Source organism: Meriones unguiculatus, chromosome 1 (genome assembly GCF_030254825.1).
Source record: "Meriones unguiculatus strain TT.TT164.6M chromosome 1, Bangor_MerUng_6.1, whole genome shotgun sequence".
Taxonomy (NCBI): domain Eukaryota; kingdom Metazoa; phylum Chordata; class Mammalia; order Rodentia; family Muridae; genus Meriones; species Meriones unguiculatus.
The window spans coordinates 78828158-78900246 of record NC_083349.1 but is presented as its reverse complement, the minus strand read 5'-3'; the positions used below and the strand labels follow the sequence as shown (position 1 = coordinate 78900246).

Here is a 72089-nt window from a genome sequence, read left to right as displayed (position 1 = left end):
GAGAAGAACGGAAGTGAAGACTTTCATGACAACTACTAAGGCGTTGCCGGTGTGCCTAAGCCCATCTAAACGGTGGTCCCTGGAAAGTGGGATACTTTTGGCAGTGTGGTATCATCCAAGCTCTTTCTAAAGGGCAGATGAGATGTGAGAGGACAAACCCCGCCAACTGCTTTTCTTTGGAAGGCCTGTGCTCTTTTCATGTCTTGCTTCATAGTCAGCCTTCAGGGCGGCCTGCCCTAGCCTCCTTTCAGACCCAGAGTCCCACACCTCTTGTCATCATGCCACACAGTCCCTTTGCCCGTCCCACAGTGGGCATCTCATCCTTCTGCCTGCTTCCTGGTAAACCCCTCAGGACAAAGGCAGGGCTGGGCACAGTATCCTGGTGTGTCAGACTCAAGACAGAAAATGACAGTTGAATGAGTGGGTTGGGAAAATGAATGGTAACTGAGACCTGTGGAGGGGATAGTCAGGAGCAGAGGCTTACAGGATTGGGGTGTCGGTGGATATGCTCCTAAATCCGCAGGTCTGCATAGTTGTCTGCAGTGATAGATATGTATCCACAAACATTTGCGCCAAAGGGGGAGGCTGCAGCTGTTGGCAGACTCCGAGAGTGTAGGGAGCTTACAAGAATTAGATTTTATGTATAAATACACATTTACAGAGGGAGAGAGATGTGGGAAACAAAGGGTGGGAAACAAAGGGTGGGAAACAAAAATTGTGAGACAAAGAGGGAACCTTATATAGAGAAGCAGAGTAAAGGAGAAGAGAGGAAGAATATGAGAGCGGGGCTGGAGAGATGGCTCAGTGGCAAAGATTCTCTCTGCTCTTCCAAAGGTTCTGAGTTCAGTTCTCAGCACCCACATGGCAGCTTTCACCTGTCTGATCCCTCTTCTGGTGTACTCATATACATAAAATACACAAATAAATAAATCTTAAAAATGTATATATGAAAGAAGGCAAGTGAGGTGGGGCTCTCACTCTGGAACAAATTCTTTACACTGGTGCTATGCAAGACCTTGCAGTAGCCACTGCCAGTAGCCTGATGAGTAGCCAGGCATGATCGCCCGTCACAAAAGGAGGGTGTCCTGGCCAACTGTAATTTAGGGTGAGTGGAATGAAATGCTCCCAGAGACGTTGCAATAGAGTCATTTGTTTGTGCAGAGGAAGGGAGAGTGCACGCTGAAGAGAAAGGAAGGGAAGGCATAGGTGGCTTCCTGTGGTAGAGTCCCGTTTTCTTTTATCCTTAGTACATGGGCCAGGCTTGGGGGTGAGCAGGTGAACACTCAGATAAGAAATGAGTGCGAGTGAAGCCACTGATCTAGGAAAACAGGAGAGCACCTGACTGCAAGACAGTCACAAACACAAACCAGGAAGGAGCTCCCAAGAGGCAAAAAGACTCAGTAGAGAAACAACTGGGTCCAAAAGAGATTGGGGAAAGACAATCACAGTATGCTGAAGTCTTGAGGCAAAAAATAAATGCCTCTGTTGTCTGTAAATATTCCTCAGCTGACACCTCTACGCATGCTGACGGAGCAGTGCTTGCCCTGGACAGAGGCTGTGCTGGGGTGAACCGGTGGGGTCCAGACACTGCGCTGCTGTTGCTGTTCTGAGATCCCTGAGATTATGAACTCACAGAACACAAAGAAGCTCGAAGTGTGTGTGTGTGTGTGTGTGTGTGTGTGTGTGTGTGTGTGTGTTGCCTGGTCCCATCTTGCCTTGTTCTGGAGTTAGCAGGAAAGCTTTCCCACTTTTAAAAAGAGCACTACCTCTATGGCCAACAGGTTGGCCTGTGGTTCTAAACCCATAGCACAGGTAGAGACACAGATGGAGGCTTGCGAGAACAGCCGAGAACAGCCGACAGGGTCTGGGAGAAGAACTAATTACAGCCCTATTCTTGCCTGCAGGAACTCTTTAGCAAGCACTTTTCAGGAAAGCTGGATGTGGCTGAGTTTATCCAGTGTTGGCCATCACTCTAAACTGGGCCATGGTGCTGGCCTTGACTGTCTTCCTAGAGTGACTGACCATGGGGTGTCCCTGGAGTTCAGCAAGGGACATGGAAGTCTGCCGCAGGGGTCTCTGAGGGATGGTATCTGCCCAAGGGGACCTCTGCTGGGTGAATCCACCTTCATTCTTATTTTGTTGGCTGGGATTAGAACATTTCTACAATATTTTAGGTATTTCTGATAGGATTAATCCTAAACAAGAATGTAAAGCAGGGAAATTTAACCCTTACTATCACCTTCACCTGGCATTTCCTCTTCTCTTTAGTTGTCTTTATTTCCCTGTTTTTCCCAGTTACACTGATGTACCTAGAACTCCAGAAAGTTCCAGAACTTTCTGACAAAATCTATTTTTTTAAACGTTTTCACCATGCTGAAGTGCCCAAAGTAAAATTGATTAACAATGTCATGATCTAAATAATGACTTCATCTTGCTCTTCCTTAATACAAAGTACCTTTGATGAGTGAGGCCCTCGAACCTTTCCTGTGCATCTTCACTTCCACTTACTCAGTCCTTCAGTCAAATCTCTTTTTCTTCTATCATATTTCACAGAAGTCTATCTCAGCCTGAGATTGCAAAGTCATTATAATCCAAAACTCTAACAGAGCTACTTGGATCTTCAGAGAATGAGTGAGCCCATAGCCACGCACTGTGGAGAAAACAGTGCTGCACAGGTTGAGAGGACTGATAGGGTCTGCCAGGGGGAAGATAATGACATACACATGGCCACCCTCACCCCAGTTCCTGAAATAATGACTCTGAGACCTTATTATTTATGAATAAATGCTTAGACCAAAAGTTTGGGCTCAATCCTGACCAGCTCAGAACTTATAACTTATTTTACCCATTTATTTTTTCTTTTCTTTACTTTTTGGTTTGTCAAGACAGATTTTGCTGTGTAGCCCTGGCTGTCCTATACTCACTTTGTAGACCAGGCTGGCTTCAAGCTCACAGAGATTCACCGGCTTCTGCCTCCTCAAGAACTGGGATACAGCAGGGGCAAAGGCCACTGTGCCCAGCTTGTTTATGCTATTATATGTGTGCGGCATGGCTGGTTACCTCACCTTACAGTCCAGGACGAATCTACCTCTGACTCTATCCTAGCATTCATCTCTCTCTGCCAGAACTCCAACTTCCTGTTTCCTACCTCAGCTTTTTATAGACAGGCAATGCTTTCATGCAGTACATAAGAGATTCTCTCTCCACGTGCATTCACAGGCTGGCGGGTGTCTGTCTTCCTCGAGGGGCCAGGGTTGTAACCACAATAGGCCCTACTTGTCTCTGAGCCTAGGGGTGGTCAGTCATCTAATGTGTGAGAGGTCCTGAGAATAGCAACCATTCCTGGCATGTTAGGAATACAACCTCAGTCCTGCCCCTCCCCCAAGCATGGCTCAAATATTAACACAACTGCTGAGAATTCCTTTACACGTATAACACATCAGAGGCAGCAGGATGGGCTTTTCTGCCAGTTGGCACTACCGAGGGTGTCGTTGGTGGAGAGCAAGTTCGAGGGCCTGGCTTCTACCTGTAAAAGGCAGCACTCCAGCAGACAGCACTCCAGCAGAACAAAGGGCCCTTCCCCTTACTCCAGCATCTGACTCTTGATAGAGCTACTGTTGGCTTGAACTGTTTCCATATCACAACCCGGCTGCTTCTTTCCCTAGGCTATCTACAAAATGGTTTCCTCTGTCATGGAAATGCCTGAAGATGAATCAACCCCAGAAAAAAGGACAGAGAAGATCTTCCGCCAGATGGACACCAATCTCTATTGGTAATCTCTATTGGTAAGAGGCTAAAGGACTTTGCTTGGGTCAAGCTTCTGGTGGAGTCCGGGCAGGGTGGCTCTATAAAAGGACCAAATGTCAACCACAGGGACCTTATGCACAGTGATATGTGACAACCACCTATGCTGGGCGGGGAGGAATAGAAGTGGGTAGACCCTGGAGCTGGTCCCAGTCTAGAGCAAAGGCCTTATTTTCTAGGCCCTTCTAGCTTTCTCCTAAGTTAGCCTTCCCCAGAATAGAATGGGTCCTGTGGAGCAGAAATAAAAGGACCCAAGAAGCCACTGAGGTAGGATGGGCCTTTTCTAGAAGTCTGGATCCTTGTGGCCAATAGGCCAGAGTATGGGGATGTGCCTGCTGTTTCTTAAAGACCCCAACAGCTTTTATCCCAGCCTGCCTGAGTGATCTTATGAGCAGACTCTACCATGCTGCGTCTAAGTGAAAGCTCAGGTAGTGGGAAGCAGGTTGGAGTGGTCTGCTGGTTCCACTGGGTGAGGGTGCTGCCTGGATGCAGCCAGCAGGTGCACAAACCAAAGAGCGCTTGGCGACACAGGAGGACCACAAGTCTGAAGCTATCTGCAAAATCAAATAAATAGATATGGTTTCTGCATGTTGGGCTACCAAGTAAGATACAGGATCCCCAGGCAATTGAGAAATAATGACTTCTTTATAGCATCTCTCTCTGTGCAATATTTGGGACATACGTATGCTAAGTAATTGATCGTTATTCAACTGAAATTTAAAGTTATTTTAGAATCATTATTTTTATTGCCAAATCTTGAAATGCTATTCAGAAATAGTTCCTGAGTTTACAGTGCTAAGTCAAGGCCTACCATTGATGACCCAATGCTGCCAAAAGCTTCACAGCTCTTTAAACAAACATGTATTTCTTTATTATTTACATGCATGTATGTTTGTACCTGCACACATGTGTGAGTTTATATGCATCACACGCATGCAGAAATCTGCAGAGATCATAAGAGGATATACAGTTCCCTGGAACTCGAGCTGCAGGTGGTTGTGATCTACTCAACATGAATGCTGGAAATCAAACTGGTCCTCTGCTCTTGACTGCAGAGCCATCTCTCCAGCCAACTCATCTTTAAAACATAAAACTCATTTTAATATTACAGTGTAGAATTTTGCAAGTATTATTACATGACATGTATGAGTGTGCCATGGTGCACACATGCAGAAGACATGTTTATGAAGTTCGTTTCCCCCCACTTTCCTTTACATAGTTTCCAGGAATCAAATTCAGGTCATCAGGTTTACGCATCACATACGTCTATTCACTGAGACAGCTCACTGGCCCCAGACCCTCACACCTGAGGTTTAATAATTCTAGTGAGCTGTGTAGAAATAGACCAGGTCCTTCGTGGTGTGTATGATAGCATGTTCTGCATAGAATAAGCCTCCTTTTCCCCCCATACGTGGGGCGCCAGCTCCCTGAGAATCTTGGTTTGGTGGCACAGCCAGCTTGTTCACTGCTAGAAGTTGCCTCCATGAAGCTGCCTGACATCCTCTGTTTTCCCTCATGTGCCCTGATTCACAGCACATAGTTTGTTTCACAAGTTTAAACAAACATGGGATTGTTTTTATGATATTGAACCACAGGTTTTGGTCATCTGGGGAACATGATGGCTTTAAGACCCAGCCTCTTCCTTAGAGGAGGACTAAATGATGGGGGGAAAGACACTTCTGGATATCTGGCCCAAGGCAATGGCAGAGCCTCTCCACTGGGACTGTTTCTACGGGATCAAAGAGCTCTGCCTGGGCCCTTGCCCAATGCACAGCCGACTACTACTGCCCTGGGCTTTGATAAGGAAAGATTTGTTTAAACAAGGAAATCTATGGGGATGGAGGCAGTGAGGGCAGGAGGGCAGGGACTGCTGAGCACCCGAAAAACACACTGCTTCAGCTCAGGGCTTGGCTTCAGTGCTTCGGGCATGAGCCTCCTGTCCTTCCTCACTTGGAGCAGAGCCGGAGTGGTGTGAAGCCTGCTGCCACCAGAGTCTCCTTAGATAAGGGTCTTTGCATCCCACTGCTGGCCTCTGCCATGAAAAGTCTGCACCTACAAGCAAGTCAATCTGGGAGTCTGTGCAAGAGGCAGAGTTCATATGGGGTACCAAATGCTCTGCAGCTTGTGGTGCCCGATGCCTGTGCTTGTGCCTGCAGCTTTAAAGTGTTTAGATGCTGCTTCCAATCCCAGCCCCTCATTCTCATCCTGCAGGGGCTGAGCAGGTAGCACGGAAGAGCAGCTAAGGAGGTACTGGAGTGCACAGGCCTCGAGGAGCCTGGCAGCCTCGTATCTGTCTTTGGAAAAACAGATGGGGCTAAGTCTGCAGGGAAGGAGAGAGGGCAAAGTTAGGTAGTTAGGTAACGGCTCCCAACAGTTCTATTTCCAACTATCAGTCAATGAGTCACTTCAATCAAACGGTCACCACGGAAGTGCCAGGAATGAGGAAAGCCACCCCCACCCCCATTTCTCCAAAGTGATAGTGACAGAGACCTTTACTGGCGGAAAGTTGAGGAGGAAGGATACTGAAGATCCAGGAAATTGAGGAGCCTGAAGTAAAAAAAGGAAGCTTGGGCTACACAGTAGAGTCCATATCAAAAAAAAAAAAGAAAGGAAGCTGTCTGGTGAGAGATCCAGGTTTTTGGCTTCCTTCTCAAGCCGCCTGGGTTGAGAGAAGTGTATCACCTTCTGTCTAGAACACACTCCTTTATCCTCCCGACTTTGGATGATGGTGGTGCTATCCTCAAAAGTTGTTAAAAAGAACCTACACTCCTGCTCTGCCCACTGGGAGCGGGGTGGGGGGAGGAGTCTTCTGCAAACCAGAATATAGCAGTACACAGGGGCTGAAGGGCCTGAGCCTGGCACACACAAACGAGCTAGGGCTACTCAGTCCTCAGAAGCTGAGCATGAGCACAGGGGCTCGAGGAGTGGGGTGAGGCACTAGGGCAAAGATTCAGGTCAGGGTAAGCCAGTACCCTCCCCAGGCCCTGGGTCCTGTCCTGGAGGTCTTGTTAAATGGCCCTGTGCACTGAGCGAGGTGGGGGAATGCCACGGTAAACAGAGAATTGGGGTCCCTGCCTCATGGTCTCCTGGCTTCTGGTGGGTGAAGCTATGGGCTTCTGCTGTGCCCCATGTGCAGTGCAAAGAACCACAGGCCGTCACTCACTGGTCCTCTTGCCTTTTAGGAAAACTCTCCCTGGAAGAATTCATCCGAGGGGCCAAAAGCGATCCATCCATAGTGCGTCTCCTGCAGTGTGACCCCAGCAGCGCCAGCCAGTTCTGAGCCCCGCACCCTAAGGACGCTACAGCTGCCTGGGTCTCTCCCAGTTGGCTTTTAAACTTATTTTATTTGTATTTTTTGCCAAACAATATTGATGGTGAAGCTGTCCCCTCTTCAGTCAGACATGCTCTGCTGTGACACCCTTGCCCCTTGCTTCTTTCGTCGTGGACGTGAATGCCCAGAGCGCTTGTGGAGAGCATGAACAGACTTCGTGGTGTTCCCTATTGGATGACTTTTTAATCATCATTACTTTTTTCCCTTTGATTCTAATGTGTCTGTCTTAAAACCCAAGACTGGTGGGGCCAGAGAAAAGAATTCCATTCTGCCCCTGAGATCCTTCAGCAAGCTTTGAGGGGCTTTGTTTGAAAGACAAAACTCCTAATCTGGGTGTGTTGTCACGCATGCCCTCAGGGCTATGGCAGGCACCTGAGGCTAGGTTTTCTAAGAGCAGGTTACCCTCTGGGATAAAGCTATTAAAGCCAGCTGGGACATTCCCCTCCACCCCAGCAGGCTGTAGTTTCCAAGCTGTGAACATTACAAGGTAAATTAACAGAGATGGGGAAAGATGACTCAGCGGTTCTCCCACCCCACAGGTTTACAGAGGTGAGCTAATATGAGGCCCTTTGAAAAATCAAACACAGATGGTAACATTCTAAAACCAGACCCATCTTGCTACCTACTTGTGATTTATAAAAAGACTGCTGTATATAAAATATTGGGTATTGCAGACCAAATTAAGTGTTTTGCCTTGTAAATGCATGTTTAGTGAGCGCTAATGCAATCTTACTACAGAAGACTTGTTTTAGCAGTTTATTGTGAAGCCAACTACAACGAATGTCAGTGTCTTGTTTTAAAGTCCTGTCTTTGCACAAATGTACCAGTCAACAAGTGTATTTTATATACTCCATAAAATTACAAAAGAATGATGACAAGGGCCCAGCTTTGATTTCGAATGGTTTTACAGAGTCAAGGTGGCCAGAGGAAGGCAGTTTCCAAGCGTCTTGTCCACCAGCAGCTCTGAGAAGGGGCCATGGTCCAGCAGCGCACCGGCAGGTGCAGGTGTGCTGTCTTTCTAAGCAGATGAATGTTCCATAGACTCGGAAAAGCAGATTGGTCCTAACAGTGTAACCTACATCCTCAGTGGGGGAGCCACGCCTAGAATCTTCTTTTTCTGCCCCCGGGTATCTTTCATGTAGTGAGGTGTGGGCCAGCCAGGCAGTTCACCCACCCACTGTAGGTGCCGGCTAAGGAGCCTGCAGTGTCTGAGGCCACCGTGGGTCCCAACAGCACTCCCTTTCACCGTGTTATTTGAATCTAGCAAAGCTGAGTTGTTGCTTGGGCTGGTCACCTCATATACACTACTTTGAAATAAGGGTTGGAAGCAAAAACTTCTGGCTACAGGCAACCAAAGCCTCACACACAGTGGCATCAACAAGGCCCAGACACTCAAGGATGTTAGTGGCAGAGCCTGCCTAAGAGGAGTCAGGAAGGTCTCTGCTGCCTGTAGCCACGTCCTGTAGAACAAAGCTGCAAAAAGTTAAACACAGCTATAAGAAATGATGCCCAGGCAATTCTTGCTGGCCGAAGGTCCCCCCCCCCCCCATGGCGATACTCTTAACTGGCAGAAGTTCAAACTTTAATGGTGTCTCCATAGGTTGAAATTTTGTGACCTAGATTTTGTAATCTTAATAGTTCCTAGTGTCATTTCCTTACCTTTTGTAGCAAGGCTTGCCAAATCCTGTGAGCCAAATGATAAAGTCTGTTTTTGGAAAGCAAAATTAACCCAAGTTGGGATGGAAACCAGAGGTGGCCTCCAGCTCTTCAGAATTCAAGAGCACAGGTTATGAACCCTGTGGTCCCCAGAAGGCCTGGAGAGCTCCAGACCAGCTAGACACACAGACATAACAGACCTATCTGTATGTTTCCTCCTCTTCTCCACCTCTCCCAGGAAGGCATTGGGTGTCATTTTATGCATGCATGTTTGACCAATGAACTTCACAGCATCAGGAGGGCCGAGTGCCTGAAGACATCTGTCACTCCTGTGGCCAGGCAGTGTTTGTGCTGTGTTCAGGGGCCTCTGGTGGAGGTAGAGCCTGTTTTGTTCCAAGTAAAGGAAGTCTGTGCTGTCCACAGGACTGGAGGACGTTTCAGAGTGCTTGACTGTTCATACCTCGCTCAGGATGGAGAAGGGGCGGTGTGGTACTCCCCAGCGGGACTTTCTGGAAATGGATTTAATTATATATATGTCATATTATGTGAAGTGGTCCCATTCTCAGTTGATTGTATAGCTCTTGCCTGGCATTAAAGCATGTTTATTATTTAATATCATTGTCTGGAGCATGAGATTTTTTTCTTACTAAGCTGCCTCAGCTGACAGTGTCTTGTGTCTTTCAGGTTTGAGGGTGGAAGAGTTTGAAAGCAGTTCTGGTCCATGTGTGTCTTCCTTACTTCCTTCTCAGCTTGGCCTTCACTCCCTCCCACTTTGTGCTTCTCCAAACATGAAGCACCAAAGCAAAACTCAGAAAAACTCCTCAGTAGGATCAGGGAAGCACTCAGGAAGCAAAGCAGGCAGATCTGTAAGTTCAAGGCCAGGCTGGTCTATGTAGTGAGTTCTAGAACACCCAAGGGTACACAAAGAAATCCTGTCTCAAAAACCAACCAAACTAAAAATACAACAGCAATATAATCCTTTCCCTTCCCACTCTGTTGGAGATTTAGTGGGAGAGATAACTAAATGTTCCCCCAAAGCCATCACATCAAGCTTTTCTCGTCTTGTTCCTATCACTGGCCTTGACTACAGCCCCAAAGGCTAATGCTATATGAACAAGAGCTACTAACTTGCTCCCTAGATTAGGAGGTACAATAGGCTCCTCACAGGCCAGCTAGACCTTTGGGGTACAGATGTGGAGGAGACTCTTTTCCTCCTCCACAGTTAGTCTCTGTGTGTAAGCAATATCTGAAACACAACATGTGATGATGAGGTGATGATGGGAATGTGGCCAGAGCCCTGAGGAGCCTGTATACCTACAACTCAACCATTTCCCCACTTTTGTAGCATCAATATGCCTGTTGCCTAGGACTTTCTGTACTGAGTGTTAATGTGTGGTGCATAGTTCCAGACCTTCCTCGGGTGCAGAGATAGTGACCATCAGGAGCTAACTAGGGGGCAGCTTGGAGCACCCAGGCCATGGGAAGGCTTAGCTCTATGAATTTCCAGGGAATATTTGATATTTTAGCATTTCTCTGTGACAAACAGTAAAAACACTCTAAGGTACAATGCAGCTGGACTTGCCAACCCCACTTAGTTAAATATTCCCTCCTATGCCCAAGATTGGGCCCATGGACATTTTAACATGGGTGGGGTTTGGGGTAGGGGGTAGGGACAGGGAAGAGACTCCACCCCTCCCTGAGGAGGAAGGGGAGACATTTTCCTTAGGGGTGTAACTTGGTGTAACAGTGATACTAAGTTGCCCATGCCCATGCTCTAAATAACTTTCTCCCCATGCTCACATAAGCAACTCTAAACTCATTGAGTCTACACACACACACACACACACACACACACACACACACACACACACGGTGCACATGGAAACGTGGGAGACATGTGAAAGGAGCCTGGTTAGGAAAAATGAAGGGATCAGCAAGAGTGGAAGGGGAACAAACCAGAGTAATGAGGTATGAAAATGACCAAATCATACATGTGTGTAAATATCTAAATTAGTATATGCTAATAAAAATTCTCACCAGTACACACCACCTCCAGGAAGACAGGCAAATGGCCAGTCAGACCTCTCGCTGAACCTCAATAGCAACATCTCATCATTTGGCTGGATTCATACTGAGTGCTTGATGGGGCCACCAGTCAGCATAAGTGTGGCAGGCTTGGAAGTGTATGTGTGAGCTAGAGAGGCCTTGTTAGCAAAGGAGATGGCTGGAGGGGAATACCTAACTCAGGATCAAATACCACTATAAACACTTCATGGCGAATGGGAAATGTTCTTTCCCAAGTACCACGTGATGGATACTGATGCCCAATGAACATGGGTGGTGCTCACCCTTGGTGTCTTTTCACATTTCTCTTCTCTGCCTCTGGCTCATCAGAGGCCCCCACCGTCTTTCCTCAAATTCTTGACTTCCCAGTATTAACCATGGACCCATTTAGGGTTGCTTAGGAGTACAGAGCTGAAGAACCCTTTGGAATAGATGGAATATGTCACCAAAAATCTCCCCCAGTTTGGGGAGCTTGGGGAGGGGGGAGGAGGGGATAAGCACAGTTCACTGATGTCCACAGGGAAAGGAAGATGTGATAACACTCACATCCCCCCAAACGACCCATTCAGGCAGGTATGAAGAACAATCAGACCCAAAGATGAGGAAGGACATGGGTAGCAATAAAAAAAGACCATGGCCCATTTCTAATTACATGATCTTTCCAGAACTTTCCATAATAAACACTCTCCATCCACCCCAGGCCTGTTTTTCCCTAGCACTGATCTGAGCACAAAGGGCAGGGATCCCATTGGGGGTGAGGCCAGGGAAGGCTTTTTTGAGGCAAGATTTTAGTACTGTGCCTTAGAGAAGGGTGCTGTAGAAAATGCTAGCATTCTGCCTCTTGGAATGGCTGCTCCTGGAGATCATTGACGATACCAGCTGGAGCAGTGTGAATGCTGCATAATGAGGTGGCTAGCACAGGAGCCCCAGTATGGGTTTTCAAGGGTCAGAGAGTGTGGAGACGGAACTGAAGTAGGAGCCGTGCAGTTTCAGCCTCTCCGTAGCGGTTGGCACAGATCTAATGAAGCAGAAATAACCACAAAGTGCCAGAGAGAAGGGAGTGGAAAGAACCCACCTGAGAGGCCAGTCAAGGGCAGCTGTGCTGGCAGCCACCCTGGAGGCCTCTTGTTGCCCTTTGGCCCTCTTCTTTTGCAAGCCTGGTGTAAGGAGGAGGGAGAGCACTGGTAGGCAAGTCTCCACTGTATGAAGGACTGAAGGGGCAGGGACAGCCAAGACCCCAGGCTGGTGACTCTTCCCCACACCAGCAGCCACTGCCCAGAAAGCAGCAGACATAGCTGTTTGACTCATATTGTGAATATTTATTTTTTTCTTCTTAAAAATGTACAAAAAATAAAATAACATATTTATAGTTTATAGATTCCCCTCTTCCATTTACAAAACTATTAAGTTACATTTACTCTTTTTTTTATGTGGGAGTAGATTGTATACAAATCAGTCTCCCCTTGTTTGTCTTTCAGAAAGGGCCATTCTTAGAATTTGGCACAAACCTTCTTTTCCTGTTGCATGAAAAATAAATGTTTTAACTCATTTCATGCTTCCCAGGATTCTGCTTTGGGACATGCCTTAGTCTTTTAGGAACTGATTTCAAGATGGCAGCCCATTGTATATTTTTGTTGTTGTTGGTTCCAATTTCTAAACACTGAGGAAGTTTCAGTGGGGACATAGAATGAAAACACCTGCTTCATGTGTTCCCCAACCTTTTATGGATTACAAAAAAAAAAAAGTTTGGGTGCGGTTAATTCGGGGACAAAGGAAAGACAAGCTTTTCTATCTTGCTATTTTTGTTCAGGAAATGATGCTCAGCAAAGCTCTGCTAATGCAGCGAGGGATGGATGCAGAGAAGTCCACCAACAGACACTCCTGGACCTGCCGCTGTACCCCTATTTGTGGTCCTGGCTTCATGTCCCTTGTTCTGGCTACCACAAGGACTGTAGTGACTCAGGACAAAGGCAAAGCCATCTCCAGCTGGTCCTCTGCCTCGGGGGAGATGGTCAGTTTTCCAGAAACTGGAGAGAAGAGCTGGGAGCCTGTCAGATCACTACAGATCTGTCTCCCTGGAATCCTGAGCCACCCTAAGGTCTGCCATTCATGTTTGGAGCTAACCCCAAGTGCTGTAGCATGGGAAGTGCATAGAGCATATATTTCCAACACTGAGTTTGTCTGCCTTAGATCAGAGCCCTGCTAGTGCCCTAGAGGGTCCCCAAGCTGCTGGTTCAGCAAGTGATGTGGGGTGGAGCAGAGGACTAAGCAGAGCTGAGCCCAGGATACAAACCTTTGGCAACACAGAGGGATTCGGAGCCCAGTGGGCTCTCAGAAAGGTGCCCCTGCTATTCTTTGGATCCTCTTGGTCATAGCACCTACTCTCCAGCCCATTCCTCTGCAGCTTTGGGTAGCTAGGCTAGAGTCAGCCTCGGCTGCTCGGGCTCTCAGGGGAAGGTGGGGCAAGAAGGCAGGAGCTGGAGAACAGAGCCTCCAGGTAAGACATCAAAGTGCTTCATAGACAAATTTGGACCTTTCCATGGAAGCTGCCCCATTATCCAGGCTTTGGGGTGGGATGTGCCTGACTATCCGAACTAGTGCTCAGCCCACAGTGTAACAAAAAAATCCCCAAACTACCAACCTGTCCTCTCAAAGAGAACTGAGGCCCACCATGGGGCATGCTGTTCAGGAAAGCCTTTTTCTCTTGCCCTCCCAAGGGCCAGGAGAGGAGGAAACAGCCTTAGCTCTCCAGTGTGCCTCTCAAAGCCAGTCTCAGAAGTTCCAGAAATCCCACGCTTTCCACAGCCAGGGTGGACAGCCTCACCTCTTCCCATCTTCAGAAGCCAGAGGAAGCAATGTCTGCTGGTCACAGCCCAGCTGAGCTGCTGGCTCGCTTCGCAAAGGGGCCACTTGAGATGAAGGACATGCTTGTAAACTATGAGCCACTACTGTGTCCATCCCTTGTAAGCCAAGCAGTTCTGCAGCAGGCCCCAGGGATAGGACCCCAGTGCAAACCCTTGCGGAAACTTTGCATAAGCTTCAAGGTGTCTCACTCCAGTGCTAAAGAAGGCGCTGACAGCATGATCTTTCCTGAACAGCTCAAAGGACACTCTTAGACAACAGATCACCATGAGACAAAATGTGATGGCCTCAAGGGAGAGTCATGTCTGAGGGGAGAGGGCTCCATTTGGGGAAACAAGTCCTCAGCATGGCTCAGTGGAGAGTCCATCTTGGCATTCACCAGTCACATGATACCTTAAAGGCCTCTTTCCTAGCCTCCTCTCAGATAGAGCAGAATGCTCTGAGTCTCCAAGTATGTCCCCTCCAGGGCAATGGCAGTAAACATGCCCACACACCACAGGTAAAATATATTATTGCAATATTAGGTACAAATTATGTACATGGCTGTCAATCATACTTTGTGCTCCTTATTACTGACATGGTAGCGGAATGTCTTCCTGAACAAGGCCCAGTGGCTATTTGCTGAGATCCCCTGGAGGTATTTAAGCAAAATGACCTTCCTCAGAGCAACCTGAAGGTTCCAGGCCAGAAAATGGGTGTCCTCTTTACCCCACCCATGACGACTGTGCCAAGAAGCAGCTCATCTTGTCCATCCACTCAAGAAATGTGGAGAGGTAAGAAAAAAGGTATCGCAGTTCCCCAGGCTCTTCGAGATGAATGGACTAGCTGTGTTTCCCTTGAAGGGGGAACTCTGGAGGTCTCAGGTGGAGCTATCATTAACTTGTAGAGTCCTGGAGGGCCTGGACTCCAGGCTCTTGGGGAAAAAATGGACAATAAATAAGGGCCTGACAGGCTTAAAGAACTTAGCCGAGGGATACAGGCTTCAGCTCCAAGCAAGTAGAAGAGTTGACTGTTGGTCTGTTGGTGGGCCTTGGGCCCTGCCCCCTTCCAAGCAGTCTTGTAACAGTCACTAGAGATGGGTGAGATGGGTCTCCAGGTTGTAGGGCAGCGAGCCCACCTCTCCCAGGAAGGAGTGCACCGGAAGCTCCTGTCAAGGGGACTTGGGCCCAGTGCTCAGATCTCCATAAGCGTGATCTTGAAGCCTTCCACCATGCTCTCCATGTTGAGGATGAAGGTGTCCTCATTTGAATAGTGTTCAATGATGTTGTCATCCATGTTCACCAGGATGCTGCCGAAATTGGGTGAGATGGGGTGGGGTAAGAAACAAAGCCAGTGAACAGAGGGCTTTATGCAAGAGCAGCCTTCAAGCTACTGACTAATCACATTCTTAGGCCCCTCTGTATTTTCATTACAAACCTCAACTGCCCTTGGCTGAACACACATGTACAGTAAAAGTTACATATGACTCTACAGCAACTATAAAGGCAAGTTTTATCAGCAGCGCTTTGCAAGTAAGAAACAACTCAGTAAGGTCAATGGCTCTCCAACTTCACCCAGCCAATGAACGCCTGAGCTGGGTCTAAAGCTGGCTTTGCCTCACCCCAAGCTACTTCACCTCTTCCTGGCTGCCTACTCCATGGTGGTTTGGTTTCAAGAAAACCAACTTCCAGAGTCTATCTGTGATTTTTTTAATATAAATTTTGTTTTTGTCTTATATTTGAGTGTTTTGCCTGAATGCATCTCTGTGTACGGTATGTGTGCATTGTGCATGGTACCCTCAGAGTTCTGAAGACCAATTTAATCCCCTGGACTAGAATTGCAGGTAGTTGTGAGATGCCATGTAGGTGCTGAGAATGAAACCAGGGTCCTGTGGAAGAGCCACACACGCTCTTAACCAGTAAAGTGTCCCTCCAGCACCTCTATCTGTGACTGAGAAGTGCCTGAGCCTGTCTCACTCTTGTTAGCCAAAGAGATTTCCATTTGAGAAAGAATGACTCCTTGAATCACTTTATAGTGGTGTCATCAGGGATGCTGCCATACCTTCAGTTTGTTCTTTTATGGAATTAAAAGGCACCCACGCTTAGTGGGCTGATGTTGGGATAAAAGCCTTATGCATAGGCCTTCACAGGCCCAGTGCTGAAAGGCAGTGCTATCAGCAGTGTGTTTGTCCACACTGAAGCTCTCTAGCCAGCAAGACTTGAGGCTTCACTCAAAGTGGTATCCCCAGCCTACTGCACTGATCTTGGAAAGAACTGCAGCACACATTCACCGAGTGTCTAACAGGAGTTCAAGTTTGATGCTCCGTCAGCCAAAGACTGCAAAATCAGAAAGCCCGAGAACCCAGGTCATATTTTCTTTATGAAAAGGGTCCAGAAGAGTTTTATGGTACCTACTCCCAAAGAGGAAGCCTTAGAAAGGTCTTAAGAGGGGCAGAGGAGAGGGAAGCACTTGATCCTTGAGGCCATTGAAGCGGCCCACCGCCCTGCAGGCATTGAATATGCTTTCTGTTTACTGAAAGTGAGACCTGGGGCAAATACTTAAGCAGGCCCTGGGCTTCATTCCTCCTCAGTGAGCCTGTGAGGAGGAAATGGAGCAGGGAACCCAGAGGCTCCTCACCACCCAACCAGGAAGGACTAACTGTTCACTGTTCCTTACCATGTGGGCGAGCAGCCTGACGCCCATTTGAGATTTCATTAATGATTACCTTGAAATAATTTCCTTTAGCCTCAGCTAATTTTTGTCCGTACTGTGTCACTCAGAAGCCAATGTGAAGAGCTACATGTAGTTCTGCAACGTCATTTTCCCCGATGTCCCACCACCTCTAGACTACTCCTGCCCATGTCAGTAGATGAAAGCACCTCGGGTGACATGTTAGAAATGCATTGTGGGTCTCCCTGCCTGAACTGCTAGCATCGTGGGCCACGGATGTGACAACAGGTAAAGCTATATTAAAAATGTACCTTGCAGACAGGGCAGCTAGCTGAGTTAGCTTTTTTCTTACCCATTTTTGCTCTTCTGATAAAGCTTTGTGATTTTCTCCACTGGCAGCCCATACTTCTCAGACAGCTGAAACATGAATAACAGGAAAGTGGTCAGCAGAGAGCAGGGACACACTGGGAAGCACAGCATTCCAGCTCAGACCTCACATCTGAGCACAGCACAGTCCCCTAATGAGACACGTCAGGAAATCTCATGATGAACACTTTCCCTGCACTAACTGCTGAGACCATTCAGCCTAAGCCACTGGCTTTATAGATTAACAAAATAAGGCGTAGAGAAGTGAATGGAGCCCCAATCCACGTTAGCAGCCACAGGGTCACAGCTCACTAACTATGGCCCTGACTAGTTTCACCAAGTCATTATTTCCTCTGCCCTTAGAAGGAAGAGAAATGCAGCTCATGCTTCGCAGTGTGTCAGAGCCCATGTCTAGTGCCATCCCAATTTTGATTCTCCCTTTGGATAGATCTTAAATCACTCAGCAAAACAATCTTGATAAAAGTGGCATTTCCAATCCCTTGGAAAAAAAAAAAAACATCTACTCACAATGTTGGATTAAATAGGTAGCCATGCATCAAAACACATTTCAACTGAGCCACTTGCAGTGGTTCACCCCTGTGAGCCCAGCCCTGAGGTCAGCATGAGCGATGGAGTGCTCTCCAGACCAACCTCAAGAGGTAGTGAGAGAAAAAGTTCAGGTGGATAAAAGATTTATATATGAAAGATGAGACCACTGAGACCATGAAAGCACAGGAAAAGATAAACATGAGTTCATTCTTCAGATAGCCATCATCCTAAGTACAGTTTTTCCGGGAGACATGACACCGGCAAAACAAGCCTGAATAGTAATAACTGTGGAATTCTGAAATATCAGTAGCTCAAACATACCACAAAGAAAAATAATATGCTCGGAAGCATTTTAAAATACAAACAATATATACAGAGCAAACTGCTTCGTTAAAAAGAACTCGATGGGGAACAGGGCAGAGAAGAAAGAAAAAAAAAAACAGAAAAATTATATACAAGAAGAATATAATCAGGCAATAAGCATATGAAAACTGCACTGAACTTTTACTTAAAAATTTCAAATGAAAATAATGATAGGATAGTACTTTTAATTTAACTATCAAAAATGCAAATGAGCCAGGTGCCATGGCACACCCCTATAATCCCAGCACTCTGGAAGGCAGAGGCAGGTGGATCTGTGAGTTGGAGGCCAGCCTGGTCTACAAAGTGAGTCCAGGACAGAAATCCTGTCTTGGAAAACCAAGCGGGGGGCAGGGGGAAGGAAGGGAATGAGAGATCCAGCAGGTTTAAACATTTTCTGCTTTTGGTTTACAGCTCTGATGGATCTGATGCCCTCTTTTGGCCTCCATATGTACCTGCACACACGGCAGACAAATGACACATTAAAAATTAATCTAAAAAATCTAAAACGAAACAAAACTGAAGTCATAATCTAATGTTGGTCAGAGCATGAGGAAACAGCAGTGTTCAGATTCTATATAAGGAATAGTGACCCTCAGCCTCCTGGAAAAGAAGTTTGACAGAAGCATAGTTTTTAAAAGTGAATATGAGCCATTGACATCATGTCTAGTAATCGGACATACAGAAATACTCTCATGCTCAAACATGTTTGGAACATACCTGTTCATAACAGAGGAAAGTCATAACAAATATGCATTAAATATCTTGACATTTTCTTCACTTACACTTTAAAAATTGCTAGCATATTAGAGGGGAAAATAAGTGAAAATTTGTCAATATAGTATAATCTTATCTGAATTTTTAATGTTTACATATATTTAAATGTATATAAAATATTTAAATGACATAGCAATCTATTAATGATAGCTACATTGATAAATGGTCAGATTCAAGCTCCCTTTTACTTTGTATAATTCCACAGTGCTTATTTTTATGATTGTGTCATTTTTGTAAGTACAAAGTGGCAAGATGTATTCGAGAAAGATCTACTCCAACTATGTGCCATCCCCTCGCTAGTGGCTCACAGGTAAGGTTGGGACCCAGACTTAGGAAGTGCAGCACAGGCTAGAAAAGGGCTGCAGAACCCTAGGGGAGAGCTGAGATCCTGAGAAAAGTTTGTTCCAGAGAACCCTAGGTTCCTGCCTTTCCATCCCTACCACAGGGCAGAAAGACCTCTTCACCATATGTACACTCAGAAGCAAGACAGAGAGGCAGGGTGATAAAGACAGACTAGACAAGTATCCTCTTGCCTGCGTGGGGCACATCACTGGTGGTCCTGATGAGGTTTCCCCACAGCCACAATAAGGCCCAATGAACAAAAGTTAACAAAACAAAACAACACACTTGTTGGCCAGTGGGATGGCTCAGTGGGTAAAGGCCCTCACCACCAAGGCTGGCCAGGTGAGCTCAACTCCAGAAACACAAGGTGGAAGGCAAGAACCTTGACTCTTGCAAGTTGTTTACTGACTTCCACATGAACGTGCAAATAAATAGAAAAGGCAACATTTCTCACAAGAGCCTGGAGGCAGCAAAGAAAACAGGCCTTGTGTTAGAAGGGCCTGTTTGCAGAAAATGTAAACAAACAAATAGGCAGATAAAATGAGAAGCAGATGAGTAGCAGCTGGAGAGGCAAAAGCTAAGGGAAATGAATGGACACAGGAAGTCTCAAAAACACACACGCATGGTGGAAGACTTAATTCAGAATTGGAGAAATTTAGCAGATAAATTACAATGATACGGTTGGTCTAGTTTATATAATAGTAAATGCATATACACATACATACTGAATTTCCCAAAGATACTCTGTCATATAATGTGTAACAAAGACAATTGAACCATAATTCAATAAAATGAGAAATAAAAAGTTGAGAAGTTAATAAAAAATGTTAAGCCTCTCAGGAATACTTTACATTGCCTCTACTCTCTTCTCTCTTCCTCCCATTGAGGCCCCTACACTATTTAGCAAGCCCCTTGGTGTCCTATTTGCATATGCAAATAAAAGGGAGCCACTTCCATTTTAGACAGGTTGATAAGAGTGCTTTCCTAGTATACACAAGGCTAGGTTTGAGCCCCAAGACCACATAAACTGGGTGTGAAGGGTATCTGTACAATCTCAGCACTGCAGGTGGAGCATATGTTCAAGGTCAACCTCCCCTGCATAGCAAGTTTTGAAGGCAGCCTGGGACACATGAGACCCTGAAAGAGATGGAAGAAGGGAGAGGGAGGAGGGAGAGAGAGAGGAACCCGGTATGGTGAGCTAGCTCTGTCTTTTGAGCTCTGAACTGAATTCAGTTCTTGCTGAAATGGCAAGGCTCTCAAGAGTGACCTCACTTCCTTACTCATTCCCTGGGGATCTAGAACCACTCAGTGAACAGAACTAGTTCTCAGAAACTCCTTGAGAGCAGCCTGCTTCCACATTATTTCCTGATTACTTCCTCAGCATAGCTGGCCAGAGCCACAGCAAGACGATGCACAGAACTCGGATAGGACAACATACATACACCCATACTTAAATTAGCCTCAAACCAGAACCTTTCTATGCCTTTCCCACACAGCAACTAGCTTGTTTTTTGGTGGTGTGGATCACGGATATTTTGTGGTGCATTAGCATTCGGCCTGCAGGGTGGAAAGCTGGCTCAGCGGCCAAGAGCACTTGTTCTTCTTGCAAAGGACTCGGGTTCTATTTCCACAAGGATGTTCACTACTTCCTCATCAGTAGGGACAGATGTGCACAGACATACACACAAAATAATGAATCTTTAAAAATTTCTGTATGCATTTCACAGTATGGGCTGCACTCACCCACCGCACTGGGTGCTACTCATCTTATCCCTACATCATATCTGATGCACTATCCTACATCACAGACACTTTCTACCATCTTGGTGACTGCCTTTCATAATGCCATTGCTTTTCTTTGTAATTCTGTTTTAGTTTAGATACTTAAAAGCACTCTCAAAGAGTCAATGGATTTGAAATTGCAAAAGGCACCCATGGCACAAAAAAGTAGGAAGCCCTGGATAGCATTCCTTTCTGTGCATAGTGCTTGCTGCATGTGTACGTGTGCTGGGGGTAGGGGTAGGGGGAGGATGGAGTCCCCAGTATTTTCACCTAATTATTCTCACTCAGTTGCCTTCTAAGATTTGGCTTTGGTTAGTGTCACTTGCAATTTCTTTTTAATTTTCAAGTGAAAAAGTTTGCTTACTCAACAGCAGTAGTCTCATGTCTGTTCAGTCACCCTTTTTTCTAAAAGAAAAAGGAATCGATTCCTGGCTCCTCTTTTCAGTAATTAGGCTCTCCACTCTCCAAAGCATGTACTTGGCAAAGGGCTGATCAATCAACTGTCTATCCCGCCTCTTTCCCAGATGCTTATTATCGATTCTTGCTTTCCCTTTACTCTTTGTGTGACTGGCATTGTTTATTCTTCTTTTATGTAAACATATGGACATCTGCCTACCTAGACTTGAGTTGATGGAGAGCTTAGGGTGGTGCCACCATTTGGGGTAGAGCTTGGTAAAAGAGGCACCTATGTCTTCCAGCCTCATTTTCCCTATCTGTAAAATGGTGATGATGCTATTTCCATGCCATGTTCATAGGAGTATGACAATAATTAAAAGGAGCCTGTAGCACTCAGCATGGTGGGACATACTCTGCGAATAGCAAACATTTGCAACAAACATTGTGCCCAAGGCCTGAGGATATGCAACTGACAGCAAGAGACAAACCCCTCGGGACTGCATATTCTACTGGAGAAAAGAAGGAAGGAACACCCAACCAATATTAGGTATGCCAGGTGGTCTGGCTTCTTTCCTCTTGCAGTAGCAAAACAGTCTGACCATCAGCAACTTGAGGACAAAGTTTATTTCCTCTTATACCTCAAATACCAGTCTGTTACTGAGAAGCTAAAAAACTCAAGCAGGAAGTAAAGCAGAAAGGCAGAAAGGAAAGCTGCTTACTGGTTTTCTGACTGGCTCTTGCTCAGCCGTCTAGAGACAGTGCTGACTCAGCAGGCTGGGTCTTCCCATATCATTCATCAGTCAAGACAATTTTTCACAGAAATGGCCAAAAGCCAGTCTGTCTCAGGCAATTCTTCAACTGAGGGTCCCTTGTCCTAGGTGACTCTAGGTCATGTCAAGTTGACAATAAAAACTGATCAAGACACCAGGTTGAAATAAAATAAAGCAGGTGGAGGCACACAGAGAAGAGGTGTTATTTATGTGAGTGGTCTGACAGGCCCCACGAGCTGGGGGTGAGCAGCCCCAACATCGTGATATGAAAGAAGAGCATCCTGGCAGAGGGGACAGCATGTGCAAGAGCCCTGAGGTCTGAGTGGCTTCACTGACCTCCAGAACAAGCTCCGAGGTTCTGTGGTCAAAGTTCACTCTTCATAAGGTTACTATGTGGTGGTTTCAGGAATGGCCCCCCTAGACTAGTGTGTATGAATGCTTGGCCCACAGGAAGTAGCACAGTTAGGAGGTATGATCTTTTGCTTGCTGCTGTGTATGCTTGTGGTAAGAGCCAGGCAAGCTCTGAAACAGTCTCAAGAAACAGCAAGCCCACACACCTCAGTGGTTAAGTGGTTAAAGTGCCTGCCACACAGCATGGGGACCTGAGTCTGGATGTCCAAACTGCACGTTTAGCCAGATGCTGCAGTGCACACCTGCAATGGCCGAGCTCCCATGGACTTGCAGCAGGTGCTACAGCAGAGACTGAGCCTGTCTCAATCAGGGGGAAGCTGAAGTGACCTCAGTGTTGTCCTCTGACCTCCACACATGACACAGCCCATGCTCACTGATGAAAACACATGTGCACACACATACACACAAACACCAATTTTTTTAAAGTGAGCATACCACCTTCTAGCTAACCGAGCTACTGCACCCATCATGTGGCCTGGCTCACAGGCTGTAGGACATCCATGTGGGCTACAGAAAGTCACCACCTCGGAACTGTTCATGAATCTGTCTGATATGGTACCTTCTGATTCAAATACCAGTTCACACCTGAAGGAAGGGTGGAAACACAGTTGTATTTTTTTTAGGTGACAGAGTCACATTTCATCACTGTCAATAATTATTTTCTTTTTTTAAAAAGTAAAAGACTACTTTAAAAACAAAACCAGAAAAAACGTATGACATGAAAGAAGAAAAGAGACTGAAGGAGGTTGCCAGAGGTTGGGGACAAGAGGTCGGAAGACTGAGGGAGGAGAGTGTACTAAAACTCACTTCATTCAAAAATGTTTTAATCTAATGTCTTGTATGCTAATGACAAAACTGCAATAAAATAAGTAAAAGGGAACATATATCCAAGTAACAGAGTCATGGCTGAAGACAGGGAATACTGACCACTCTACTGTACTCTTGACACATTTACATATGTGGATTCATTTCACACAAGCACATATCACCCATATTTATGCCACTAACAATACGGACATCTATACAGTCTGCCCTCGATAACTGCAGGCAGCACCCACAGGGTTAAGTGACTAAAGATCAAAAGTATTTTATAAAAATTGTGCTTGTGCTGAATATGTATAGACATTTTTTGCCATTACTTCTTAAACAATGCTATCTACATAGCTTTTACATTCATCAGGTAGTGTAACTAGGGATGGTTTAAAGCAGATGGAGGATTGCCGAAGTTGCGTAGGAATATGCTATTTTATATAAAATACATGGACTTGAGTACTCATGAAGTTTAGTATTATGGAAAGTTGTGAAACAAATTCTAGATATGGAGAGATGATGTATAAATTTATGTATTCATTTTATGCACACATATTACAATATATAGGAATACACATACATTACACATGCATATTATATACCCATGTACATATTTATTATAACATACAAACATGTACTGGTAAATGTGAGTATAATAAAATATCCTGGTTCTCGGCGGATCCACATTCCAGTCAGTTGTCCTACCTCACACAGAGACACAAATCAACTCAGGATAGAATTACATTAGCTGGAGAAATGGCTCAGTGGTTAAGAGCACTGCCTGTTCTTCCAGAGGACCTGAGTTCAATTCCCAACACCCACATGGCAGTTTACAACTGACTGTAATCCAGCTCCAAGTGACTTGACACACTTACACAGACATATATACAGGCAAAACACCAATGCACATAAAACAAATAAATCATTTTTAAAAAGAGAACTACATTAGTAAGCTCTAGTGTTCTTCAAAAGACACCATCTCCATCACACGCTGATGGTCCCCTTCGACAGAGCCTGTGGTCTTGACACCCCTAAGGTCGATGAACTTGGTTTGTAGATCACTACCAGCCCACTTGTGGACCCTGAAAAGGCTCTTCTTGACCACCTTTCCCACTTGTAACACTCCAGAAGCAAGCAGGTAGTTTGTGTTAAACGTTAAGGAAACTTTTTTGTTCCAAGTTGAAAGGAAGATGAAGCCAGAATTGCCTGAAGACTATGACTAAAGCCATGGAGGGAACCTGAAGTTTCCAAGGCTTGCAGATCTCTCTACCCATTCCCCTGCCTCACCCCCATTTACCATCTACCAAAACAACACAGGAGTTGAAGGGAGGCTGAAAAGTTAGAAAAGTTGCTGTTGAGTAGGTGAAGTGACCTTTTGTTCCACAGTGGTCCAGTGTGAACACATCTTCAGGGTACTTATGAAAGTAGACAGAGGTTACAGAAGGAAAAAAAACACCAAGGACCAAAGCAGGATCCCAGCATAGCACAGCAGTTCAAACCTGTTCTAGATCTGTGGTATCCATCCCTCAGGCTGTTCTAGGAGTTGGTTAAATATGGATTCCTACAAGGCCTCGTGGTATATGCTTACAGTCCCATAATCCCTGTGCTCAGAAAGGTGAGGCAAGAATCCAGGTCAGCCTGAATCTTCAGCAACATTGCCTCTTCAGCAGGAAGGACTAAGAATGTGCATTGAAATAACCTCTAGATACTCCTATAAACAATTATTTTATCTGCTCTTAAAAACCAGACTAAGGTATGGAAGTGGACAATGATGTTCAGAGAAATCTGACTATTTTACATTATTTTGTAGACCATTTATCCATCCTTCAGCAATTTCAAGGTCATTAAAAAAAATCTTGGTCCATCCCTTCTAGGGCTTTTGTAGTATCTGTTCTTTCTAATCAGTTTAAAATTCAGAGCCCATGATGGTGGTGACACAGCCTTTAGTCCTGGCACTACCGGGGCAGAAGCAGGTGGATCTCTGAATTATATAGGCCAGCCTTGCTTATACAGTCAGTGAATTGCAGGTCAGCTGGGGCTACACAGTAAGACCCTGTCTCAAAACAAAACAAACAACAAAAATCATAGTTCATTAGAAGTTCCATAGTCTTTCTTGCATTTGCTTCTGGATTTGTTTCTGCTCTGAGTAGAATAGAAATCAATAGTCCCCACAAGTCACGACAAATAAAAAGCTGCCAAGCCTCCTCCTGCGCTTTCTGGAGAGTGACAGTGTTGCTCTGCTCAGAATGACCAGGGTCATGAAATGCCAGAGTGGGAGCAGTATGAAACCCACCGTGGCCACATTCTTCTAATTTTTTTTGATTACTACTCAGAACTGTAGATAGACACTCACAATACATTCACAATATCACACAGCTGTTCTCTCAAGTTCCAAAACATTCTCATCACTTCCACAGGAAATGCACTAGTGTAGATCTTCCTTCTGCTCCCCAACCCATGGCAAACTTGCCTGCTTTCTCTCTCCCAGAAGTCATTGATTCTGGACATTACTGATAAATTGAATCGTGTAATAGAGGGCATTTTGTGTCTTCCTGCCAGTTTTACTCTGTATATACTCCTAAAGAATTGGAAACAGATGTCCAAACAGAAAGTAGCCCATGAGCATTCACAGCAGGGCATTCTCAGGAGCACCCCAAGAAGGAAAAGCACATGGACCTGTCAGCTGAATGAATGAAAAAAAATGAAGTATGTTGTGTTCATACAGTGAATGATTACTCTGCCAGTAAAGAGAAGGAAGCGCTGGTTTGTAGCATGTTCTAGCATGGACACACACCAGGGAAAAGTACAAATGAAAGTGATCTCAGGCCACTGTGTTGTGTGGTCTACACATAGGAACTTCCTCACGTACTGCAGTGTTCAGCCATAAGCCCAAATATCCCATCCGATGCATTTCTCAGACCAGCAGCCCCCAGGAGAGGTGAGAGGCAGTGCTGGTCCCCATCACTGCCACAGCCTATCCCCTACTGCACAGCTGTCTCTGAAACTGCTCATACTGAGGCACAGTCAAAGCTAGGTGAACAGCGTGTGAATAAAACACAGCTTTCCCTAGGTCGTGCTGCTAACCCTGGCCTAGGGCAGCGGAGAGAAGGGGAGAATCATCTCAAACCACTGCAGTTCTGCAGCAGATCTTTCCCCATAACCAACATGTCCTCTCTCCACTTTGGAATACGCTACCCAAGCCAACAAGGCACCATACATTTTTTTGGTTTGTGTTTATTTGTACACTATATGCACCTAATTTGGTTTTATTAAAACAGATAAACAAAAGCCCCATGTTATCCTTCCTCCAAAGTATCTGACTGGGATGATTAGTCTGGAACCAATAGGAATTTGGCTGTTATTCCAAAAGTCTGTCTTAACACGCTGATAGGCTGACACAGACATGGATATTTACAAAGAACTCGACTCTTCACTTTCTTTCTGATTCTGGAGCCACCTAAGTTCTGCCCAGGTGGCAGGGCAGGGACTCTGGAGGCTGAGGGGGCTGTGGCTTACCGCTTCCATCAGGCCCTTCACTGTGGGCGATCTCAGCATCAGGGCGTCGAACACGTCATCACTCTCCTTCCGCACATACAAAAGCACTGCAAGAGAAGGGGACAGCCAGCGTGACTCCTGTCACATGGGAGTCTCAAGCTGACACCACCTGCTCTGCCAAAAGGCCAATGACTACTGGGATGTACCAGCTCTGACACCTAGATCCACACTTTAGTTTCTCAAGAAAGGCACACAGTCTCCTCATGACTACTGTTCCCTGTGCTCATTCAGTGAATACCACTGAAGGCTCCTGGGTGCCATAGGCTGTATATACCAAGAGCTGAGGTTGAGGCAGAGAGCTAATAGACCCCATTCTCTGCCTTTAGGGAGTTTATGGTCCATTAGGAGAGACAGGCAGGTACCAGATGACCTAGACACCATTGTGAGAGTCATAAAGAAAGAGCCAAAAAGAGGATGCTTTCCAGACAGCTCCTACCATGGTGAGGTGAGGGAGAAGGCTAAGATACTCAAGTATCTCTGAGTTGTGAAGAGCATAGAAGCACCAAATCTAAAAAGGAATGACACCAGGAGAAGAGAAGGTCAGGCAGACATTCTCCTGCACAGGCTTGGAAGGGTACCAGGGTAGCACCTAGGACAGTCCAGGAAGAACTTAGGATGCAGAGAATCACAGATTTGGGTGCAAGTCCAGCTCAGCCCCTGCTGTGACCCTAATGACTTAATCTTTCCCTGTCTGGATAATCTGTGAAGTAGGACACTAGCATCCAGCACATAGGTGCCTGCTGCCAGTTCTGGGAAATAAGGTCCATGTGGTAGGCTTCATCTAGGCCCAGCACACAGAGAGGCTCAGTCTTCAACCTACAGAAGCAACCAGGAAGTAGGTGTGGCCCCTGTGCCCTCCAGCGAGGGCATAGCTTTTCCTTTCACTTCTCTGTAAGAGCTCTGAACTGGGGAGTGTGCAGGCTAAGATGGGCAGGCACTGCCGATCTCAGCAATGTAAATGGACCTCGGGAGGCTAAGATGCACCTGTGGGGTCCCACAAACATGGTCACCCTTGCTTCTGCTTCCCCTGACCACTGAGCCCTCCTCCTGTGCCCACCACTCCAGCAATCATGCTGAAAGGGCAGCTTCCAGAAAACAAAAACAAAACAAACAAACAAACAAACAAACAAAAAACTGGCCACTGTCATTCAGGTGCAGTCCGGCATTCCAGAGGGCTACTCTTTTTATCCTCTGGCAGCAGCATAACTTCCCACCCAAGGGAAGAAAAAGCTGAAACCCCTCATCTGTCCACACTAGGGAAAACTGCCCCAGGCAAAAACAATAACAGCAAAACACTGGTGAGCCTACATCTCAACTATCATCTTAAATCCACCTAGATACCATCACCATCGGCAGAAAAACAAAGGCAGGACTGGGAAATGAAATCAGCCAAATCCAAACTCCATGTCTCCCCTCCCCCTCCGTCCCAAAGGCTTTCTTAAAGCTGTGCATATAAAGGCCACATTGACAGGGGTTCTGCCCAAACTCCCTTCTGTGGCCTGTGAATGTTCAGCTAGATTGCGGTGACTGTGGTAACGGGAGGAGAGGCAGAGGAAGGAGAGAGGCAGACTTGGGCACGGGTGCCTTCTTTATCAAACATCAAAACAGAAGTGCCGAGTAAATATGCAGACTGACTGCATTTCCTACAAGTTTACAACTTTAGTCCCTTGAAGCAATCCTGCATCACTTCCATGTCAGTTAAGCTGCCTAGAACCCAAAGGCTATCAGAAAAGGAGGCAATGTGAACAGTGTGAGAAAAATACTTAGAATGCGGACCCTGGCTACATCCAGATAAGGAAGAGTAAACTCAAGAGGAAGACATACTGGTAGCTATTACTTGGTGGAAATTCTGTAACTTCTTGAAGCTCTCAACAACAGAAAGAGAGGGAAAGAGCAACTTCCATCAGGATGACCCTAGAGAGATTACATTCTATTAAAATTAGCACTACTAATAAATAGCCTCAGCTTGAACCATTGCTTTTCCTGTTGCTCAGGGGTGGCTGGTAAGAGCTCAGGTGCTTCATTTTGTTCTGTTTTGTTGAGCAGGTGGGGCAGTCTCAGCCTTCCCCTGTCAGGCTTGCTGACAGCTAGCCTAGAGGCCATACTGGGCTCCAGACCGTTAGAGGGCTTGCCCACAGAGCCAGTTTTCATTAGATTTATTCTGGGGTGTACCAATGGCAACAATCCTGCCAACCACAACAGGAACCAGCACTGAACATCCCAGACATCACACAGCCAAAGGCAGGCAGCCTCTTGTGGAGCCCCAAAATGACTCTGACCCAGTTACCCTGACAAGTGGCTGCAAAGGAAAAACAACCTGTAACGATGGCTTTGCTGTTAACTGTCACCATTCTTCTTGAGCGACTGCTAAGAGCAAGGGCCCAGTGATGTCTCCATCCTTCTCCAAAGAGAAGCTCTTGGAGGTAGCGTGGAGGTGGTTTTTACCGCTGGTAGGTTACAGCGCCCTCTGTGTCTGAATTCAAAGTTTCAGAAGCCATACCTTAACTTTTACTTATAGGCCAATACAATTTGTAGTGGCAATTTTGGTGGCAGTTTCACAAGCTTTGAAAAATAGTTATTGGACCAGCTACCAGGCTGTAAATATAATTCCACACACCAGTGTGACTCCTGGTTTCCCTATGACTCTGCCCTATTCCTAAGTAAAGTCAGGGAGGAAAAGACACCAAGGAATGGAGGTGAAAACAAGTGATGGTGAACTGGGAGCCACCATCTCATATGGCCGTGCCCAACCTTTTGTTGTTAATTGTTTTATCTATTGAATATCTCTGAATCACTGGTTCATGAGACGCACTCACAGAGCCAATGTCCTCTGAACTATGTATTTCCCTGCTGGAGGAGTTGGGAGCCACATAACCGTTCCTCCAAGGCCTGTAATGGAAAAGCCTGTAACCTCCCATATGAGGGAAAGCCCACCAGGATTGGGAATGGTTCAGTCTCAGGGAGTGAGTTCTTGACAAGACACTCCCTAACCTTCACACCAGTGGCACACAGGAAGGAGAGATACCTCGCTTTATGTTTTCTTCTTTAATCTGCTTAGACGGTGTCGGACCAAACTCCTCTTCCATGGGCCTGAACATCCGTTTAACAAGGACGCTGCTGCTGGAGAAGACAGGCAGAAATGGTTAAATACATCAGAGAGTGTCACACCACAGGGTACTAACCTGTCCTCCCCTGCAGGCTCTACACCACCATCCCCACTGAGGGAGAAAGATGCAGCCACAAAAGGGAGGTTGCTGAGCCTGCCTCTCCTTTTCTGTTCAGAAGGTCAGGACCACGGAAAAGCTGATGGCACCCAAGTTGCAGCAGCCTCTCACATCCACGGTGAGCTCCCGACAGGAGACAACACAGGCCACTTCAACAGACCTCTCTTGAAGACTGTCCTGGCTTCCTACAGTTCTCCCTTTCCTGGTTGCCACAGTGAAGGTTCAACCCACTCCACTGAGACCAGAACATTCTCTCTGGAGTCAGTTCTGCATTTGCTTTCAAAGTTCTTATGCTTTCCAGACAGACTAAGGGAATTAGAAGAGAAATCAGAAAAGTGGAGATTTACAATTCTTTAGTCGCAGGCGTAGATGCAGACTTGTAGAAAATGATCATTTCTCTGAAGACTAGCCCATGAGGCAGTGTCTAGCAATCACTTAGCAGAATGGTTAGGACAGGACTTCAGCAGTCAGACCACCTCGATGGATTTAAAATCCCTGCTTTGTAGTTTATTACTGTACAAATTTGGCATGTTGCTCAACTTCCCTGCTCCTCAGTCTCCTAAAAGGAGGCTGTTGACTTAGAAATGATAATATTTGAGGAACTAGAAGTATTAATTACACCAAATTGATCAGTATACACTATTTACACTGTCAAGTGATCGTACCACACCAGATAAATAAGTACAAATATTATGTGCAAATAAAAATTAATTACTTTAATACAATTTAAAAGGAGGCTGGGGAGGTGGTTCAGCAATAAAGGCTGTACACTGCTCTTGTAGAGGACCAGAGTTAGGTTCCTAGCACCATAGCAGGGGGCTAAGCTTTCTGTCCTCCAGCTCCGAGGGATCCAATGCATCTGACCTCCACTAACACCTGCACATACGTGTACATATCCACATGCAATGCACACATGGTTTAAAAAATAATAAAAATGCTAAATTTACAGGAGGCTCCCGGGAGAATTCCATGAGTGTTGGGGACTGAGGGGAAGCACCACCAAAGTGCTAGATGAAGACAATGAAGATGCTGATGATCACAGGCTGAGGGCAAGAACAGAGAAGACTAGATTTTCCACCCAGAGCAAACAGCTCACTACCTCCTGGTCTCACATAGGAGATGGACACAGTAATTAACCCCAGTCCTGCGGGTAACACAAAACTGTGACTCCTGCCTGAGTGAGCTTCCTGCCACCAGAGAGCCATTCAACACTTCCCAAGTCGGGTTGGTAGGGACCCAGCTTATAAAAGCACATGCACACGACCTGGGACAGTCTGAAAACATTCCTATCCATGTTGGAAGCTTATATCACTAAAACCAACGGTACTTAATTTACCTCCAAAGGGAGCATCAGCCAACTGAGTTTCTTAACACACATCTCCGCCTTGCTCACTTACGTCCCGAGCACTCTGAGGCAGCTGAATAAGAACAATCTTAGCCCTTGTGTCCACAATGACAGAAGGCTCAAATGTGTTATCAGCCTTCCACACTGTGATTCAGCTAATAGGAAAAAAGGCTATTCGCATGTGCCACCTTCAAGGGAACCATCTCATGAAAGAGCTACCCAAGAAATCTGAGATGCTTTTGAGGATAGCCTATCAAGAGCCATCTTATTTTATTTCCTCTATGTCAAACAGTAGAAACAGCTAAGGAAAAAACTACGACTCAGGTCTCACCTGAAGGCAGTAAAGAACTTTTGGAACACTGCTGCCTTGCCCTTGCTGCTTTGTCATAAAAGCAGGCATGATACTGTCTCCTCTTGGAACTGACCAAGAACTTAGAACTGTAATAGTAGTGACCATGAACTAGTGACCATGAACTTAGAACTAGAAGATTAAAAAAAAATCCATACACATAGCAGCCAGGCACTATTAGGTTAATAACTGGTAAATTGCCTGAAATGTTATCAGATACCTTCTCATGCTGTGTGAGTCAAGCTGCTTCACAAAGTAAGATTCATTTATATTTTTTCCAGTTCAGTTGACTTTTGAGAACAACTTAATCCAAGCCACAGCAGGCTTTGTCATTAAAATAGTATCTCAGATAAACCACATTTCTCTTGGGAGGCCAAACACTTTCAAATCTATAAACCCAGTAGGAGTCAGTAAGTTTTATATGTTATGAATCCAGTAGTTTCATTTATTTTTCAAAGCAAAACCAAACAAGGCAGCTATGACTTGCCCGCATTCTAATGAGAAGAATGCAGGCTGAAGGCCTTCTTGTGCCCAGCTCAGTGACACTATATAATCATTTTCAAAGGATCAGAGAGCAACAGAGCAGAGCTTTCCCTGACATCATCTCCATCACGAGGCCATCAGTTAGAAAAACCCAGGGCCAGCAGCATACTCAGCCATAGGCTTGTGGGGTTAATCACAAGGAAAACAAGACCCTTGGAAGCAACAAACAATATTAAGATTCATCCAAAAAATCCTGAGAAATGTTAGGTCTGATACAAGAGCAAGGATGGAGAGGGCTACAAAGCTACCAGGACTTATGGTGAAACTTCTCGAGAGCACAAGGCACAGACACGCTCTGCGGGTTATTCTCCAGCCTCTTTAACTACTGCAAACAGTGAAGCTAACTCAAAATCACAAGCTTGGCCTGATCCATCGTCCTGATGGCTGCTGTGACAATGCCACTGATGTTAGTACCTCCTCAGGGCTAGATGAGCACACACGGTGTCCTCAGAGCTCTGAGATCTGTCTGCCCTGCCAGGAGAGCTCATGAGATGAAACAAGGTTAGACCTTGGTAAAGACCAGAAAGCTTACACAATAGGATATGCCCAGCCCCCACCCCTGTGCCTTCCCCTCAGCCATGCATGGGTCTAGAATTGAGGAAACGGGGCAATGGAGGCACATTGGTGAGTGCTGGGAATTATGGGTAGGCACTGGCTCAACCTGTGCTTCTATCATGTACCAGCTAGACAGCTTTGAAGAAGTTTCCAAATTTCTCAAGGCCTTTTTCCTCACTGTTAATGGCAGATAATAGGAAATCTGGGAGATAATAGGAAATCTCCCAGATTTCCTATTATGAAAAGAATACACATAAAAGCATTCAGAACCTAGCCAAGGTATCCAGGGAGTGCTATTACTTTAACATATAGCAATAGCCAAGGACCCAGCATGCATTAACACAGAGGCACTAACCTGCCCACATTGCTCAACCATAGATGTATGGAAGTACAGGACATGGCTGTCCTTGGAATAGATGACTACGCAACAACACAGGCAATTCTTATGGAGAGACCAGTGGAGTTACAGGTAGGTCACTGGCCACTTAGCTTGCAAAAGACAGGCTGATGGGTCTGCACAATCACTTCACACTCTCCTAAAGTTCCCCTTTATAACACTCCCTGTGAACTTTATCTCAGGAATACCACTAAGCAAAATGCCAAATGCTGGGGATGTAAGAGAGAGAGCCTTCTACAGCACCCTCAGTATAGACCTGAGGACATGGAGGTTAGGGACAGGAAGGTTAGGCTGGATGAGGCTTCATGTGGATAAACAACAGTCCAGAGGATGGGCTTGGCTTCCTGAGCTCAAGCCAACATTCTTTTCATGACGCCATGCTGTCTCTTTATAAAATATGTGATTTAAAGATTAGAATTCATAGGTCTAATCACTTGTTTGTTCCAACCAACTGAAATTTGATTATTTCTGTCCCAAGATAAAAAGAACAAACTACCCATTTCTGTTTTTGAAATGGGAGTTTTTATTTTCTAGACAGACTGGGCTAGCCAAAACGTTTGATCCTCCTGCCTCAGATCCCTGATTTCTGGGACTAGAGGCATGAGCCACTATGCTTGTCTTTCTAATCAATACTTAAAGGATTTACAACTGATTTTAGAGATTTGGTCCTGGACAAGTTCCAGTCCTAAGCAGCCTGGGGGTTATTTAATTTAATTCCTTTGAGAGTGTCTTCCTCTGAGACGGAAGGTGGCAAACTTTGTCTAAAAAGGGCCCAGCAGCAAAGGTTTTTCAGATTCTTACTGTAATTCTGCTGCTGTATCACCAAAGAAACCATAGAGAACACATGAAGGAACTAATACAGCTGTGTTCCAGAAAAACATTCCTTGCAGAGGCTCGGGTGTACTTCATATCACTGATCATGTAATGCCAGTCTTCACTGGAGGTTTTTAAACTATTGAAACCATCTTAGTCTGTAGACCATTCAAAATGGGTGATTGAGGCTGTGTGGCATACACACCTTTAATCCCAGCACTCAGGAGGAAGATCTCTGTGAGCTCAAGGCCAGCCTGGCCTACATGGTGTGTTCCAGGCAGCTAGGGCTACAGACTGAGACCCTGCCCACCCCCACCCCCACCAAAAGAAGATCTGGCCCTTGGTCTGTCACTTGAAAACTTCTGCTTCAGGAATAAAGCCAGCGATATCAGCTATACTTCCTTCACCAATTATGAAGTGTTTTACATAGGAATGGGAAAGTTTGACTATGGTTTGTAGGAAATTTATCTTGGGATGTTAGGTATACACAACTAATGCAAACAATAAGCATAAAATATATATTAAGGAATGAATGTGGTTTTAGCCTGCTTTAAGAGAAAAATATAGCCTTTGGATTATAAGAGAGTTCCCAACATAATCTGCAATTCAGGAGGTTCTAAACACATGTATTCAGAAAACAAAAGCAAATAAAAAGAAAACAAAACCAACTTAGTGGTCAGGCTGGAGAACTATGAGGTTAAAAGCACTGGCTGCTCTTCCAGAGGACCTGGGTTTAATTTCCAGCATCCATAGCACAGTTCATAATCATCTGTAACTCCAGTTCCAGGGATTCAATGCCATTTTCTGGCCTTCATGGGCAATAGGCATGCAACTGGTACACAAACCTACACAGAGGCAAAATGCTCCTTTTTTGCTGTTGTTGTATAAATTTAGTAGTCTCCCATGAGAGAAATTAAGATATTAAAAGATAAAATTATATTTTAACTAAGAACAGTTTCAGGGAAGAATAGAAGTTTGAATGTTGAGGGTGGAAAAGGCTTATCCAGAGAACAGAGCAGGAGTGAATGGACAGAAGTTGAACACTGTTATCAGAGAGAACGTGCTATGATAATCTCAACTGTTAACCAATATGAAATGAGAGACCCTAAGAAGATTTGTAAAACACACTCTTGGGTATGTTTGTCAGGATGTTTCCAAAAAGAATTAATTAACCAGAGAAGATCATACTAAACATAGGCAGTGTCATTCAAGAGACTGGAAGCCTAAATGACATTCTCTAACTGGTAGAGGCCACAGAGGAACAGCTCTGGCATCTGCCACTGCCTCTGCCCTATGTTGTTCCAAAAGAATAAGCCAAAGTACAGTTTTCCTCCTTTAAACTCTAAAAGCTGAAACCACCCAGCTCTTAGAAATAATATAATGAGCTTCCTCATATGCAGAGAGCATTCGTCACTGGCAATATTCAAATAGAAGGCAGCTCAACACCTACCCCGTGAGAATGTGCTACCAACATTACTGTGTCCGAGAAGAGTCATCTCGTGACCTTAAAACAGCCCTTTCATACCTGCAAGCTTCTGAGTATATAAAATGAGTTAAGGAAAGAAACTACACTGAAGAGTTAGCTACCCCTAAACATTTATAGGTGGGCATATATTCTCTGCAAAGATGGGGCCAGAGAGACACATCTGGAAGATACAGAAGACAACTTCCTACCCCAAACCCACAGGGCAGTGAACAGGTTCTCAATCTACTCAGGCCCCATTCAACACCTTGAGTAAGGCTTCAGGAGCTGTTTGTGTCTCGGGCAGCTTTGAAAGCAGGAAAGGCTTTTACACTCTCAACCAGATCTTGTGCTGAGATGAAACGATGGGAAGCAAGAGCTATCAGAAAGATTTCAACAAACAGTGCACTAGAAGGGATGGGCCACATTTGCAAAATTACCATTTAGTCAAAGGCAGATCACAGGGAGAAAGGGAAGGCACAGAAGATGGGCTTGCAGGAAAAGGTGACCACCTGTTGCCCCTCTCTCCATTCTAGGTCACAGCACACGGGAAGGTCCCATCTCCTGCCCAGGGCGGCCCAGGCTGGGAAGGTGCATTGCCACCCCACAAACAAACATTATGTGCTTAGAATGAAGGACTGCTCTTACCCTTCTCGTTTGTCATCTGTGTTGTAATACACCTGTGGGGAAAACAAGAGGCTCATGTCAGACAGGATAAAACAGAAATCTGAATGAGTTGTCTGACTGTACAAACTATCTGTGAAGAGGAAAAAAGATACATTTGATTAGCAATGGTGTGTGTGTTAGATTTTATAAAGTAAATTCAGAAATGTGACTATTTCTAGCTTAAGCTGGTCTGATCTGATCAGGTTACTCTGGCTCTCTGCCAAATGTTGCTCCTGACAATAAGAAAATCTGTTGGTAAGATCTAAACACATTCTCTAGAAAGGCTGTGCTGGCTCCCGGGTGTTTGTTCGTCAAAGGGGGCTTACCCTGGTTTCCCATCACCACAGAAATGTAAGGGTAAACTGTCAGCAAAGAAACTGGTGGACAAATATTTAACTGGGATGCCTATTTCACATATCAAATCGGGCCAGCATCCCTCAGGACCTGTGGCTCCTCTCAACATACCTCACCCCAACCCCTCCCCTACACTCCTCTCTTGGCTGGACTTCCTGTTCCAACAGCATGTAACTCAGCCATTTTGGCTTTCTTTGCCTCTTGAACCTGGTGGCAGCTCTTGGCTTCTCTCTTACTTCTCTCTCCTTGCCCGTTTAGTCAGCTGGCCATGTTCAGCCTGGACTCCTCCCTCTGCCTGCTTTGTCCTTTACATATACAATAAAAATCTCCACACTTTAAGGGGAGCCACATCTTCCTCTTTTTATTTCAGTTTTTCATTCATTAACTCTCTTCATGCTCTAAAGGTCATGTGGCAAAAGGACGATCTCCAAGGACAAGTGTCATTAGGAACGAGCAGTGGCAAGCACAATCAGAATTAGAGAAACTGAAGTATCCTGCAGACAGTGCCAGACAGTGGTGCCACATGCAGGCAACCATCTCTCTCTCACACACACAGCCTTGCTGGCTGTCTTTTCTGGAAAAGATACAATATTCATATTCTTTCCTCTTATATATTGGTTCCTATGTAATAAGACAAGATAGAAATGTTAAAATGAATTTTAGTAGAAATGTACTCCATGCAAAAAGTATGAATATATTTATTATCATATTATATCATGAACCGAGAAACAAATAAACACACACACTCATGCATATGCACACATGCAACCCCCCCCCACACCATGATCCTCTGCTTGTACAGCTGCCTTGTCACTATATAAAACATTCTCCAGAAAAAGGAGAAGCTGCAAGATTGAGAAATCAGGCTGATGTCAAGTCCCAGCACTTAGAATGTGAGGGGACTTGAGTTTGTCATAATGCTCCTATTTCTCAAAACAATCCTTTCAGCTAAGGATTCTGGATTCAAAAGAAAACAAAACGAGGCAAAATTAAAGTCCCAATTAGTATGGCCAAAACAAACTCGGGCTGATGCTAAGAAACATCTTTTCTTTCTTCTCCAGTTTTCATTTCTCCCTTGGGAGAAGTAACCTTAAAGAGTAAAGGAAATAACATCAGCATCACCCGAGAATTCTGTAAACCTTCCCTTATAGAGGACCAGTCTTCAGTTAGCACAGGAAAAACCCTGAGCAAGCTCCAGTTCAGCTCCGTCAGCACTGGAGTGCTAGACCCAGCACACCAGTACCCTTTTAGTTTTTATTGAACAAAATTATAATTAATTCTCCTGTGGATGCATAGTTTTCATCATTAAATTTCAGTGTCTGCATAATCTTCCACAAAACTAAGCTGTCATAATGATTATTGAATATTTATTTGATTTCCAATCCTTCATTTCATTTGTAGATATAACCATAGGACTTGGCTATTGTGTTTTTGAAGGAAGATCTAACACTCTTTTTCCCTCAGATGACTAATGATTTATCCACTCAATGAGAACTACTAATTTGCTAAGGAAAAAATTGTTGACAAGATCTTAATTTCTCTCCTCTGGGCAAATGTATGTATGAAATGTATGAAACAGTTTTACCTCTCACCACTAGGTGGCGATATGTGCACTGACCGAGTCTGCTTCACAGACACCACAACTTGAACAGGCAGATGAGGAGCTTTCTCCTGTCCTGTTGTCAACAATGCTCTAATAACAGCTCACACCTTTCTTTGCCTTAGCATGCCAGTATTTCCTCCCAAGACAATGTTTTCTGTAAAAACCTACTTTTTGTGTTGCCATTCCCCTGCTGCTTGAGTTTATTTTTGTGGCCTGTTCTGCGTACACACCAGCACACCCTGAGGAGGGCAGTAGGAGGCTGTGAGCAAAAGTAGTACCTGTCCAGTCCTCTGCAGGTTGGCAAAGTGAACATCTGGTATGAAGAGCACGGGCTGCGAGTGCAGGTCAGGCATGGTTTTGAAGTACGTGATGTCACTTTTCTTCTGTAAAGGTATGGCGGCCAGCTTCCCGTCAGAGGCTGCACGAAACCACAACAACCACAGAACAGGGCTATGCACACATGAACACTGTCAGCCAAGTTCATGATCCTCCCCCAAAGCTTTCCCAGCAGCCTAGATTATGCTTCAAATGCCCTTCCCCAGGCCCAAATAAACAAAAAGAGCATGGGATTCTGGGAAGTACAATGAGGGTAGAAGGCTCCTCCACTTCCAGCTGTCCTGTGTGTACCGCGGAGGACTTCTGTTTGCTTTCCATGTCAACGCTGCCCCTGTCTGCACTGTAGGGGCAAAGCAGGCCACACCTGGAGCCTTCGTACCTTCCCCTGTAGCCAGCTTCTTCTGTCTCTTCAAAGGACCCTGCTGGCTACAATCAGCATTGGGGAGGGGTTGACTTACAGTTGTTGCACTGGGTTTGGGAGGCCTGGCTCTTCCCTTTCTTCCTATTCTGCTTTCTCTCTTCATCTCGGATTTTTCTTTCTGCTCCCTGATGGGGAAAACAGAGACCAAGCAAGGTATGTTTTCAGAGCATAAAAGAATATTCTCATTTTCTTTCTCTCTCTCACACACAGCATGAAGATGGGAAGAGGAAGCCAGGAAGCCTCCTGCCTCAGCAAAATGAGAACACTCACAGATCTTCATGCTACATTCTGACCTGTAAGGCCAGCTCATCGGATTGCTGCCTCTTCCTGTCTCATGCCTACTCCATGAACTTGGCTTTTGAATCCATGGGGAAAGAACAGGCTGAGTTCTCTGGCCCAGTGTCACCTGCTGGGTAGCTCAGTGCTATTAATAGAACAGCCTAAGCACTGGCCCATGGCGTCCGCTCCTAGGCACAGACAGCTTTCAGGCAAGTGCCACTTCCCAGGGCAAGTTTTCCTCTGCCTATGGTTATGAATTTTTTCAAAAATCATCACAGGAAGAAATAAAGGGGGCATTTTTGTAGCCACACAAAGATGCGGGATCACTCTGCACATGAAATTATCGTATTTCCCTGTATGCTTAGAGATGGTGCTCACTCTACCACGTAGGAGAAACATGCATTCACTCACTTCTGTGCTCCTGTTCTTTGTAATTTGACTTCTTATTAGCCAAATTCAAGGCCTTCTCCTGCTCCACTACCTGATCAGCTGCCCCTGGTGTCAGCATCATTTGCTGTTCATATTTCTTTTGGGCCATTTCTTAACCTGTTTTCCTCTCCTGATCCCAGAAAGGCATCCAGCACAGCTTCCTCCATTCTGGCTTCAGCAGAATTCAAGTACACCATGAATTCACAATTCACAGGTGACATTCACAGGACACCAAGCCAAACCTGCTTCCTAGGTCCATGTTAACAGTCTCTTTCCTTGCAGTCTGTTTAGGAAACAGTGACACACACCACATAAAGCACCCAGTAATCTGCACCCTTCAGACAAACCAAATACACTTTTGGTCACACTGACTCTTACTGGTCTTACTGACTTAGAGCAGAAAGCCAGACAAGACTAGGATACAGTGGGGACTTGGGTTCAGCAAGAGCACCATGGCTTTGGAGGGAGTTCTTGAAGGATGGGCCACTGCTGTTTTCCATAGATGGGACTCAGACAATCACAATGCACCTTTCATACCAAAAACTACCAAAGAAATAGCAGTTCTTATGCTATTTTACATTAAATTTTGAGGTGTCATTGATACTTACAGGCCATGGAAATCCACAGCAAGAGGGACAACATAGAGAAATATAGATACACCGACTACAAAAAACTCATCAAAATAACACAGATTTTTGTAGAGCCTTTGTGTTTAAACAAAGAGAAATCAATTCTAAATGCCCCCAATAACACCTTGCTCAAACCAACTTCAAGTTTGGAGTGGGAAATGGCAACATTTTTTCTTAGATACATACAGAGCACTTTGCCATGTGTTGGAAGCTATGTGTAATTCAGTATTCCATACAAATATGTATTATCTACCCCTATAAATTATAGTTCACTCAAGACACATCCCAAAATTATACAAATTATTTTTTCATTGTCAAATTTTGTGTTATTTTTAAGTATTAGTGTCATGTGAAAAACACTCATCATGCTGAATATTGCCCTGGTTAGTTTGCTGTGTTTTTGTTTTGTTTTATTTGTTTGTTGATCAACTTGACACAAGCTAAAGTCATAGGAGAGAATCTCAACTGAGAAAATGCCTGTGGAGCATTTTCTTGATGGATGAGAAAAGGCCCAGCCTGCTGGCAGTGGTGTCGGCCATGGCACAGGCTCCTGGATCTAAGAAAGCAAGCTGAGCAAGCCGGGGAGAGGGGGTGTGCAGGAGCAGGGCAAGTCAGTAAGCAGCTCTCCTCCATAACCACTGCCTCAGTTCCTGCCTCCAGGTTCCTGCTGTGAGCTCCTTCCCTGCCTTCACTCTGTGATGTGCCCTGGAAGAATAAGACGAAACAAGCCCACTCTCCCACCTGCTGCTTTTGGTCATGGGCTTTATCCCAGTGCTAGACGGCTAACTCAGACAGATAGTGCAATGACCTGAATGAGAACATTCTCCAGAGCCTGGTATGCAAACACTTGGTCCCCAGTTGGTGGTGATTCCTGGGAAGCTGGCATCATTGGAGAAAGGCTCATTGGAGAAAGTGCATCACTGGGGGTGGGCTTAAGAGAGTTTAAAACCTCACTCCACTTTCTCTCTCTGCACTATGCCTGCATCTCATCTTCCTGCTCCTACTTTCATGCTTACTTTCACACTGCTATGCCTCACCTGCCATGATAAACTCAACCCTCTGGACCCATATGGCATTTTATCTTAGCACGAGAAAAGTAACCAATAAAAATGGGTACAGCCCAAGAAATTTTACTTTTAAAGAATGGTTTTATTTGTGCTATTTCTGAGAATAGCCAAGAAAGAATTGTTTAAGAATTATCTATATCATCCTCCTCTTCAGGAAAACAGCAAACAGTGGATGATGCAGAATACCTCTGGTCCAGGCTTGGAAGGCCACAACAGCTTCTGCAGAGGACTTGGCAGTAGCCTTGGGGACTGAGGTTATAATAGAAGCTGTGAGGCTTCTGGAGGTAAAGCCAAAGACAAGGAGTGGATCCCTGTCACCAAGCTGGGCCACCTGGTCAAGGACTTGAAAATAGAATTCCTGGAGACAATTTACCTCTTCTCCCCACCCATTAAGGAATCCTAGACCATCAGCTTTTTCCTGAGAGCATCCCCAAAAGATGAGATTCTGAAGATCTTGCCAGGGTAGATGCTGCAATGAGGACCCAGTTCAAGGCTTTAGTTGCTATTGGGGACTAGAATAGTTATGTTGGCCCTGGTATTAAGTGGTCCAAGGATATAGCCAATCAAAACCCGAGGGGCTATCATCTTGGCCAAGCTTTCCACTCTTTCTGTATGGAAAGGCTAGTTGGGGAACAAGATTGGCAAGCCCCACATTGTTCCATGCAGAGTGACAGGAAGCTGTGGTTCCACACTGCTGAGTCCCCCCCAACCGAGAGGCACTGGCATCATCTCTGCTCCTGTGTCCAGAAAGCTGCTAAGTATGGCCAGTATTAATGACCGCCAACATAAGACAGGGCTGCACTGCCACCCTGGGCAACTCCATCAAGGCCACCTTTCATGCCATCTCCAAGTCCTACAGCTTCTTGATCCTGGAACCTCTGGGAAAGACTGTGTTCATCAAATAACCTCATCAGGAATTCATGGACCACCTTGAGAAAACCCTCACCAGAGTTCAGAGGACCTAGGCTCCAGCTGTGGCTACCACATATGGGGTTTTATACAAGATCATAAAATGAATTAAGCGTATTTTTGGAAAAAATTATATATGTGCAGTATAGTTTTCAGGAACTAGAAACACATTATACACTCTTGGGGAACTGTCATTCTCATTTCTAAATAAAGCTGTGATTTCAGTAAGACCCAAAAAAGCACTACACATTCAGTACAGACAGATCTGCCTCCACCAAGATCTTGCATCACTTTATTTCCTAGGAGTACTTGTCGCCAAAACTTCCAGAAAACATTACTTCTACACTTAGGGAAGAAGTCCATTTCATTTAAGAGGGCAAATTTGATGCAGCTGATGCAATTACAGTTAACCCATCCACAAGGTCCTAAGACTCTTCTTCATGTGAGTTTCTTGACATTCCCCACTCCTTAACACTGCAATATACAGAAACCTATGTCATCACTCACTGCTTGAAAAAAAAATGCCAATCCATCATGCTTCATTAGGGCATTTAAAACAGGAACTATTAGGAATGTGACCTTTCTTATTGGCAAAGCGTACATGAGAGTGATCCATTCTGGGTTTTCAATGTTTAAAATCATAGCCATACAAGTAAATGGTTTTTCCAACCACCTTTTCCTAGCCTAAGGCCCCGCCATGTGACTTCAAAAACAAAGCTTTGGGGCAGGTAGGGAACGTACACATTCCCCTTCTCATCCTTTCTCACTGAAAGGAAAAATAACTGAATGAAAATAGGTTTGTTTTTTTTTTTAATTGGCAAACAACTGGTATAATGAGCCCATTTTATCCCTTAAAGCCTCTTTTCCTCTATGACATAGGCTCACAACCACAGTGCAATACTCTCCTCCCTACAAGTTTGGGGTTTTGTGTGTGTGTTTGTTTAGTTTTGGGTTTTTTGAATGATCAGTAGTCACTCTCACATTCAGTGTATAAAGTTAGCTATTGATTCAAGGAGTCTGAACTGAGACAGATCTATGTCTGGACCCAGCTCCTCTGCTGCGTGAGTCCAGCCAAGTGCCTTTGACCCATGTGTATGTACTCACTGAGTGTTGCGTCAAATGGCCTCTGGGCTCTGGAGGCTACCTAACTGTCCCTCGGTTCTATAAGGGCTATACAGCTGTGCCTACAGTGCAATTCCAGTGGCTTTTATTATCTTCTCTTAACCATTTCCTCTCTGCTGTCACTTCTCTTGGCTCACAGGGACACATTCCTCCCTGTGCTATTTCATTGCTATAACAGGCAATTTAAAACAGACTGGTGTAGCTTTAAGAATGAAGGGTAGCATGGAATTAGCTATGGGCCTCTTTTCATTTCTCTTCTCCATCATCTAATCTGAAGTAGTCACCAGTGTATACCTATAAGCAGCCAGTGAGATTACACTGTCTTTGTTACCTCACTTGTATGTATGTGTGTTGTGTGCAAGTGTCCTTCAGTGTGTTCTGAGGCCAGAGAAGCATTTGGAATGTCCTCCTCTATTATGCCCTGACTTATTGCCTTGAGACAGGTCTCTCATTGAACCTAAAGTTTGACATTTAAGCTACAGTGAGTGGCTGGACACCCACATGCCTCAGAAACAATCCCAATGTTACAGGCACATGCAATACGCCCAGATTTTTATACTAGTGGTAAGGATTCAAATTTAGGGCCTTGTGCTTACATAAAAAGTACTCTTATCCACTGAGCCATTTCCCTGCAGTTTATTGAGCTTTTCAGTAGTCATCCTATGACTAAGTAGTAGTAGTAGGCCACACTGATGGCTACATGATGGCTACATGTCTGCACTCTCCGATTTACAGATAACTGTGTGCCCTCCATCAGCATATCACCTGTGCTTTCACATTCCATGTCTAGAGTTTATTCTCTACTAGATTTAGGGAGAAGGAATATTCACCAGAATTGGGATGTTATATTGTCGTTTATGTTTTATTTGAAGTTTGTGTTTTTCTATATTCTTTACATTGGAGTTAATTGGGTAGAAAAAAAGTCCTTGGTTTACTTTATTCTATTCAGATAACTATTTTCTCCTGATAGAGTATTACTGTTGAAATTTTTGATAATAAAAATATCCCTATTCACTTCTAATTATTTATTTTCCTTTAATTAAATGCCCAAAGAATAGTTTTCATCTTTTCAAAGTCTGATAGCTATGCTTTCTTTTTTTAACCCCCTGAGACAGAGTCTCACTGGCTGTCTTGGAACACACTACATAGACACGGCTGGTCAAACTTACAGACACACACCTGCCTCTGCCTCCCTAGTGCTGGGTTAAAAGGTGTGTGCCACTCTGCCCATCTGATAGCTGTTGTTTCATATTGTTTTCCTGAGCCAGTTCCCCCAGCACGGTATAAACACTCTCCCATGGTTCTGATGTACCATTTTTGCATTTGTTGTATTCTGTTGCTTGGGAGTTTATTGTTTTTTTTTTTTTCTTGGTTTGTTCTTCTCAATGACCACTGTTCTACAAATATTCAGTCATCTCTAGCTCTTGTCTGTGGTATGTTCACTCCTCTCTTTTATAATTTCCTTCTATTCTGCGCTGTTTTCCCACCTGCACCTCCTTATGACCTGTCACTGGCCTAGCCACTAGCTGCTTCTCGTACATTATGGAATACTTCTGCTTCTATTGCAAGTTCTTGCCTGAGCTCAAGCATAGGTCTATTCTTCATATACATGGTTTTCAAGCTTCCTGTTAGCGAGATTCATTGGCTCACTTTGAGATATTGGGCTGTTTTTCATCTGCTGGGTGGTAGTAGCTTCATGATGTTCATTCACTGTTCATAAGGAAGTTGGTCTGACCTTAATCTTGTTTTTAATGAAATGCGTTTTTTTTTGGGGGGGGGCTATTTTCGGAGTCACTTTGGGCAACATGAGAAGCCAGGACAGTTCTCCCCTGAGGCTTGTAACCTACAATCCCTCTTCTTAAATGTTCACACAGTAATACAAAGAAGTGCACTGTTATTGTTGCTTTAAGGTTTATTCATTTTATTTTGGGGAGTGTTTTGTTTGCACATGTGTACATGCACCACATGAGTGCCTGGTGCCCACAGAGGCCAGAAGAGGGTACCAGATCCCTTGAAACTGGAGTTGCCAATGGCTGTAAAGCTGTCAGTTACTGGAAACTGAATCTGAGTCCTTTTCAAGAGCAGCAAGTGTTCTTTAGGACTGAGCCAGCCCCTAGTCTTCTGTTTTATAAGATGGCCTACTCTGTATATAAATACAGAGTATAGATAGACATTTCTGTGTGCTTTCTATTGTTACAATAAAGACCACGGCAAAAGCAACCTGGAGAGCAAAGGGCTTACTTCCTCTTACAGGTGCAGGCCATCACTGAGGGAGAAAAACTCAAGGCAGGAACCTGGAGGCAGGAACAGAATCAGAGACCATGAAGAAATGTCTCGTACTGGCTTGCTCTTCAAGATTTGCTCAGTTTGCTTTCTTATATACCCAGGATCTCCTGCCCAGGGCTAGCAAGCTAAGCCCTTAGTAAGCTAAGCCCTTCCACATCACCCATCAATCAAGAAACTGCTCCTTAGACTTACACACATGCTAATCTGCTAGAGGAATTTTCTCGGTTGGCCCTTCTCTTACGAGAAAACTCTCCAGCTGTGTGGCAAAAACTAACCAGGAGAGTGTCCCTTCCTATCTTAATTTTCTTTTGTGCTTTTCTTTCCCGGCCACCTGTTTGCCCACTCCAGTAGCTGATTTTACTCTTACCAGTTTTGCCCAGAACAGGGTTTTCCCCTTAGATCAGGGCTTTACATTGTAACTTCTCATGCAAAACAACATAGCAATGTCAGTCCCTTTGCACACACCAGCCAGCTAGGGTCTTTAGAATTTTTTCCCCCAGCCCACCTCACACCCTGTCCTCAGAAGGCCCCTTGGTGCTTTCCAATGAGAACCTTAGGCTCCGTTACTTGCCCTCACAGAGGCTGACCTCACACAGGCTGTCAAATGATCAGTACACGTGCTCACACCTGTGACCATCTCTTGTACCTGACCTTCAGGGTTGAAGCTTTCTTATTCTAACTATTCTGTTAAAGTTTATAGTAGCAATCATGGAGATGAAAGCACTGTGTGCTGTGTAAGAAATGATGAACTTATTTTGTAGGCAAGGTTTCTAGTCCTGAAAGTTCTAGGTGAGGCCCCATGCAACTCAACAAATGGCCAAGATTGCAATGTGTGTTCTACAGTAGTGTCTACACCCAGCGGATATTCCAGATCTGTCATCTCAGCTGCACGCTCGGACCAAAGCACAGTATGCTACAAACTGAAGGTTCCCTCATTTCACCCATCATGTGCTGAAGCGAAGCCCTTAACGCTGGTGAGGTGATGAGGCTGATCCCTGATGTGACAGTGTCCCGTGAAAAGACACAGGAGAGCTCTTCTCTTTTTCTTCCATGTGAGCATAAGGAAAGAACATGCCTACCGGCAGCCAGGAAGTCCCTCACAGGGACTGAACTCATAGCGCTGAGGTTTCCGTAGAAAGTACATTTCTATTGTTCACACCACCTAGCCTCAGGTATTTTGTTTTATCAGCCTGAGAGAACTAAGCCCCAGGGCAATGCCAGTCATTAAATTAATGGTAAAAATACTGAAAACAGCAAGAGCCAAGACAAAGAACAGTGGATTGGTGACTCCCTAAATATCTAACAGGACTTGAGAATAAAAGACTGCCATGTCTCTGTGGTTGGCCGAGAACAGCGACAAGGGAGAAATGTCATTAAAAAGAACATCTAGCCATAACAGAACCTTTCTGACAAATTTGTCTTTACTCACCTTGTCGCAGAAGACCTTGATCTGGCAGTACGCTCTGTGGATGGGTTTATTGCTGCGGTTATTGTAACTGTATGTGTCAATCTGAATCATCAAAGGAAGTCCTTTCACGCCCTTCTGGGAGGAGAAATCTGTACTCAAGCAATTCACTGTGATGAAAATCTGAAGGAGGCAGAAAAAGAAGAAAGTTCACGAACTGCCATGCAGAGGACCTTCAAAGAGGGAGGCAGGCAGGCATGTGAAGTGAAAATCCTACACAAACCTATAAGGACAACTGATAACTGTTCAATACTCTCCCATAGAATCCTGCCAGATGCACAAAACATTATATGGCTGTAAACTTCTAAACAATTTGCTTTGATATTTGAACTTGAAATAGACAATTTAAATGACTGTCTAGAAAGCACATCACTATAAATGAGTTAACTAGGTTATTTTCTTGGTATATTAAAATCGCCACTTCTGGGGCTACAGAAATGTGTCAGCAGTTAAGAGCACTTGCTACTCTTGCAGAGGACTAGGGTTTGATTTCCAGGACCCACACGGTGGTGCACAACTGTTGTAACTCCAGTTCCAGCGGATCTGAGACTGTCTTCTGGCTTCTATATGCTCCTGGATGCACGTGGCACACATACATACACTCAGGCACACCCACATACTAAATTAGTCAATTAATCTAAGAAGTTGACACTTCTAGTTATAACTTTCCCTAACTTCTGACCTGCAGGATAAAAAATAATAATAATTAGATAACTATTCTTTTTTAATAGAATAGCATTGAAACCCAGTTATGTTTTGTAAAACTTCCTTCCTTGACTGTGGAGCGTGAGGTCTGTCTGGAATAATTTCTTATTATTTAATATGACCTGGCACCTAATACAATGCCTAGCAAAGAACTCACTAAGCATTAGATAACTGAACTTACAGGAATCCCACTAGATTGCAAGTCAAAATCCCCGACTTCAGCCTCTAGTAGCATTAACCAGCTAAGGGGCCTCATACATGTCACTCAATACTTGCCATGTTCAATGGTCCCATTAAAGTGCCTGCAAGCCCTCTCCCTGAAAAAGAAAATCTAAATGCTAACCTACTCCACATTAGTGAAGAAGAGGAGCTGGCAAAGGCAAGAAACGAAACAGGAGGGATTAAATAACAGCATAAACCTCCTCCTGTTAACAGGAAGTGGTGGCACACACCTATAATCCAGCAGTCAGGGAGCTGAGTCAGGAGGATCATGAGGACCAGTGCAACCTGGGAATTATAGCAAGATTCTGAACAAACTAAATCCTCATCTTATAACATGTGGCATCAGGAAATGCAATAGAAAAACTTTTAAAACCTTCAAGCTAAAAAACAAACAAACAAACAAAAAATATACAATAGAAATGACATGATGCCAACAGGACAGAAACTCTAATCAGTTTTTGAGAGTTCTATTTGATTAACAGAATAAAAAACAAGTTTCACTGTAAAGGATTGGTAAAGACAGAGGATGAGTGTAAATGAGCTAAAAATGACCCTGTTCTACATAATGGTGGGTCACAGCCAAAAGATGGCATTTTCATAGTTTGCATCTACAATTCCCCCAGAGATGAGTGCTGTTAGAGGCTATGAAAGCTTTAGAAAGTGGCCTGGCTGGGAACTCTGTCTCTGGGTCCTATGTTATATAGCCAGCCCCTGGCTCTTGGCATGCTCTCTGCCTTCAGGTCCACCTTGATCTGAACAGCCTCTGCCACACACTCCTACCATGATGCCTCTCACCCACAATGCACTGGGACCTTCTGAAACTCTGGGAAAAGAAAGAAAAACAAAACACCTTTCTTCCACTAAGCTGTTTCTAACAGGTGCTCTGGTCATTGTGACACAAACTAATATAGACACTATGTAATAGTGATTTTTATTGGAATGAGCAAAGAACACTGACAAGAACTAGGAGGAAGGGTAGCAGGGACAGGGGTGGACTGGGACATATATTATTATGTGTAACACAAAGTTTCAAAAGTGTTATCCCATCAAAAGTGGGCTTTTGATGGATGTCAAAACCTTTGTGCCTCTGTGAAAGTGCCTAGAGTTGCCCTGAAGGAAAATGAAGGCCACAGAGTTCTTCCTAGGTGCCAGGCTGATCTGTTTGGTACCCTGTAGACTTTTAGTAATTTACACCACCAGGCATCTAATTGTCAGTGCTTCACCTCTTCACACATCCTTTTACCTGTGAGCTCCTCCTTCTGCCCATCAGGGGTGTCTAAGGACATTTGACAAGTTTCAATGATGTGCTAATTACAACAACTTTGCCAGCTGTGCCACTAGCTCCCACCTTTCTAGCCAAAACCCGAAAACAAATACTAAAGGTACTCTGTCTCACTGTACGTCTAGAGATCTAATGTGTGGGTACTCTGAGAGACATTGGATTTGTGTTAAAGAAATGTTTTCCCATCTGTTTGTCTTTGAGACAGGGTCCCCTTGGCAGCTCAAGGTCACCTGAAACTTGAAGCTCCCTCTTTAGCCCAGGCTAGTATTAAACTTGTGGTGATCCTCCTGATTAAGGCTCTCTAGAGCTGGAATTACAGGCATGGTGTACAATAAATTTTAGCGGCTTTGTACACAGACACAGGCATAGGTGCGTGCGCACAGGAAGGGAAAGAATAACTGTATAATACATAGTTTAATTTCCCTACTTTGCTCTTTATATACCCTGTAATATCATGTTATATATTATAAAAATAAAGAAAAGATACTTTTAAATATATACATTCATTTCACTCATTCATTCTTTTCATTCATTTATTCAGTCTATAAGTATCCATGGAAGCACACAGTGAAGCACACAATGCATTAAATGGTGTAGGATCTTAGAAAGAGACAGAAGCTAACAATTCAAGGAGAATGCAACCAGTGTTCAGCAATGACCATCATACAGTGGTCGAGTACAAGAGAGGTGTGAGCAGAGGTCCCGCAGAACAAAGTCCTCAGCCTGGAAGAAACTAGTGAAACATAAGCCACAGATACTCTAGATTTGAGCAGGGGCCTCACAGAATCTAAAGAAGCCTGGGGGCAGGGGGGTGAGATCAACTGAAGATGCAAATGCCTGAGTAATGAAGACTATGGCAGGCAGGATGCATCTTCCAAACTTCCAGCGTAGAAATATTCTGTCCATAACAGTCACAGTAACAGAAAATGCTACCTTGGAGAGTCCCTAAATGACAGAGAAATTTTATTTAACATTCACTTAAGCAGCAAATGTTTTCAAACATCTTAAGTTTCCTGAGGCTGCAGCAACACAAATATGCAAGCTCTGTGCCCTGCAACCACAGAAGGCAGGGGTGAGATGGGGTGAGAGATACGTGCTGGTGTCTTAAAGATTAAAGTAGCAACATGACCACTGATGTGATGGTCAGGAAGGAGGCGTCCTTTTCTAGGCACACTTGACTTGTTCTATTGCTGCCAATGGGATGATCTAGGCCAGAATGCAGTTTTGTATCAGCAAACAAAATGCTCACTCTGCTGAACTAGTGGTTGTCCCTAATTCTGGCCCTGCATTTCACAAAGATCTCCCTGATGTAATCCACCATCACTCCAGACTCCATCTATAGGTCTGCCTAGTAGAAGAGAAGACAATGTTCTGGTGGATATTTCCTACATGACTGGCTTGCTAATTTGCATGTCATTCACTGAGGGTCAATGATAGCTAGGAAGAAAAGCTAATTATGGTCTGTCATCTCCAAGTCTGACCTAAGAGAGCTAGAGCAACAGATCATGACTATTTACAAGGACCACTTAAGTAGCCTAGTCATCTAGAGCCAATGAGATAACGGATGCTCACTGGCAATAAATAGACTCAGTCATCCTTGGAGGAGCCATAAAAGTCAATCACCCTGTACACAAGGTCCTTAAAAGCCAATAGAGTTCAACAGGGAGATATTTAGATTTAATGTTCTTAAAAGAGAAAGGTCTCCACAGAAGGCCCAGAGTGGCTCAGACTCAAGGCAGCCTGATCCCATAAAAGGTAAACCTCAGGAGCCTGCCTTCTGTGCTGGCATCTCTCGGGTCAGCCCAGCATGCAGGGTGCTGTGCTGGGCTCAGCAGCGCTTCCTTCTCCTGGCCACCTCCTGGAAAGCAGTTTCAGGGTCTGATGGCATCAATCACAGCCTGGCTGTGCCACACTCAAAATCCAAATGGTTGAACTTTAACGGAAGTGGGGGTGGGGCAGCACAGAAGGCTGTTAACTGAAACCTTGGCCGAGGAGCTGATAAGCATTTGCTTCTTTTTGCAAACCCAACCATGTCCCACAGCTCCACCAGCAGTAGGCAAACACAAGAGCAACTTTCCCCTAAGTTGACCTACAAAGAACCCAACGTAAATGTGTTGCAGAGCTGAGGACAAAGCATGATTTCACCCCCTGAATGTTCATCTAAATGTCAAGCACAGAAAGTTATTTCTAGCTTCAACAGGAGCTCAGGCTATGCAAAGAGCAGATGGACTCGGTACATAGCTGACCTGTCCCTGAGTTACACACAATTGTGCGGCCTCTGCTTACATCCTTCCCAAACCTCAGGTGGATTCCTCTAATTCTAGAAGCACACTTTTCCTTCTTCAGGAAGACTAATTAAATCTTGTGCAGTCAGGCAAATAATAGACACCATTTCAATTTCCTTACATGTTCAGAGTGAAGCAGATAATTTTTTAGACACCTTCCCCAGAAAAAGCAGTCTAAAGCATGTGACTTTTTAAAAATAAAATCACTTGTTACATGTGAGTGACAATTCCCCTTTTGTGGCTTCGAACATAAAAGTGACTTTGCTGAGGTCTCAACCCCAGCTGCACACCAGGCAAATAAGACAGTTTATTAAAATGAACACAGCAGGGAGCTTCAGAGCCAACCCATGATCTCATTGTTAATTTACACTGTTCCTTGGGCTTTCCAATAGAAACAGTCAACCCTATCTTTAATTGATTTAATTTAGAAAGCAATTTAAGATTTAAAACTAAATCCTCACAACCATGATTCAGTGTCATGGATTTATTTGACTTCATACAAATTGAATTTTGTACTTGTACTATCTTTCTGGCTAAAGGCTATTTATATATTAATGTATTTCCTAATACTCAGGATCCTAAAGAACTCATCTAAAGAATCACACAGGTTTATTGCAATAACCACAGGTAGGGTGTGCACCAAGAAATAAGTTTAACACTAGAACCCATTCTCCCTTCATAAATATTATATAAATAAGTAAGTGTGTTGGTGCCAATTTCTCTCCTCTTTTTTCTTCTTCCTCCCTCTCCTCCCCCTCCTTCTTTCCCTTTCTCCCTCTCTCCTCCTCCCACCCCTCCTCCTTCTTCTCTCCCCTTCTCCTTCCTTAGACAGGATCTCACTATGTGGCTCTAGCTGTCCTGAACTCAGAGATCCTCCTGCCTCTGCCTCTGCCTCTGCCTCTGCCTCTGCCTCTGCCTCTGCCTCTGCCTCTGCCTCTGCCTCTGCCTCTGCCTCTGCCTCTGCCTCTGCCTCTGCCTCTGCCTCTGCCTCTGCCTCTGCCTCTGCCTCTGCCTCTGCCTCTGCCTCTGCCTCTGCCTCTGCCTCTGCCTCTGCCTCCCAGGTGCTGGGATTAGTTCTTGGTTCTTATTAAAGACCTTTAGATAGCTTCCTTACATTTTGTCATTTTTCTTCCACATGAGTGCAGATGGAATGACAAATGAAACAGGCAAAAAAAGTAAGAGTAAACTCTAGCCAAGCAAGAACATAACAAAATGTGAGCTATCGCTCACTTCACGCTGTGACTCACCCAGCAGTGACAAGCATCCTCCTGTGCTGGCAGTGTGCAAGGCAAGACCAGCCCCCACACCTGCTCTCAGGCCCCTTTGCTGTTTTGTTCAGGATTTCCTGAAGCCTCCGATTATACAGCACTTGTAGATATGATTACTGTATTTCTTTTTTTTTGTTTTATCTTTCATTCTTACAATGTATTTATTTTTTACACATGCTACAAGTGCGTCTAAATACACACAGATGAACATTTGAGTTGCTCTCACATTCTACCCTGCCATGGTTTTTCTGTTTTTCCACCACCAGTGTGTTTTTTTTTGTTGTTTTCAGAGCACGTCAAATCTGGTCCATTTCAGGGCACTTCGGTCTGCTGTCTCTGCAGATCCACACTGGACGACTGGACGACTACCCCGCCCCCTTTGAGACTTCAGTTCAATACTAACTCTTCAGACACACAAGCCAGAGTTACTTTTCTCTCCTTCCCATCCAGAGGCATACTTGACTGCATTTCTCTTTTCTGTTTTCTTCATACACTGAATAGTATTTGAATTTAATGTGTTTAGTTACCTGTTCCATGAGGGCAAAAGCCCAAAAGGCCATTTCTCTGTCTCAGGTCAGCTTCATTCTGCCAGGCTCCTCATCAAGTATTCCTCATCAAGTTCCTCATCAGGTTCCTCATCAAGTATTTACTCAATGAGTTAAGAAACATAATTTTTTTCCAAATATGCATTTTTCCTTTATGCACAATCATGCTTTCATAATAGTACCTAGAAGCTGAGACTGACAGAGTAGCTGAAGTTGTCAAGACAACACAGTGGGTCACTGCTGACCAGATATACCCTCTGAAGCTACCTGACAGCGTGTCTGCGTGCCCATTTACCTACCTAGTGACTGAGGTAGCAGTATAGCTACGATAAGACCAACAACATACTCAGCATGATTGTCTGTCTGTCCGTCCAGCTAACCACCTCCCTATCCACACATGCTCACACCCTTGGAAGGGCTACAGATGAGAAGCACAGAGGCTCTCTAACAGCAGGCCCTGCTCCTGGGACAAGAGCACTGCTCATGCCCAGTTCTAGTCAGTGTTGTGGAACAAGCATAATTAGTTGAACAATACAAACCATACTTGCTATGAGAACTTGCAAAGAAGTAAAGAGCTTAACTGGGAAGGCTTCCTGTAGGAATCAGGGGTGAGAACAAAGGCTGCGGGATGCGGAGATCCCTGGAATCAGCATCGAAGCTGCCCTGGGGCCCGTGTGTCATGCGTCAAGTGGGACAAGTAGGTGTGGGCCACAGTACCCAGTAAGAGGCCCAGTGAGACCTGAGAAAAGCAGTGGGGCTCCGGAGTGGCAGGGTTCACACCCTTCCAGAGTAGGTGAGAGAAACATTAAAAATGTAAGACGAACCTGGGCCAGGCAGGCTAGTAGTGAAAGGGCACAGGGCTCCCCAGGTAGCCAGAGGCTTTGGCTACAACCTCCAATGCATGTGGTAAGTGGGGTCACCTGCAGTGAGGGGGTTAGAAGATGCCAGCTTTCTCTACAGCTGAGAGCAGGGTGAAAGTCTTGAACAAAAACAGAGAGAGAGAATGAAAGAATGAAAAAAAGAAAGAAAGAGAAAGGGAGAAGGAGGGAAGGAAGGAAGGAAGGAAGGAAGGAAGGAAGGAAGGAAGGAAGGAAGGAAGGAAGGAGCAGAAGGAAGCTCCTTCAGCCAGCCCTCCTTCTTGCAGACCCTGTCTTTTGAGAAGCTCTAATAATCCCCACTTTGGTGCTATGGTATTTAAATGAGGCCATACTTTTCAACCGGAAAGGAGCCATACAAGCAAAAGTAAGGAGCTTCCCCAACCTCGCCACCCACCACACAGCCCACAGCCAACCTCCATGATGCTCATCTTTGTAACTGTTCTTCCTCAGAGCCAGAGCAGTCAAGCAGGCCACCCCTGTGCACTGCTCAGGTAGCTCTACTGCACCACAGGGGCCCCCAACCCTGCTCTTTCAGGGGGACACTACCCTATCCTGGCCAGATTTTTCCTCAGGGAGTTTGTAAAGCCAACCTCAGATGACTCCAGTTTATAAGCCTCAATGATTAAACAAACATTAAATCAAGGTAAATTTATTTTTAAAATATCAAATCGGCTGACTGGTGGTGCATGCCTTTAATCCCAGCACTGGGACGCAGAGGAAGGTGGGATTTTTAGTTCAAGGACATCCCAGTCTAAATAGTGAGTTCCAAGACAGCCAGAACAACACAGAGAAACCCTGTCTCACCAAAAAATAAAATAAAATAAAATAAAATAAAATAAAATGATTAAGTCTACTTCTCCACAGAACTTAGCAGGAGGGATGTCTAGGCCAGAGAGTCCATTCATCTCCAATTTTCACTGTTCAGCTCTGCCACCCCATTGGATCTTACACAGCAGCATACTAGGATGAGGAGGGCCTTGGACACTGCCTAACAGTGACTGCTTCACACATTGACAAGCTCCCTGTTGTGGGAATTTAAGTGTAAATTCAGTCAACTTTTTGGTGGTTTTGCTTTCTTGTCCTCTCTTTCTCTCTATCACACCCTCTCTAGATAGGGCCTCATATATTCCTGGTATGTGTGTGGCTGGTGATCAAAACCTGGGCTTTGCACATACTAGGTGAGCAGCCTAGCAACTTAGCCACATCCCCAGATCTAAAAACTTTGTAATGCTCTAATCCAATACAAAACTCAAAAGGCACCAAAAGCAAAACTGCAAACACTCTCCCACCCTTGCTCCTCAGTCAAGTACCTCAGTGTACTATGCAAATGTGAGTTCTGTCCTATTCTGCAAAGGGCAGAAGAGAACACATATTCCCAATTCTCACTTTTCCCACATAATGATGAAATCTGATAGCTGTGTCTCTTTAAAAATGCTTACATATAGAATGAGAAATCCCGCCCCCCAATTAGGCTGTTTCCAGCTTTTAGTTTATAACCAATGCCACTGTGAATGTCTGTGTGGTTTTTGTATACAACTGTACACAGGAACATAAATTTGCTGCTTAAGTTGTTTTCTCCAGCTGAAAGTGGAGAAGAAAAAGCCATGCCTCAGTGGTTCCTGCCTGTGATACCAGTGCTGGGAGGTGGAGGCAAGAGTCTTGGAAGTTCACCTTAGTTCCAGGCCTATCTTAGCTTCTCTGAGAGCAGGACCTGTGCCTGGCCAGGAATCCCATCTCTCAAAACTGGTATCTCATCTGCTGCCTCAAATACACCCTTGTCTCCCTGGCCGTGAGAGTGGAGATGTCCCTTCACAGTCCTTCCAACATAGACCAGCACTATGGAAGGACTGTGCTCAGCCTAGACTTGCTTGGCTCTGTTGTGCATTTGCTGTGTTACTGAGGTAAGCTACTAACTTCAACTCACTCCTCAGATGAAAGCTGTCACCTGCTTAGAAACACGAATAATTGGATAATACGTATAAAGGCCTAGCAGGGTGCCTGATATATAGTAATTGCTGAACAAATATTAGTCATTGTGCACACAGGCACACACCATTATGTCATGAAATCCAAGTGTGTAATCCAATTCTCTGCACAACACAATAGCTTATAGCTGTGAAGTTCAGAGCCGTAAGTAGAATGCAGGGCAGAGACCATGGCTGCTCCACACTAACAAAAGATCAACTGATATCTTCGGTGAGATGCCATCCAAAGATTACTCCTTGTTCACAAGCATTAGCTCCAGTTTTCCTGTCAGCCCTTACCTTATAAAAGAGGAACAAAGGCAAGGGTTTGTTTAAGTTCAATACCACAGACTCCAGCAAATGTTTGTCTTTCCCTTTTAAAGCTCCCTCTGCCCACACCACGCCCCAGCAAACACAGAAAAACGCCATTTGCCCTGCTCGGCTGTGTGTAACTCAATCCTTCTGAGACCTCTCCCAGGAGCCTCTCCCAGTGCTCTCTTTACTTTTGAGACCATGGGATGCCCTATAATATTCTCTATCAGATAACCTGCTTAAAATCGGCCTAAGTTAAGCAAAATACTAACTTAGTCTAAGTGAATGGTAACTTCTGCACAAACGGCTTTATCTTTTAACTGCCGTAGAAGCTCCCTAAGAAAAGGCATCAACTTCCTGTTGATGCTGTGGGGTAGGGAACCAGCAAAGTTATGAACCTTGCTCACCCGGAACTATGGCATCCTTTAGGCAGTCCATTCGCTCTCTCTGTGCATTCTAAAAACCAATGTTTGCACATCTTGTCCCCTCCTCTGGTGTCCAGGAGTTCAAGGAAGAGTTCAAGGGAGAGTCCATTTAGAAGCATGCCCTAGGAAGGTACACCATGACTACCAAATTTAGATTTTTGTAAATTACTTTTCAGATTTATGCATTTTATTCTATGAACAGAAGTGTTTTGCGTGTGTGTGCGTGGTGTGTGTATGTGGTGTGTGTGTGTGTATGTATGTATGTATACCATTTGCATGGCCCAGGCTCTATGAGTTTAGAAGCATCAGAGCCTTCAAAGCTGGAGTCACAGATGGTTGTGAGCCACCATGTGAGTGCTGGAAATAGAACTTGGGTCCTCTACAAGACTAGTGCTCTTAACCACTAAGTCATCTCCAGACCCAGAAGTTTAGCTTTCTAAGAGCGCTGTACTTGACACAGAGCACCAATGAAGCAGGGTGTGATTGCAAAAGCCTGTAATTCCAGCACTGGGCAATGGTGGCAGGATTATCAAGAGATCACAGCCAGCCTCTGCTATATGAAAGCTTGACTCAACAACAGCACCTGTTAGACATCTCAGATGAAAAAAGAAATACTGGAAAAGAGACAGCTAGATGAGGCTGGAAAAATGATTCAGCAAGTAAGTGCATTCAGTGTTCTTCCAGAGGATCCAAACTTGGTTCCTAGCACCCATGTTTGGAAGTTTACAACTGCCTATAACTCCAGTTCAAGGGGAATCTGACAGCCTCTTTTGGCCTCTATGGGAAATGCATACAAACACACACACCCAAATAAAAATTAAAATGAAAAAGTGAAAGAGGAGGAGGAAGAAAAGAAATAGCAAACCTGAGACATGATAGGTACTGAGTTTAAGGATAGCTTTTAATTAGCATAATCTCACTCACCTAAAGTAACTATAAAGTTGTACAAGATTAAAAAATTCTGTTCTCCCCAATTCACTGCTTTCTTGTAGTGAAATGTCACTGCCATCACAGACCTGCTCTGTTAACAAGCTGTCTCTTAAACTCAGAGGGACTGTACTGTCCATTCCTGGCTCACATGCAGGGACTGGGCGGGGCTTGCTCACCACTAGCTGCACCTTGAGAGAGGAGCACCTGAAGGAAGAAACCAACACACAGGAGGAGAGACAAGGGAAGTTGCTCTACAGGACACAGGTCCTCAGATCTCTACACACTGACTCTGCCTACTTGCCCTATAGTACAGGTGCTGCTAGGCACTGCTTCCCATTGGCTTTTGTCTTCCTCAGAGACAGATTTACAGATGGATGAAGACCTCTTATCTTCAGTTGTCATCAGCCAGCCATCTCAACAACCACTCCTCAAAAAACAGCCTCAGCTTCAGATGACATCTTTTAAATATTAGAGCAAACTCAGATACTTAACATTAATTAGAAGTAGACTAGTAAGGAAGCAGGGCTCAGGGGAAATGTCAGCACGCCATGGCCATAATCACCTGATGGGTTTCTACAGGTACAAGCTTACAGACAACTTTTTATTCTAAATCCTCTCTCTCTCTCTCCATTCCTCCTCCTCCTCTCTCTCCTGTGGGGTGTGTGTGAAGGTCAGAACAACTTGCAGTGTGTTTGCTTATTTGATTGCTTAAGTTGCACATACCTTCATCTTCTCTGAAAATAATCTCCATCTTAGTTTTGTTTGTGTGTTACATGCTGGGACTCTTGCATGGTTTTGAACAAAAGGAAAAGAACAAAAGTCTCTACTATTCATGACAGGAAAAAAGTATAAAAGAAAAACACAAGCCCATAAATGTGAAAATAAATTTCAGGATACCAGAGAAAGAGCTAGAGAGGTGAGTAGATAGAGAATAAATGTGTAAAGGTAGAAAGAACCCAGTTAAATACCTCAGAACTGCAGTCTTGGGAAATGCTGCTCTTTAGTGTGTACAGAGTAGAAAGACCCGCTAATGTTAGGCTATTCAGAGCACGCATGTGTGAGTGGGCACGTACACACACATTCAGCAGAGATTGTTGATGTCAAGTTAGTCTACACACATACAAGCACTCAGCTGAAGAGAGCAAAATATCTGAAGTAGTAGCTACGTCCATTCTGGTCAATGGTTTGGGGTTTTGTTATTGTTGGTGGTGGTAGTTCTTTTTGGTTTTTCAAGACAGGGTTTCTCTGTGTAGTCCTGGCTATCCTGAAACTCACTATGTGGACCAGGCTGGACTCAAACCACAGAGATCCACCTGGCCTCTGCCTCCTGAGTGATGGGATTAACAATGGTTTTTATGATACAAACAAGTAATGCTCCAGGGCATAAGGATAAGGAAAGCTCTGGGCTCTGAAGTGTTAAAACAGCACACCAGCTTTTCTGGGGGCCAGCTGCTGTGGGGCTGAGGATGTTAAACATGGGGCCTGTGGCCAAGCAGGAAGAGTCATTTAATCCGCTTTGCTGAGGAGGCGAAGCTGATGCCCATCTTCCCTCCTGGGCCCATGTAAGTTGCACTCTGCAATTATTGGAAAAGGAAAATTATAGCACTTTTTTTGGTCTCATTGTAATGGATGATTTGCTTCCATGAGGATGGGTAGGACAGGAGCCTGAGGGTAGCATCCGCCCTTCCATCTACCTAATCTTGCAGGACTGGGATGCAAATTGGAAGTTGAGATGCAGAGAAATGTCCTCCATGACATCTCTTAGCCCTGTACATCCAGTTGCATCCTAAACATCTGTTGATACAGACATGTTTCTGAAACTCTCTTCCTGAGACTGGAAGAACATTCACTGGTAATCTAATAATAAAGGGATGAATGGGACACATCAAGTCCTTAATTGCAGCTAGTGGAAGGTATTCAGGCAAACAGGACAGACAGCATCAAACAGGAAGCCTTGTTCTACCCTGACAGGCAGAGACGCTAAATCCAAAGGCAGCAAAGAATACCCTACTATGCCAGCTTAATATTACTGAATTATTTTAGGTTGCTTTTGTTTGTTTGTTTCAAGATGGGGTTTCGCCATTTAGCCCTGGCTCTCCTGGAACTAGCTCTGTCCTCAAACTCATAAATATATCGGTCTGCCTCTACCTCCCCAGTACTGGGATTAAAGGCATGTACCACCACAGCCTGGCAGGTTTTTCTTTAAGACTTGTCAAAAGAAAGGCCAACAAGATGTCTTAGTGGGCAAAAGTACTTGCCACACAAGCTTGGCAATCTGAGACCTGTTCCCACAACCTAGATAGGGAGTTAGGGATGCTGGAGTGTCTGTAATCCCACAGTCCTCCTGAGAGATGGGACGCAGAGACAGGAAGTTTATGTCCTCCTGCCTGGACTGTGGAGGGTGACAGAGACAAGAGACCCTGACTCAGAGCAAGGTACAAAGAGAGATACAACTCTGGGAAAGTGTCCTCTGAGCTCTACATGCATGTCCTCACTCCTGTGCACCCAGGCTCACACAGAGAGACACATTAATAATAATAATAGACAGTAAACAAAAATTTTTCTAAAGAAAGATGTAATAGACTCGTCTTTAGTGGTGGTGAAGGAGAAATATTTTTTAATTCTTTATTAATTACACTTTATTTATTTTGTATCCCCCCTGTGGTTCCCTCCCTCCTTCTGTCCCAATCCCTCCCTTCCTCCCCCCTCTGCATGCATGCCCCTCCCCAAGTCCACTCTTAGGGGAGGTCTTCTTTTCCTTCCTTCTGATCCTATTCTATTAGGTCTCATCAGGAGTGACTGCATTGTCTTCTTCTGTGGCCTGGTAAGGCTGCTCCCCACTCAGGAGGAGATGATCAAAGAGCAGGCCAATCAGTTCATGTCAGAGACAGTCCCTGTTCCTATTACTATGGAACTCCACTTGGACACTGAACTGCCATGGGCTATTATCTGTGTAGGGGTCTTAGGTAATCTCCATGCATGGTCCTTGGTTGGAGTATGTCTCAGGAAAGACCTCTGTGCTCAGATTTTTTGGTTCTGTTGCTCTCCTTGTGGAGCTCCTGTCCTCTCCAGATCTTACTGTCTCCCACTTCCTTCATAAGATTCCCTGCACTCTGCCCAAAGGTTGGCAATAAGTCTCAGTATCTGCTTTGATAGTGTACAGGGCAGAGCCTTTCAGAGGTCTCTTTTCTCCTTCTTCTGATGTTCATCCTCTTTGCCTTTCTGGATAGGGATTGCACTCATATAGACATATAATATAGGATAAACCTACCAAAATCTGTACACCTAAAGAAACTAATCAAGAGGGAGGACTTTTGCTATGCTCAATCCCTATTGAGAAATATTTTTTACTGAATTAAAATATTGGCTGAAGAGGGATTTTTTTTAAAGACTGGGGAGGGGGTGACCTCCCTCATCCTAGCATTTGCTAGAGTAGGAAGGCGCAAACACAAAACAAAGGGTGTAGTGTGCTGGTCTCCTAATATGGTAACAAGGCAAAGAGTGCAAGGAAATCTGCAGCACTCTAATGCTCACGCTGGTCTCCTGTATGGTCTCCATAACAGACATCCTAGCACTCAGGGACTAGGTTAACCTTGGAATCACTATGGAAGAGAGAGCAACACTGAAGAGGCATGGGGCATTTGAACTCTCCCTGGAAACCTGAGAAAGAGCTGCAGTTAGGGCTGCACCGTGTGGGTGATGTCACCGTCGCAGAGATGCTCTGAACCAGTACTCCAAGCTCACTACTCTTGAATGACTCAACAGTCTTGTGTGAAAAATCACCATCTTGGAGATTTGTACTTGGCAAACCTGCTTTCTAGTACCAGTGTTTGACTTTAAAGAGAAACTTAAAATCGGAATGCCCTGCAGGTGAGAGTCATGTGAGAAAGTAAGGCTCAGAAGCTGTCCCATCATAACCCTCTGGGTGGGACCTCAGGCATCTGTGGAGTGTTTACCCTGACTCCCCACCATTCCACAGCTCAGCAAATAAAACTGAGGAAGGGGACATGAGATGCTGGAAGCCGGCAATGCCTGTAATACCAGCATTTGGAAGTCTGAGACAGGAGGATTGCTGTGAGTTCTGAGCCAGTCTGGGCCACACAGCTTGGCTTAAAAACCACCCCTGTCCCCAGAAAAAATAAACACAAATGCTGGAAACTCTGGTGCCAGGTCTAGGCCACAGCTGTACCTCACTGCAGGTGCCTTCTGCTGCACTGGCCAGGACCCATGCCCACCTGTGGGGACAGTGGGGACACTCAGAACTCCACCATCTACACACCAAGAACCTGAGACAATGCACAGTGCATGGTCCTCCAGACTGCACAGACCCCGAGGGGAACAGGTCCTGTCTAAGACTGTTTAGCCTGCTTGAGTCACCTAACAGAAAGCCACTGTGGCACAACCGGAAAAACCGGCTCTGAGAGGTGGAACCTTGCAGCCACTAGGCCTGAAGCAGGCAGCCAGCTTGGGACCATGGCCAGAGCCTGGGACCACCACAGAACTTGAGCACATTCCTGGCCAAATGTTGTTCATTACTAAAGCAAGCTAAATAACTCAGTGTTGGTGTCCTCTCCTTTCTCCTGCTTGCTCCAGAGGAAAGATAGATGCAGGGCTAAGAGGCAGGGCTGTGTAAGGTCCTCAGAAGCAGAGCACTTGCCTAGCACATGGGAAGTCCTGGGGTCAATTTTAAGGACCACACAGGAGTGTGCACACACACAAACAATAAACACAACATTAGAAGAGGGGCTAAGGAGAAGGCCCAGTGGGTAAAGTACTTGGCACATACACATGAGAAACATTTTAAATCTCATTGTGTTGCTACCTCCCAACAGTGGTAGCTAGCAAAGACCTGAACCTCGGGTGGATGCCATAGTGCATAAAAATTCAAATGTATACCCAGGGCTGGGCAGAGAAAGTTCCAGAACAGAGTAGCACTAAGGATAATGTCACTCATCATGAAAGCCACTTACAACCTTGCAAACTTGGCCCAGTGCCTCTAGAATTCTTAATTATCAAAATAATTCAAAAACCTGCATATAATAATAATAATAATAATAATAATAATAACAATAATAATAATGATAACAACAACAATAGTGATAATGATGATAATGATGAAGCCTGGTATTATAGTTTAGGCCTATAATCCCACACCCCAGAAGGTAGCACAGGGAGACCCTATCTCCAAAAAATATGTTACAAACAAACTAAAAACTCTTTATTTTTAAACATGGGTGAAAATGTTAAAATTTAGAATAATTCATAAATGCACAATATTAACACATGTGCTTTGTGGACCATAGGTCTGTGTTTTCTGGCCACCAAAAAAAAAATCCCAAACATCCTGTGATATAGACTGAGCTGCTGAGACCCCCTCCTGAAGCCTGCAGATATCTGTTGGGTATAAACGTAACAGCAACCCCCGAAAAGAAAACATTTTCTGTATGATATCACCAATCCTCCCTGTTTAGCTGACAGTCTTTCCCACAACTGCTATCCTAGTGTTTCTTTTGCAGTCTACTTACTATAAAATCAGTAATAACCATTTGTAACATTAAAAAGCTTACTTATCACTTAAAACAAAAGACATTCACTAAAAATAGGTATTAAGGAAATAAAACAAACACTACTGCAGGAAGTATCATAAAATATTGTCCAAGACCATTTGCCAATGTCTACAGAAAACCAGTATGTGTGCCTAGAAGTATACCTGTGCACATATGTGCAAACTCACATACAGACAGGCACACATGTGCACACTCATGCACACAGACATACATGTATCCATCCATGCATACATAAAGTGAGCACTTGGATATGGCAAGTGAGTGGTGTAGAATGAACTGGCTGCAAGATCAGCTAGTGTAGCCCCAAATCAACTATTCCATCAGCTTCCATGGAGCCTGTCTCTTGGGATGTCCACTTCTCTTTCAAAGGTCCCTACTGAAACAGCCCTTAACTCACTTGTCTCTACCATCCATTACAGCAGACTGTAATACTGAAAATACGGAGAGGACTGTGGTGCATGTTTAGAGCTAGCTTTAACACTCTAGGACATCTTCTGTGGCAAAATCCCATTTTTCTTCTCAGTAACCATGAAGTGGATATGGCCTCCCCCTGGTCACACTGCTGATTGGTTACTGGATCCTTTGCTGGATCGATATCCCCCAAAGCCTAGTAAGATGCCTGTAGAGACATTTGTTTTGACTGCCAGAGATTCCAGCACATCCCAGTACTGTGCCCTAACACAAACCCCTTTTGTGCAATAGTCTAGCCTCAAAGAGAAACATAAAGAGCAGGGGCCAGCACAGGCTAAAGAAAGATAGGTGGCAGGAGCCGTGGAATGGCGCAGACAACCTCAGTAAGCTGTGACAGTCTCAGGAGTAGGGAGAGAGTTGGAGAGGTCTCAGGCAGCCAAGAGCACATGGTGTGTGCAGGCATGCCAGAGACACATTTTGCCTGAAGTTCTGTGTGAAGCATCTTGTAGTAGGGCCTGTTCCCTTCTCTGGAACATTCTCCAGGCTGCACGTCTGACTTGTCACTGAATGCCCATTTGGGTCAGCTTTCTTGGGCCTAAAGCCAGTTTCACCTACATTGTTTTATACATGAGCGGAATGAGACACTGAGCAATTCATTTTCTTCTGGAAAGCCTGCTTGCAAACTCCCAGCCAGTTTCCTCTCTCACCCAGCCTTCCCGCTGAGGACAATGAAGCATTGACAGCCTTGTTTACATTGACCTCCTCCTGAGATGAAAGACAAAGTCTTCTAACACTCTCCAGCCGGTACACAGGTACACAACTGAAGCAGAAAACAAGCTTAGGTTTTATCTGAAACATCCTTTAAGTGCAAAATGAGGCTGAAGAATAAGACACTGAGACCCAGAATGAGCTTTGGGGCCTTCAAAACAGACCTGTGGCTAGAGAGCAAACAGGGCTATCTGTGGAAACACTTCCTTATCCAAACCAAGGTAGGGCAGGCATCTGTCCTTGATGCCTGTTTGTCAGAGACATTACTTACCCCTGCATGTTTCAGCTACACTTACACCCAAAGAAACAGAAGAGGGTCAGTCAACAAAGAAGTGTTTCAAAGTCATCGTGGTGAAGGTGATTGGAAGCCCTACTTCTGGAGCTCTGCTCCTTCACCTACTGAAGCTGTATGTCGCTACTGTGAAGATACAAGCTTCCTGATGGTGGCATAGAGAAGCCGGGGGCTTACGAGACTCCAAGTGTTAGATGCAAGTTCTAGACTGGAACATGTGGCCTGAAGAACTGAGGAGGGGCAACATGGCAGCTCATCACATTTTTTCAGAGCAGAAGCTCACACCCCACAACAAAAGGACAAAGGCATGAATCCTCTAAAAGGGAATATAGCAGGGCCCCAGTGCTTGGGAGGAAGAGGCAGTTGAATCTTTGTGAATTCAAGGCTGGCCTGGTCTACAAAGAGAGTTCCAGGAGAACCAAGGCTGTTACACAGAGAAACTCAGTCTTTAAAAACCAAAATAGACAGACAGATACATACATACATACATACAGATACATAGATAGATACACAGATGATAGATAAACAAATAACTAAATAAATAAATAAAATAAGAAAGGGACCATGCTCGTTTTCTTCTTTTTGACTCAAGTTTCTAGGAAAACACTACACAGGGTTTTGAACAAGAGTCTTCATTCATTAAGAGCCATGGTAGGTTTCACTAACCTTTGCCTCTTCATTCACATCCCAGGTGAAGGAAACAGCATTGTACGCGATCTCTTCAATGTTTCCAATGGTGTTGAAGCTCTCCTTGTAGTCAGCTATGACAGTGAAAGAGAAAAAGGGCTTAGCAGGGTGGTAGCCAGGAGGAGAGGCACAGGCCTCTAATCCCTGCACTGGGGAGGTAAAGACAAGAGGATCTAGAGTTCCGGGTCATCCTTGTAACAGAGACCAGCCTTGGCCAGTACATGAGACCCTGGCTCAAAACACTCACACGCCACACACATACATATGCACCCATGCACACACACATGCTTGTACACTAAAGTAAGAGTCCCTCGATGACACATTATTTGTCAATGGTAAAGTTTTGGATTTGCCTATTTTGCAGTGTGACAAGCTGCATATTTCTGCTTACAGAATTCTACGGCTGAAAAAAAAATTTACTCACGTCTTTTTATTAAGAGTAAATCTAAGTGAACCATGTCTTTATCTGATTTGATTATTAGGTCTTTTTTTTCTGTTCACCTTCCTACTTCCCACTTTTTTGACAGCCATCCCCCGCTCCCCCAATACACACACAGGGACAATTTTTAGAAGCAAAATATTCTGCCAGTCAGGTGATGTCACTAAAGGAACTGCAGTAGAGTGAAGGCTTTCCATGAGCAGTGATGGTGATAGAGATCAAACACACACTAAGCACACACTACACTGAGGCACCCCCATGCCAAAGAAGGACATTTCTAAAACTTATCTTAGTACTCCAGAGCGTTGCGTTAATCTCACTTGGCTGTCATCACCTGACCACTTTGGGCTCTGTCCTATGGTCACTCCTTACACAATATGTTATCTATTCCCTTATAGTATGTGTCTATTCCCTCATACAGTATGTAGTGATTCCCTTATAGAGTAGGTATTTATTCCCTTATGGTATGTAGCTATTCCCTGTCATCCCATTAGACTCCCCATGGAGTCAATAGAGATCAGCATGGGTGCTGTGTACTGTTATGGGCATGTTGGGCTACACAGAAAAGCCCAATTTGCTTATCTCCAATGATGAAACTGGTACCTCAGCACTGCAGGAAGATTCCTTATTGCTGGGAGCAGAATGGTGCAGGAAAACCCACCTCATGCTCTCCAGACTCCCTGGGATAGGCTGGCTGGTCTAGCCTCAGTCTGAATTCTATTTCCCCCTTTTTCTCGGATCACCTCTGCTTTCTATGATCCCTGAGGGGTTCAAAGCCGTTTGCTGAATGCTGTGTCTTCATTTCACCTACCCTACATGCAAATATCTGCCCACATGCACCTAGCCAGCCTAGAATCTTCTTGTGGAGAGTGCTAACTTATTTCCTTTTCACTCACTCCAGTGGTCTTGCCTAGAGAAACCTCAAAGCAAGATGTTTCTTTTCTTTTTTGGCATTGTTTTGTTTCTCTGTGCCTTGAGACACAGTTCCACAAGTATAACCCAAGCTGGTTAAACTTGTCCTGAATGCTGAGATTACAGGTTTGAGCTGTCATATCCAACTCCAAACCTTTATATTTTAAACAAAGCACATAAACTTTTAGCATAAAAGTATGTATATTCAACATAGGAAAGTCAGAGACCATGAATAAATAAAAAAAAAAATTAAGGACAACCACAGTCTACTAACCCACAATTAACTGCCTTTAAACTTTATCTATGTGCTCTTATCTCTCATCTAGCTCCTTTTCTCCAAATATGTAGATTATTTTTATACAGTGATTAATAAACATCTTTTTCATTGCTATATTGTTTTGCTTGGCTCATCTCTGGTGTCTTCCATATGTAAAACCTTCTGTAAAATTATACGATTGTATCAGACCATGTGTCATGGCTTTATTCTTATTGGTCACTCAGCTGACAGCTGACAGTCTGCTGCTCTACCCCAGTGTTTCACTTCTTTTTACAGCTAAATTTCATTTAAATTTCATTATATTTTATTAAAGTAAATTCTCAGGGGCAGAAGTATAGCTTGCTGGTAGAGCAAGGGCTAGGAGAACTTGGGTTCAACAGCTAGCATTAAAACAAAAGACATTTTAAAAAAGCATATTTCCGAAAATAAGTTTTTTTTGTTTCTTACTTTGTTTTGTTCTGTTGAAACAAGGTCTCACTGTGTATTCCTGGCTAGCCTGGAACTCACAGAGATTGCCTGCTGCTACCTCTCAAGTGCTGAGGTTAGGGATCTGAGCCACTAGACCCAGCTATAATTTTAAGGCTGATTAATTTTGCCACACTGGTCCAGGGAGGAACAATTTACACTTAGGGCAATTATGTCTTTTCTTCTCAGATTGTCTTTTTTCCAGACTAATATTCAAAACATTATTTTAATCTGAAATTCCTTGATTGCTAAAGGCGTTGAATAGTCATGCTTGTTCTCTGGCTATTTGCATTTCTTCTTATTATTTTTATTTTTGTAAGTTCATTCATTTATTTTGGCTTTTCTAATTTTATTCTTGATACACTTTTCTCTTAGGGTAGTCATGATTTTAAAATAAATACTCAAAGGCAAATGAAGGGGAAAATCAAAAGAAAAGAACATTACCCCTTACAGGTTCTAAAAAGGCTTTATGTTTGGGACGATCACGAATGCACACCTGTGCTTTCTGCAGGCTTCCTCTATGAGAGAGAGAAGAAAGCCAAATTTAAATTTGAATTCCATGATTTCTTCACTAATCCCTTGCAAGATAATCTTATAGTTGTTTGAGAAAAGAGCAGGTAAGATCAGCTGTAAAGAAGAAATGTCACATCTAGAAGTTAAGACAAGAAAGGTGCTTAGATTGACACTGTGGAGTCCTACATCACAAGGCTTCATTTTTCCAGTTTTAATTTCCCCCAAAAAGGGCTGAAAAAAAGAAAAAGAATTTCATACCACTTGTCATATAGAAACACACCAGAGTCTTCTAATATGGCACTCAACCAATAAATATGGCAACCAAAATGCTCATTCTGTGCCAGGAAATGTCCTCACTAGGCCCCTAGTCTTATAGCTCTTGCAATATAGAAAATAGAACACAACTAAATACATAAACATAAACAAACAAGATAATTATTCTAAATCTGCCTGATTTTTCAAAGAAGTCTTGAATGTTCTTTTCTCTATTTCTTACCCAACAAAAACAGAAAAATAGGATGAAGGCAGTTCTTATTAATTATGATAATTTACACTCAAAAGGACAATCAGCTAGTAAGTCATGTCGAAATAAGTGGAATCACGGGGAGGAGTAATTCTAATGAAACTAATCCCATTGATGCCATGGTGCCAGCCATAAAGCCACATCTCCAGTCTGAGGTTATCATGTCCTGAACATCCAAGTCAGGCCAAGTAGTATGGAAATACACAGCCACAGACATCATCCAGGGTGTGTCAGGATGCCCCAGAGCAGTATGGTAATTCATGGATTCTCGGGGTTTAAAGACTATCTGAGAAGCACATTTTCAAATGTTGGAGGCCAGCATAGGGCTTTGGTGAGACATAGGCTACTGCCAGATATTCTCAGTCATGAGCATGGAGTGAGGCCAAGACTACATTTCTGCCAACTCTCATGTGGGGCTGGTGGGGTTCCTACACTTGAGAAGTCTTGACTCTGTTGTAAAATGGAATGGATCTTTTGGGTACTTCTGGTTTTCACCACCATGATCTTAGAAAGCACATTAGTTGGTGGTGCACGCCTATAATCCCAGCACTCAGGGAGACAGAAGCAGGTGGATCTCTAGGCGATCAAGCCCAGCCTGGTCTACAAAGAGTCCGGGACAGCCAACGATACACAGAAAAACCCTGTTTGGGAAAAAGTAAAAAGAAAAAAAATATATACATTAGTCTTTATTCATGAGGTCCATGTAATGGTCTATTCTTCCCCACCAAAAAAAAAAAAAACAAAAAACAAAAACAACTTTTTTTCTTGATGAACAGACACAAGGCTATACAATGGCAGAGGACTTATCTAACCAGGAACACTTAGACTCACTCCAAGAGGTCTATCCTTGTACCTAGAGTGGACTCAAAGATATTGTTTCCTTCTGATAAAACCACTGTCATCTCTTGGCAGTCAGACCCAAAGACTCCTGGAATGATAACTGTGGTCTAGTTAAGAACATACATGTTCATGCTGGACAGGCCTTGTGCCAATGATGAGGTCTGTTTTTGGAATAATTCCTGAGGTAGCAATCAGCATGTTTTCTCATAGGGAGAAGCCAAACTGTTTATGGAAGTCAAAAAATCTGGTAACTAATTAACTATGATTTGAATTCAGTTCTGTCTGATACCAACAGCCGCATTTTTAACTGCAATTTCAACCATAAATCATCAGCAGATATTGAAGCACATACTTCAATGGCAACTGCTTTATGAGGTGCTGAGGGAATGTATGGTGAAGGAGGAAAGGAAACTGGGCATTTGGGGACTGTGGGAAGTTACTTACAAAGGAAGGCAGGAATAGGGTACTTTGGCAGGGAATGCTGAAATGTTTTCTTCAACAAGTAAATATTTTTAGAACTTGCTAGCATGAGAAGGCTGAGTGAGAAGGTCAAGCTAGCCCATCTAAGAAAACCAAAGGCACTGGTGCTGTGGAAAAATGATGAGTATGCCCACATATTTGCTTTCTTTACTCATTTCTTGCAAGTTATATTTCACATAGAAATTATGGGATGCAACTATTTTTAATTTTGAAGGAGGTATGATGGTGAGTGAATCCTTTTGCTATCTTTTGCTTTTATCTTTTGCAGATAATCAGTGGTCTGTTAATTGGGTGTCTTGTTTTAATTCAGACTTTTGAAGGCTGAGGCTCCTGCACCTTAATTAAGCCTCATGTGCTTGGAGAATTATAACTACCGCTTTTAATTATTATATGTATATTGTTGGAGATTAAACAGTGTGGTATAATTAATACAGAAGATGGCACTCTTCTAGAAGCTGTAGATTCTGTCTGGACTAGTGAAATAATGAAGGTGGAATGCTAGAGATGAATCTGGGAACTGTGCCAATTCTGTGCACAGCCACATCAGCTTCATCAGACGCTGTGAGAATGTGGCATGGTTGATATGTTTGGGAGCTATGATTCAACAGGCCCATGCTCAGGGTGATAGATACAGGAAGGAAGCATTTAGCTGGGCATATGACCTCTTCTCCATGACCCTCAGTGAGTTACCTCTGACATCAGAGACAGTATCTAAAGAATGTACAGCTGCTTCTCCATTGTGGACAACAGTCATACTGACCCACCTGTCCTGAAACCTCTGTGTGCCACATCTGCAAGCCTGGGCAGGTCAACTCACAAAGGAGAGGGGCTTGTCTGAGCAACACTCAACTCTGATTTGAAAAAGATGGAAGAAACACAAACCTTTCTAAACATGTTGAGATTTTTCTCCCTGTTCTTCTAAATCAAAAAGCAGCATTTGAAAGCCTGTGTGACTCATGTAAGAATTTTCCAACAAGCTCATTATCTTCTTCAGAGCACTCTAACAAGTCATGAGTAACTTGGGTGTCCTTGAGTATGTTGACACTTGAGCTGGCTCTTGACAATCACCGAATCATTTCATCACTTGCTCAAGGTCCCTTAAAAGCCATGTGTGAGGTAGGCCCAGGGTTGAATACACACAATACTGCAGAAACCCCTAAACCTTTGTCTGTAAGCCGTGCCTCTCAGAGTAAGAAACACATAAGCACATTACATACCTCTCCAATTCTACCACTTGGTGTGCGTCTTAGTCTGTTTTCTGTTAGTGTAACTAAATACCACATGCTTTAGTACATTGCTTAAAAGCTTGCGGCTTTCAAGGCTGAGAAGCCCAAAAGAAGAGCCTGTAAGAGCCTACTTACTACATCATCATAGGGTGGATGACACATGGTAACAGAGGGAAGAAGGCAGCTCAGAGGCTTTATTGTCTTACAGCATCAGAGAAGCACTCATGACCTCATCTAACTATCCCTACCTCAAACACAATAGCACAGAGGTCAGAGGCTGGGTTTCTAAAGCATGAGCCTACAACCCAAAACACTACCACCTTACTAGGTGACAAAGAGCCAAACTGTGACCAGCACCTACAAAGGTCTGTCTACACACCAATCCAAACCCCTTTGGCTTTTTGTGACATGAAATCTTTCAAGTGTGCACCTTTTCAATACACACTCCAAATTGTTTATGGGTAAAATTATGAATATATAATGTGACCAACACCGAGTGACTCTCTGAAGTTTAAATTTTAAAGATTTTATTTATTTATTGTATATGAGTGCTCTATTTGCATGTATATGGGCATGCCAGAAGAAGGCATCAAATTCCAGTATATAGATGGTTGTGAGCCACCATGTGGTTGCTGGGAATTGAACTTAGGACCTCTGGAAGAGCAGACATGCTTTTAACAGCTGAGCCATCACACCAGCCCCTTCCGCCCACCCCCCAGTGTTCTTAAACTGTAGCAATCAATTATGTCATTGCTATCTACTCTCCATAACTTATTATAATAGCCTTCCTGGTATGATTGAAAATGACATCCTTTCTAGGATTCTCTTTGCACTAAACCTAATGTTTATCTTGTGTTTGGTCTCATTTTTTTAGGGCAGGAACTATATAGGACAAAGTTACAGATTTCAGACAATAACAATATTAAAAGAAAAAACATGTTATATTATAGACTATTATTATCTTCCATGCTTTCTTTTTTTTAATATCATTTGAAGCTCTAGTCCTGGGGCCAGAGAGTGGGCGCAGTATATAAAGCAGAAAGACTGATTTTGGATCATACATGCATGCATGCACACACGAGTACACACACACACACACACACACACATACACACAGACATCTTTACCTGCAAAC

General features: G+C 44.3%; 1 protein-coding gene across 1 annotated transcript; it reads right to left on the bottom strand.

The window, feature by feature from the left end:
* Positions 1-14890: 14890 nt before the first annotated feature.
* LOC132652402 (grainyhead-like protein 2 homolog) lies at positions 14891-70482 on the bottom strand. The gene is made up of 10 exons (XM_060377784.1): positions 70419-70482; positions 65259-65428; positions 46703-46861; positions 38590-38677; positions 38074-38213; positions 35821-35852; positions 29510-29604; positions 26446-26531; positions 16719-16783; positions 14891-15005 (listed from the first exon to the last, which is right to left on the bottom strand). The coding sequence occupies exons 1-10, from the start codon at positions 70480-70482 to the stop codon at positions 14891-14893; spliced, it is 1014 nt and encodes a 337-aa protein (XP_060233767.1).
* Between the last annotated feature and the right edge of the window lie 1607 nt (positions 70483-72089).

What these genes read in the sequence shown, in the direction of transcription:
- LOC132652402 (XM_060377784.1), bottom strand. Translation starts at nt 70,482, where the DNA reads ATGACTGTTGTCCACAATGGAGAAGCAGCTGTACATTCTTTAGATACT. An exon ending in ACCTGCAGAGGACTGGACAG is followed by an intron (nt 35,853 to 38,073) that starts GTACTACTTTTG and finishes TTTTCCCCACAG; the next exon opens with GTGTATTACAACACAGATGA. An exon ending in ACAGATGACAAACGAGAAGG is followed by an intron (nt 29,605 to 35,820) that starts GTAAGAGCAGTC and finishes TGTCTTCTCCAG; the next exon opens with CAGCAGCGTCCTTGTTAAAC.